The 69,888-nt window shown below is 52.4% G+C and overlaps 3 protein-coding genes across 5 annotated transcripts; all 3 read right to left on the bottom strand.

Moving 5' to 3' along the window:
• Positions 1-10,097: 10,097 nt before the first annotated feature.
• On the bottom strand, positions 10,098-12,494 carry LOC103645979 (xyloglucan endotransglucosylase/hydrolase 2). The gene is made up of 3 exons (XM_008670713.4): positions 11,202-12,494; positions 10,888-11,087; positions 10,098-10,745 (listed from the first exon to the last, which is right to left on the bottom strand). Exons 1-3 carry the CDS (start codon positions 11,490-11,492, stop codon positions 10,340-10,342), a joined length of 897 nt encoding a protein of 298 aa, XP_008668935.1. The 5' UTR covers positions 11,493-12,494; the 3' UTR covers positions 10,098-10,339.
• A 10,535-nt stretch (positions 12,495-23,029) lies between these two features.
• On the bottom strand, positions 23,030-25,230 carry LOC103645978 (diphosphomevalonate decarboxylase 2). 3 transcript variants are annotated; one of them, XM_035965185.1, is made up of 5 exons: positions 25,039-25,230; positions 24,652-24,906; positions 24,058-24,256; positions 23,611-23,711; positions 23,030-23,522 (listed from the first exon to the last, which is right to left on the bottom strand). In XM_035965185.1, the coding sequence occupies exons 2-4, from the start codon at positions 24,865-24,867 to the stop codon at positions 23,641-23,643; spliced, it is 486 nt and encodes a 161-aa protein (XP_035821078.1). In that variant the 5' UTR covers positions 24,868-24,906; positions 25,039-25,230; the 3' UTR covers positions 23,030-23,522; positions 23,611-23,640. The 3 variants fall into 3 exon arrangements, with proteins under 3 accessions (XP_035821078.1, XP_008668933.1, XP_008668934.1); XM_008670711.4 differs by lacking the exon at positions 23,030-23,522 and having other exon boundaries at positions 23,577-23,711; positions 25,039-25,193; XM_008670712.4 differs by lacking the exon at positions 23,030-23,522 and having other exon boundaries at positions 23,587-23,705.
• A 39,899-nt stretch (positions 25,231-65,129) lies between these two features.
• LOC100283318 (xyloglucan endotransglucosylase/hydrolase protein 15) lies at positions 65,130-66,591 on the bottom strand. Its single transcript, NM_001156220.2, has 3 exons — positions 66,159-66,591; positions 65,837-66,036; positions 65,130-65,706 (listed from the first exon to the last, which is right to left on the bottom strand). Exons 1-3 carry the CDS (start codon positions 66,435-66,437, stop codon positions 65,352-65,354), a joined length of 834 nt encoding a protein of 277 aa, NP_001149692.2. The 5' UTR covers positions 66,438-66,591; the 3' UTR covers positions 65,130-65,351.
• Between the last annotated feature and the right edge of the window lie 3,297 nt (positions 66,592-69,888).

Below are 69,888 nucleotides of genomic sequence, written 5' to 3'. Positions count from 1 at the left end.
TGACCCACGGGTACCCGAACTTGAACGCCAACCCAATTTCTCCCCAGTTCAGCAGTCGTCATTCTGGCCCAAGCCCAACTGACCAACCGAGACCTAAACGGCTAAACCTAATCCCTTCCCAGTTCCCAGGCTCCCAGCCGCCCGTCCCAGGCCAGCCGCCAGCAGCCGCTCTCTGCCTCTCTTGCCTTCTCCAATATCCAGCTCTCCCAGCCTCCGGTGGCCAGCAGGGCGCGGCGAGAGCACCTGCCCTTGTGCTCTGACCCGCGGCGAGAGCACCTGCCGCGACCGGTGGCCAGCAGGGCGCGATGGCGCGCACAAGCACAAGCTGCGAGCAACGCCAAGGCTGACGGCGCACACAAGCAAAGGGCACAAGGCGGCACGCACAAGCACAAGGCTGACGGTCGCGCGCTTCTGCTTCTGCCTTCTGCTGCCCAGCCGCGCGCTGGTCGCTAGAGGTCGCCCGTCAGCCACTCCGCCGCTCGCCACTTCGCCAGGTGCTCGCCCGTCAGCCACTCAACCGCTTGCCAGGTGCTTCTGCTTGACTGCTAGAGTGTATAAGTGTATTTGCTGCTGTGCTATGTAGTTACTTGCACTATGGAGTTTGTGCCGTGTGATGTAGCTATATGGTTCTATGGATAATCACTGACTCACTGTTGGTCTGTATTTGCTGCCGTGTGATGTATTTGATGCTGTGCTATTTGCTGCGGGCTCACTGTTGGTCTGTGTTTAATTGTTTATTAGTGCAGTGGACTACTGGGCGTCTGGGCTGCCTCAATCCTTATGCCCTTATGTATTTGTGTGCACTTGTATTCTCACTGACTCACTGTTGGTCTGTGTTTAATTGTTTATTAGTGCAGTGGACTACTTGTATTAGTGCAGTGGTCTGTATTTTCTATGTAATTGTTTACTTCCAATTATATTTTTGCTGAACATGCTATATTGCTATGTAATGGAAAACCCGACGGGGACCCGAAACCCACCCGAAACCCGATGGGTGCGGGTGCGGGTGCGAGATTCCACCCGCGGGTGTGGCCGCGGGCGGGTTTGGTCACATTTCGCGGGTGCGGTCGCGGGCGGGTTTTTGCTCCACCCGACCCGAACCCGACCCGTTGCCATCCCTAAGCTGGAGTTTGGCCAGATCATCCGCGAGCGGACCAGTCCCAGAGCCAGGCTGCCGAAGCCATGAGCCGGGCTGAGGTCCTCGGGGGACAGCTGGCTGAGGCTACGAAGCGGCTAGCCGAGGCGTCTGCTCGTGTTGCCGTCTAAGGCTGGGCCAGATTCTGCCGAGGCTGGAAACGACGCCGATGGTGCTGCTCCTCCCTCTGCCGATGTTTGGGCCTGTAGGAACAGTTCGTCTGAAGTATGTGTATGTTTTTTGTGGCCGCTGAGGCCTAAACATATTTAGCGTTTGGGTTATCAAGCTGCGTTTTCTTTTTTCTCGTTTCGAGCATTAGGACTTGTTCGTCGGTAGCAGAATCGCTTTATCCGAGCGAGAGTTACTTTTCGCGAAAGGTGATGAGTGAGGTATCCGTATCCCAGAGGCGTAGGAGTCCCTCGGCTCGGTCGGCCTTGCCGTTTACGTGCTCTCTCGCTCGTTTTTAGGATCCTGTTATCGATATAGTCAAAAATGCACGAAAGTCGTTTTCTACCCGAGTGTTAGGACTTGCTTGGTTGCAGGATCTCTTATCCGAGCATGAGTTACTTTTCGCGGAAGGTGATGAGTGAGGTATCCGTATCCCGGAGGCGTAGGAGTCCCTCGGCTCGGTCAGCCTTGTCGTTTACGTGTTCTCTCACTTGTTTGTAGGATCCTGCTATCGATATAGTCGAAAGCACGAAAGTCATTTTCTACCCGAGCATTAGAACTTGTTCGATAGCAGAACCGCTTATCCGAGCGTGATTTACTTTTCGCGGAAGGTCATGAGCGAGGTATCCGTATCCCGGAGGTGTAGGAATCCCTCGGCTCGGTCGGCCTTGCCGTTCAAGGTCTCTCCCGCTCGTTTTCAGGGTTCCGTTATCGATATAGTCGGAAAGAACGAGAGTTGTTTTGGTAGAAAACTTTTCTTGGTAGAAAACTTTTCCAAAGAAAATTTTAACGCAGAGGGGGTTCCCCCCTTCTAGCCCCCGATGGAGGGTCGGGCTTTGCCGAGGCAAGGCCGATCCTTCCTTGATGGTTAGACTTTATTCGTGTATGTAAAGAAAAGCGAGATGCATGAACGACTTGAAACATTTTAAGGGTAAAAGCGACGTAGTTGTTCGATGTTCCAAGCGTTGCTGTAGACCTCGCCTTGATCGTTGGCCAGCTTGTATGTCCCGGGCTTCAGAACTTTGGCGATGATGAATGGCCCCTCCCAGGGAGGAGTAAGCTTGTGGCGTCCTGGGGCGTCTTGTCGCAGCCGAATTACCAAGTCCCCCTCTTGGAAGTCTCGAGGCCAAACCCTTCAGGCGTGGTAGCGTCGCAGAGACTGCTGATACCGCGCTGAGTGTAGTAGGGCCACGTCCCGAGCCTCTTCCAGCTGGTCCAAGGAATCTTCTCGGCTGGTCTGATTGCCTCGGTCGTCGTACGCCTTTGTCCTCGGGGAACCGTATTCCAAGTCCATGGGTAAGATGGTCTCAACCCCATAGACTAGGAAAAACGGCGTGAAGCCCGTGGCCCGGCTCGGCGTCATCCTCAGACTCCAGACCACCGAGGGTAGCTCTTTCATCCACCGCTTGCCAAACTTATTGAGGTCGTTGTAGATCCTCGGTTTTAGTCCCTGCAAAATCATACCGTTGGCGCGCTCCACCTGCCCATTTGTCATCGGGTGGGCTACGACGGCCCAGTCCACACGGATGTGGTGGTCCTCGCAGAAGTCCAGGAACTTTTCCTGGTGAACTGCGTGCCATTGTCTGTGATGATGGAATTTGGGACTCCAAAGTGATGGATGATATTTGTGAAAAACGCCACCGCCTGCTCGGACCTGATGCTGGTTAAGGGTCGGACTTCGATCCACTTGGAGAATTTGTCGATGGCGACCAGCAGGTGCGTGAAGCCCCCGGGTGCTTTCTGCAAGGGTCCGACGAGGTCCAGACCCCACATGGCAAACGACCAAGTGATAGGTATTGTCTGTAGTGCCTGAGCGGGCAGGTGCGTCTGTCGCGCGTAGAATTGACACCCCCGGCAGGAGCGTACAATCCTAGTGGCGTCGGCCACTGCGGTTGGCTAGTAGAAACCTTGTCGAAAAGTGTTTCCCACAAGGGCTCTAGGTGCCGCATGGTGACCACAAGCCCCCGAGTGTATTTCTTGTAACAGCTCTTGTCCTTGGGCAATGGATATGCATCGTTGGAGGATGCCCGAGGGGCTACGGTGGTACAGCTCCTTTTCATCACCTAGTAAAACGAACGACTTGGCGCGCCGAGCCAGTCGCCGAGCTTCGGCCTTGTCGAGGGGCAGCTCTCCTCGGAGGAGATATTCCAGGTACGGAGCCTGCCAGTTCGGGACCGGTGTGACCCCATTCCGCTCCCCCTCGACGCGCAGGGCCTCACCCACGGCGGCCGAGGGTACCTCGGACTAGGCCGAGGCCTCCTCGGGCTCGGGCGCATCGTCGACTTTGATGGATGGCTGATATATATCCTTGGAGAAGACGTCCGGGGGAATTGTCATTCGCGCTGAGGCTATTTTCGCCAGCTCATCTGCGGTTTCGTTGTACCGTCGAGCAACATGGTTGAGCTCCAGCCCGTAGAACTTTTCTTCCAAGCGCCGGAATTCGTCGCAGTAGGCCTCCATTTTCCGATCGCGGCAGTGGGAGTTCTTCATGACATGGTCAATGACGAGCTGCGAGTTGCCATGAGCGTCAAGGCGCTGAACCCCTAGCTCGACGGTGATGCGCAGGCCATTAACCAAGGCTTCGTACTCGGCCACGTTGTTTGACGCCGGGAAATGAAGGCGCAACACGTAACGGACATATTCTCCGAGGGGTGAGATGAAGAGCAAACCCGCGCCTGCTCAGGTTTTCATCAGCGACCCGTCGAAGTACATGGTCCAAAGTTTGGGCTGTATTGGGGTCGTCGGTAACTGGGTGTCAGTCCATTCAGCCAAGAAGTCGGCCAAGACTTGGGATTTTATGGCCTTCCGTGGGGCAAATGAAAGTGTTTCGCCCATGAGTTCCACTGCCCATTTTGCTATCCTACCTGAGGCTTCTCGGGACTGGATGATCTCTCCCAGGGGGAAGGATGACACCACAGTCACCGGATGGGACTCGAAGTAGTGTCACAACTTTCGCCGTGTTAGAGTCACTGCGTAGAGCAGCTTCTAGATCTACAGGTAGTGGACTTTGGTCTCGGATAGCACTTCGCTGATGAAGTAGACTAGCCTCTGGACGAGCAGTGCGTGCCCTTCTTCTCGTCTCTCGACTACGACCGCGGCGCTGACCACCTGAGTGGTTGCGGCGACGTAAATCAAGAGGGCTTCTCCCGCAGCGGGGGGCACCAAGATGGGCGCATTGGTAAGGAGTGTCTTTAAGTTTCCAAGGGCTTCCTCGGCCTTGGGGGTCCAAGTGAAGTGCTCGGCCTTCCTTAAGAGGCGGTACAGGGGCAATCCTTTTTCGCCAAGGTGTGAGATGAAGCGGCTCAGAGCCGCAAGGCATCCCATGACCCTCTGTACTCCTTTTAAATCTTTGATTGGTCCCATGTTGGTGATGGCCGCGATTTTCTCCGGGTTGGCCTCTATGCCCCGCTCGGAGATGATGAATCCTAGGAGCATGCCTCGGGGGACTCCGAAGACACACTTCTCGGGATTGAGCTTCACGCCTTTTGCTCTCAGACACTTGAATGACGTCTCAAGGTCAGAGAGGAGGTCGGAGGCTTTCTTTGTCTTGACAACGATGTCATCGACGTAAGCTTAGACCGTCCTACCGATGTGTTGTCCGAACACGTGGTTCATGCACCTCTGGTAGGTGGCACCTGCATTCCTCAAGCCAAATGGCATTGTAGTATAACAATACATGCCAAAAGGTGTGATAAAAGAAGTCGCGAGCTGGTCGGACTCTTTCATATTGATTTGGTGATAGCCTGAGTAGGCATCGAGGAATGACAGGGTTTCGCACCTAGCAGTGGAGTCCACAATCTGATCGATGCGAGGCAGAGGGTAGGGAACCTTCGGACATGCTTTGTTTAGACCAGTGTAGTCTATGCACATCCTCCATTTCCCACTCTTTTTCTTTACAAGAACAGGGTTAGCTAACCATTCGGGATGGAATACCTATTTGATGAACCCTGCAGCCAGTAGCTTGTGAACCTCCTCGCCTATGGCCCTGCGCTTTTCTTCATCAAAACGGCGCAGGGACTGCTTCACGGGTCGGGCTCCAGCTCTGATGTCCAGTGAGTGCTCGGCGACCTCCCTTGGTATGCTTAGCATGTCCGAGGGACTCCACGCAAAAACTTTGGCGTTTGCGCGGAGAAAGTCGACGAGCACTGCTTCCTATTTGGGGTCGAGCTCGGAGCCGATCCAGACTTTCTTGCTGGCGTCGTTGCTGGGGTCGAGAGGGACGGACTTAACCGCCTCAGCTGGTTTAAAGTTGCCGGCGTGCCGCTTCGCGTCGGGCGCCTCATTGGAGAGGCGTTCTAGGTCGGCGATGAGGGCCTCGGACTCGGCGAGGGCCTCAGCGTACTCCACGCATTCCACGTCGCATTCGTACGCGTGGCGGTACGTGGATCAGACAGTGATGATCCCGTTGGGGCCTGGCATCTTGAGCTTGAGGTAGGTGTAGTTGGGGACGGCCATGAACTTGGCATAGCACGGTCTCCCTAACACCGCATGGTAGGTCCCTCGGAACCCAACCACCTTGAAAGTGAGGGTTTCCTTTTGGAAGTTGGAGGGAGTCCCGAAGCAGACGAGTAGGTCAATCTGCCCGAGGGGTAGGATACGCTTTCCGGGTGCGATCCTGTGGAAGGGTACCGCACCGGCCCGGACCTCGGACCGATCAACCCCCAAGAGTTCCAGGGTCTCGGCGTAGATGATGTTAAGGCTGCTGCCTCCGTCCATGAGAACCTTGGAGAGCCTAGCATTGCCGATGATCGGATCGACGACGAGCGAGTACCTCCCTGGGCTTGGCACGAAGTCGGGGTGGTCGCCTTGGTCGAAGGTGATGGGCTTGTCGGACCAGTCTAGGTAGACTGGCGCCGCCACCTTCACTAAGCAGACCTCCCGGCGCTCTTGCTTGCGGTGCCGAGCTGAGGCGTTCGCCACCTGCCCGTCGTAGATCATGAAGCAGTTGTGGACCTCCGGGAATTCCTCTTCCTCGTCGCCCTCCTTCTTGTTGTTGCCTTGGCCCTTGCCATCTTCCGCCGGGGGCCCGGCCTTATGGAAGTAGCGCTGGAGCATGACATATTCTTCGAGGGTGTGCTTGACGGGACCCTGGTGATAGGGGCACGGCTCCTTGAGCATTTTGTCGAACGCGCCGGCCCCTCCAGGAGGCTTCCGAGGGTTCCTGTGCTCGGTAGCAGCGACGAGATTCGTGTTAGCGGCGTTGCGCTTCGCTTGCGCCTTCTTCTTGGCCTTCTTCTTCGCGCCACGCTAGGCGGACGCCTCGGGGGTGTCTTCCTTCGGCTCTCCCTGAGGCTGCTTGTTTTTCCGGAAGATGGCTTCGACTGCCTCCTAACCCGAGGCAAACTTGGTGGCGACGTCCATCAATTCGCTCGCCTTGGTGGGAATCTTGCGCCCCAGTTTGCTCACCAGGTCTCGGCAAGTGGTGCCGGCGAGGAAAGCCCCGATGACATCCGAGTCGGTAATGTTGGTCAGCTCGATGCACTGCTTCGAAAACCGCCGGATGTACTCTCGAAGGGATTCCCCTGGCTGCTGGCGGCAGCTTCGGAGATCCCATGAGTTCCCAGGGTGCAGGTACGTGCCTTGGAAATTTCCTGCGAAAGCCTTGACCAGGTCGTCCTAGTCGGAGATCTGCGCAGGAGGCAGATGCTCCAGCCAGGCCCGGATAGCGTCAGAGAGGAAAAGGGGAAGATTGCGGATGATGAGGTTGTCGTCGTCTGCCCCTCCCAACTAGCATGCCAGCCGGTAATCCGCGAGCCACAACTCCGGCCTCGTCTCCCTCGAGTACTTGGTGATGGTAGTCGGGGCTCGGAACCGGGCGGGGAACGGCGCTCATCGTATGGCCCGGCTGAAGACTCGCGGACCGGGTGGCTCGAGCGAGGGACTCCGATCCTCCTCACTGTCGCAACGTCCCCCGCGCCTGGGGTGGTAGCCTCGGCGCACCTTCTCCTCGAGGCAGGCTCAATGGTCGTGACGGTGTTGCTCATCGCCGAGGCAATCCCGGGCGGCAGGTGCCTCGTCCCGCGTGCGCTCGGGATGGATCGAGGCCTCCCGCATGCGTCGGGAGGACACCGCGTGATGCTCCGAAGGGTCGGCTCGCCTTCGGGAGGCAGAGCTCTCGGCTCGTCGAACTGCGGCACCTTCCAGGAGATCCTTGAGTTCGCCCTGGATACGCCGTCCCTCGGTGGTGGATGGCTCCGGCATGGTTCGAAGTAGCATCGCCGCTGCAGCTAGGTCCTGGCCGGACCCGCTGACAGCCGGGGGCAGCGCTGCCCTGGCATTGTCAACAATACGGCGCTGGACGTCCCGGGCCCGATGACGTGCTCCTCTGGCGAGTGTTCGGCCTGCCCACTCCTGCTCGATGTTCTACCGGAGCTGCACAAGTCGCCCTGCTTCCTCGTCAACCTTGGCCTGCATCTCGCGGATTTGCTCGAGCTGTGTGTCCTGACCCCCCGCAGGGACTGGGACCACAGCTAGCTCCCGTGGGATGTCAATGCGAGATGCGGGCCCAGGGGGATCGCCAACCTCCGGCATGCCGAGATGGTTGCCTTCGTCGTTATCTCCCTGATCGACGTGGAAACATTCGCGACTCAAGCCATAACTCTCGTCGTCAAGGTTGTGGCCATCGTCAGAGCAACCGGAGAGGCAGTGGTCACATGCGGACATGAAGTCCCGCATGGCACCGGGATCACCGAGGCCAGAGAAGTCCCAACCGAAGTCGGGGTCGTCCTCTTCCTTGGAACCCGCCGGTCCGGAGGTCGAGACGGCTGTCAGTCGGTCCCAGGTTGACCACATATGGTACCCCAGAAGGTTTGGATACGCCCTTGTGAAAGCGCTCACCGAGGGGGTCGCTAGGTGGATCGAAGCTGAATCGAAAGGGAACAGGGTGGAATACGGATGGTACCTCTTGGTCGATGGATGGTGGTGAAGTCACGTCGGGGACGGAACGCACCATCATCTCAGGTACGAGGCTAACGCCCAGCAGGTCCTTCGTGAGGGTGCTGGCGTCATCAGTCGGCTTGGGGCTAGCATGTTGTGGGGAAGCGACGCTCGTCGTTGTCTCAGGCGCGAGGACAACACTCGACATGTCCCCCGGAGGAGTGCCGGCGTCGTCGACTCGCTTCGATTCGACAGCCGATAAGGTGCCGCCTCCTGCGTGGCCACGGTTGCCCCGTCTCCGTCTCCTCCGACGAGGAGGGTGGCGGGGACGACCCGGGTGTTCCTCTTCTGCCGCGGAGGGATGGCGACGTCGAGTTCGCCGCTGCTGGGCGAGCCGACTGTCGTTGTTGTCGTGCTGCGAGGGGAGGAGTACCATGTCGTAGCTGCCGTCGAGGGACATGAACTCGAGACTCCCGAAGCGGGGCACCGTCCCGGGCTGAAGAGGTTGCTGAAGTCTACCCATCTGGAACTCAACGGGAAAGTGTCGTTAACACGCAGCAGCCCCCTACCTGGCGCGCCAACTATTGGTGTTTCGGACCCGGGGGGTCCCTGGACCGACCAGTAAATTTGTCGCTGCGTGTCCCTACCTAGATGGGTTGGTGCGAGATGGAACACAAGGGGAGAATGAGACTTGTATTATCCTGCACCAGGGTGCTCGTAGTAGGGGTTACAAGCGTTGCGAGAGAGCGAGGGCGAGAGAGCGAGCACGAGAGAGAGAGAGAGAGAGAGAGAGAGAGAGAGAGAGGGTCCGGCCCTACTCGTCTTCTCCCGTCCCTTTGTCGTGCGTCTACTCGTCCTCTTCCCGTGCCTCCCCCTCCTCCTTCCTGCTCCTGGACATCCCCTTTTATAGACATAAGGAGATGGCCCAGCTGTACAATGGGGGTGTAGCTATGTGCTACATGGCCAGCGGGGAAGTGCTTGGTCGCTATGCTCGTGTTAACGTGTCCGTTGGAGAAGTGCATGAGCCCTGTAGAAGCACAGCTGTCGGCTGCTTGGATCTTGCTGACGTCTCCTTGCTTCCGTAGGGGGCTTGAGAACCACCGACGTCATAGACGCACGCGGGGAACCATCAATGCCTGTTACCGGGGTAAGCTAGATGGGACGCCGGTCTTGTTCCTTCATAGCCTGAGCTAGCTAGGAGTAGGGTAATGATGTATTCCCTGTGGCGGGGTCGATCCGAGCCTGAGGTCGGGCGAGGCGGCGGCTCCTCCGAGGCCGAGGCTGGGGCTGAGGCCAAGGGTCGGGTGAGGACGTGACTCTTTCTGAGGCCAAGGCTGAGGCCGAGCTCTGGGGTCGGGCGAGGCGGAGATCTCCTCCCGAGGCCGAGGCCGAGGCCTAAGGTCGGGCGAGGCGGAGCTTCTTGTTGCGCCTGAGGCCGAACTTGACTGTTGTCAGTTTCACCCGGGTGGTTGGCACAGCAACCGGAGCGGGGCGGGCGGCGCTGTTTTCCTGTCAGATCAGTCAGTGAAAGGGCGAAATGACTGCGGTCACTTCGACCTTGTCGACTGAGGCACGCGTGTCAGGATAAGGTGTCAGGCGATCCCAGCATTAAATGCGCATGCAGTACGGTCGGCTGGTAAGGTGATTTGGCCAAGGTCGCTTGCACGACAAGGCTTGCCTTTGGCTGAGCCGAGGGTGTGAGACCCTCGGGTGAGACGTAAATTCGTCCGGGACTACTGTTCCTGCCCGAAGCCGGGCTCGACCGAGGCGAGATCGCGTCCCTTGGCAGATGAAGCTTTGACTTTGACTTGAACTGTCAGTATTTATGGTCTGTTCTGAAGGTGTTTATCAACCGTGTTTAGAAGTGTTGGGGGTACCCCTAATTACGTTACCCGACAACACTGTATTAACCACCTCATATTAAATCTTTTTTTCCATGGTTTCTTTTTCCTCCATAAACTTTATATCTCTTTTTCTCATCTACGATCCTAGCAAGTTTAAAACAGCCACATGCGTCTACGGACGTAGAAGTTGGAATATATGCTAGACATCTTTGACCAATCTAGAGATGGTTTCATAATTGTTCTTGTTCTCGTTCCTCTAGTAGAGAGGCAAAAAAAAAATGAAACAATAATCTGATGACCATCACTTGTACTCGCTCTACGCCAACCCACATTCCGTGGGGAAGCCACCGGGGAACCTCTTTGAGTCGGTGCAGTAGTTGTAGATCATGTACATATCCTCCGCCTCCTTCAGCTGCTCCTGCCGCTTCATGTCGTCCAGCCCAGCTGCTCCGCCGTCAAGCCAGTCGCCGCCGCCGGGCGCTGGGCCCTGGCCGCACACCCACGCGGACCCGCTCGGCTCGCAACCGTTGGCGCGGTAGTTCCGGAAGTAGGCGGTGAAGGGCGCCTGGGACCAGTCCGTCTTGACGCGCCCGCCCTGCGTCGCCCAGTCGTCGGCGTCCCAGAGGACGCCGTTCAGCCTCATCGGCTGGTACACCGGGAAGGGGATGCCGACGTCCCAGTGGTTCCTGAACCGCCGGATCGCCTTGTTGTCGACCAGGATCCTGAAACTCATCTCGTTATCTCACTTGCTCATTTTTGAAGGAAAACTTGTTGTTTCAGCAAAGAGTCGTTGTCACTGAAAGCTGGCGACGACTGCTAAAAAAGCTCCGTGGATGTAGTAAGAACAAGAACAGAGGGGCTTACAGGATCTCGTCTGAACTCCAGATGATGGAATAGGTGTGGAAGTCTAGGGTAGGGTCGAACCAGAGCCGGTACTGCACCTCCCTGCCACCAGAGCCATTGGCGAAGATGTTGGTGTGCAGGGTGTACGGCTGACCGGTGAGGTTGCCCAGGAACTCCAGGTCGATTTCGTCATGGGTCTTCCACTGCTGTTCAGACATCAACTGCGCATTCATAGCATCCGTCGTCACTCAAAGAGCTAGGAACGAAGGCAAATGGTTGTTCACAAGCTGGCATGCATGAATGATAATGTCAGAGATGTCTTGTTGCTCACTCACGTAAACCGTCGTGACGGTGCCGGCGGAGTTCCCCGGGACGAGCTTGATGTCGATGTCGATCCTGGCAAACAGATAGGAGGTCTTGGACCGGAAACCCGACCCCATGACGCGGTCCAGCGACAGCCCGATGGTCTGGTCGTCGCCGCCGTTGCTTCCGTTTAGAAGCTGTGTTGGGCCCCAGAGTATGTCGAGCTGGTCCGTCATGCGACCACCGGCAGCCACCGAAGAGAGGGCAGCCATCGTCGTGAGAACCGATAGGAAGGCTAGGAGGTGCGCCGTAGCCGCTGCCATGGTTCCCGGCTGCCGGTGGTGTGAAATGAGGAATGGCGTGGCGTGTGGGGGGGCAGTGGACCAGTGGTCAAGTGCAGGCTATATGCAGAGACTATGGGTCACTGGGCGATCTCACTACCAGGGTCAAATTCCACGCAGCAGGATCGATCTCATCTCGAACTCGGCGACGCCATAGCTTGTTGGGAGGTGTAAACAAGTTTGATTATAGGCTGGCTAACGAAGACCTAAGCATAGAAAAAGGATGGAAGGATTAATTCATGGACATTGGCCAAAGGGGAGAAGAGATGGGAAAGCCAGCAAGAAGTTGACCTGATTTAATGTGTTTGTCACTAGAGCTAAGACTTAGAGCAACTCTGCATGATCTCTAGTTGAGCACTCATAGTTAAATATATTAGATAATTATGCACTTTTAAGATTAATTAATTCCTAAAACAATTACTACATAAACAATGGATAAGCTACACATAACAAATAAAAAACATCCACGTAGTAGATTACATCCATCTTGAACGTATCTAAAAGAAACAAGAGCGATAAACTTAGTATTAATCATGCTGGGGATCGCTCTAGGCCGGTCGAAGCTGAGTTTGCGGAGTCATTGAAGTTTGTAGACGTCACATTGCAGATCAACTCATCGAGCAGTCACATAATCGTTGTCTGAAAACCTGATTTGCACCAACCTGCACAGGTCCTTCCACGGAGCCAGGTTTCGGAGACACTGCTCTTCCCGTCGTCATTGTCACGTTGATGACAGGATGGAGGAACCTCAGATCACGCAACAACAAGGGTTCCTGTTGGACACCCAGGAACGGGGTGCCAGAACAAAGCCCAAGAAGACTTTTCGAAAGCAGTCAAGTCCCTATCGAGCAATCTTATGAGGCGGAGCGGGCAACCAAGTCCCCGCCGAGCAATCCTGCGAGGCAGAGCGGGCGACCAAGTCCCTGTCGAGCAACCTTGCAAGGCGGCGTGGGCGACCAGGTCTGTGCCGAGCAACCTTGAGAGGCGGAGCGGACAACCAAGTCCCTGCCAAGCAACCTTACTGGAGACTAGCGTAAGGGAAAGCTGACCCAATGATACAAGTCCACGTCAGCGGGACAAGACGGGTCATCGCCAAACTACGTCCGAACCTTGGATACAACGCCGAAAGGTCTCTGACGGATGTCAGACGACACTTCGCCACGTACTGGCTCAGACGAACGCCACCGACGAATAAGGCCAGTCAATCCCAGTCAAAGGGACCTCAGCATCAGAGTCTCTATAGTGACCGACATATCAGGAAAGATGTAACAGATACACTATATCGGGTGTATACCTACGCATGGCGGCAAATGAAGCAGACCCATGATGATAGGCGAAGCTACTGAGAGCACCTAGAGGGGGTGAATAGGTGATCCTTTAAAATCAAACACTAAATAGCCACAACCTTGATTATTAAAGTGTTAGTGTGACCAAGTGGCTATGGAGCGAGCTCGTGCGAACAAAACAATCACAAAAAGCAACACAAGAGACACACGATTTTTATCCCGTGGTTCGGCCAAGTAACACTAGCCTACTTCCACGTTGTGGCGTCCCAAAGGACGAGGGTTGCACTCAACCCCTTTCAAGTGATCCAACGATGAACTTGAATACCACGGTCTTTTATCTTTTGAGTATACTTCCCGTTTGCGAGGAATCTCCACAAGTTGGAGCCTCTCGCCCTTACAGTATTGATCACAAAGAAAGCACAAGAGTAAGGATGGGAGAGCAACACACACAAGACCCAAATCCGCAGCGCACACACGCACACAAGTGAAGAAGTGAGCACACAAACACAGCTCAAGAAGTTTATGAAAGTCGCCTAGAGGGGGGTGAATAGGCGAAACCTGAAAATTAAAACTTTATCCCCCAACTAGATCCCTTGATTAGTGGTTAGAACAAGATATACAAATATCGGAGAATAGAAACTAAGTTCTTGCTTGAAAAGAGTATTGCTAAATAACGCGGAAGTGATAAATCAATACAACTAGTAAGTTAAACAAAGCAAGAAGCCTTAGATGAGAAGAGCACTAGGACAAGTTCTTTCTTGCAACGTGTTGCTTCACTAAATGGGAATTTAACTTGAAGCAACGCCAAATGATATTAGCAAATAAAGGTGCAAGAAAACTTAGAGCAAGGGAAAACAAACAAATCACAAGCAATAAACACAGTGGACACGGGTGATTTGTTTTACCGAGGTTCGGCCCTCGAAGGCCTAGTCCCCGTTGAGGAGTCCACTTAAGGACGGGTCTTTTTCAACCCTTTCCCTCTCTCCCCCGATCACACAAGGATCGGTGAGCTCTTCTTCTTCTCAAGGATCACTCTCGATCCCACAAGGACCACCACAATCTTTGGTGTCTCTTGCTAGCTTTTACAAGCCTCCAAAACTTTGGAGAAAGTTCGAATGGGAGTCAAAACTCCACGCGCAAATGAACAAAAAGATGAAGCACACACTATCTCTCGATGAATCTCACAAGGCGCTAGGGCTAAACTCAATTGAGTAGCTCTCAATTGCTCGCTCTCTCTTTTGTGGCACTTGTGTTGGTTGTAGTGGACTAAATCTTGTGTATAGAATGGATCAATGAATATATATGGTTGGGAGGGCTTGAGTATGTCAACTAGATGACTTGGAATGTTGCTTGGGCTCCCACACATTGAAGTGGCCGGTTGGGGTGGTATTTATAGCCACCAACCAAAATCTAGCCGTTGGTGAAAGCTGTCTGTCGTATGGTGCACCGGACAGTCCGGTGCACACCGGACATGTCCGGTGCGACAGCCACGTCACCCGACCGTTAGGGTTTCGACCGTTGGAGCGCTGACTTCTGGGCCCGCCTAGATGTCCGGTGGCGCACCGGACATGTACTGTAGAGTGTCCGGTGCGCCGTCTCGCGCGAGCCTGACTTCTGCGCGCTCTGGCGCGCATTTAATGCGCCTGCAGGTGACCGTTGGCGTCGAAGTAGCCGTTGCCCCGCTGTCACACCGGACAGTCCGATGTACACCGGACAGTCCGGTGAATTATAGCGGAGCAGCCGAAGTGAATTCCCGAGGCTGCCGAGTTCGCGAGGCCGCTCATCCTTGGAGCACCGGACACTGTCCGGTGTACACCGGACAGTCCGGTGAATTATAGCGCGCCGGCTTACGAGAATTCCCGAAGGTGAAGAGTTTGAAGTTGGAGTCCTCTGGTGCACCGGACATGTCCGGTGGCACACCGGACAGTCCGGTGCGCCAGACCAGAGGTGCCTTCGGTTGGCTCTTGCTCCTTTGTTTGAACTCAATACTTGGTCTTTTTATTGGCTAAGTGTGAACCTTTGGCACCTGTATAACTTATACACTAGAGCAAACTAGTTAGTCCAATTATTTGTGTTGGGCAATTCAACCACCAAAATTAATTAGGAACTAGGTGTAAGCCTAATTCCCTTTCAATCTCCCCCTTTTTGGTGATTGATGCCAACACAAACCAAAGCAAATATAGAAGTGCATAATTGAACTAGTTTGCATAATGTAAGTGCAAAGGTTGCTTGGAGTTGAGCCAATATAAATACTTACAAGATATGCATGGATTGTTTCTTCATTTTTAACATATTGGACCACGCTTGCACCACACGTTTTGTTTTTGCAAATTCTTTTTGTAAATCCTTTTCAAAGTCCTTTTTGCAACATAGTCAAAGGTAAATGAATAAGATTTTTGCAAAGCATTTTCAAGTTTAAAATTTTCTCCCCTTGTTTCAAATGCTTTTCCTTTGACTAAACAAAACTCCCCCTCAAATAAATTCTCCTCTTAGTGTTCAAGAGGGTTTTAAGATATCAAGTTTTGAAAATACTACTTGCTCCCCCTTTTTGAACACAAAGAGATACCAATTTGAAATTTTCCAATTGAAAACCATTAATTTAAAATTAGGGTGGTGGTGCGGTCCTTTTGCTTTGGGCTCATACTTTCTCCCCCTTTGGCATGAATCGCCAAAAACGGATACTTTGAGTGAGATATAAGCCCTATCCTAACTATTTTCTCCCCTTTGGCAAATAAAACATATGAGTGAAGATTATACCAAAGATGGAGAGACATTGTGGAGTGATGGCGAAGGGTAGATAATACCGATAGAGTAGAGTGAAAGCTTTGTCTTCGCCGAAGACTCCAATTCCCTTTCAATGTACCTATGACTTGGTTTGAAATTTACTTGAAAACACATTAGTCATAGCATATAAAAGAGATATGATCAAGAGGATATATCAAATTAAGCATGATCATAGTTCTATATAACATAGATTGCTCCCCCTAAATATGTGCGAGAGGAAAACATATTTTTGGCCTCAAATGCCAATTGCACATAATTAGGTAAATGAGAACATATCTATATCATACAGAATGTGAAGTGCATTGTGTCATAGTATAAGTGTGATGCTCATGACAATTTATGCACTTATGAAAGCATGTTGTAAACAATTTAAGCATTTTCCCTTAAGGATTTCAAAGAGACTTAAGGACCATCCACCTTTGAAATAAAGGCAGCTTATCCTCGTTACAAGGTTAAGCTTTAAGCTCTTTGACAATTAAATCACTTCATCTAGTTTCAACAAAGATGCATTAAAGCATGAATGAATTTTTGAGAAGTTAAACTAGATATGAAGCAGGGATATGCATGGACATGCTTTCTCTTCCTTTTAAACAAGATATGTAAAGAGAGTATAGAAAAGGAAGATTTAGGTACAAGTTTAAATGAAAGGAGATAGTTTTACCTTTTTGTACCTTTACATAGGGACGCTCTCTTCATTGTACTTTGTCCTTAGTCTTAGATGCTTAAGACCTATTCTTAATGACAATATATGGAAATATTTTGCACAAGAGAGAGTTCTACAACTAGTGATCTTTTCAAGCATATATCCAATGGATCACAAGTTGCATAAATGTATCATGAATTCTCCCCTTAACTTAGTGCATATCAAGAGAGATATCGATTGATAGTATATACGGCACTAAGAAGCATGATTGTTGATTGAATTCATTCAATGATCAAACAAATAACTTATGTGATCAAAAGAACAACATACGCATTAGATTATCAATTAAGCTTAGAGTAGGAGAATCTAGCAAATACTTCATGAGAAACTCATTCTCATGCAAGAGACTATATGAAATTTCTAAGATAAAGTAATAGTCTCAACATAATCAAGATATAAAAAGAGGCTCCCCCTAAAGATATGCATCAAGTATTTGAATGAATTGAATGGATGCATTTACTTTAAAGACAAATAGAGAGAAGCATTATACATCTTGATCAAGGCTTATTAAATTTGTAATAAACAACTTGAGCCTAGTATTCTCAATATGAAAGTATTTAGAATACTCACAACCACACCATTGATTGTTTTGTAGACCTTATTATCCAAGTAGGTGTTGTTGTTCTTGATGTCCTCCTCTTTCATTTGAGAGATATGAGTGAGCACCTTTGTTTTTACCTTTCTTCTTTTGGGTGAAGAACAACCCATGAGGCTTGTGTACTTTCTCTTTTGTAGATATTCATAAGTAAGCTCAAGAGATACGTTGTTAGTAACACAAGCACTAGTTTCCATTTTTGTAACCATTTTTGATAAGGAATGAAAGGCTAGATTACTAAAACATGGAAACTTCATAGCATGAACTAGATTATCCATAGATGATGTTATGCTCAATTTTAACTCATAAAACAAGCATAAATAATCCTTTGAGATTATAGGAATAAATCTAATTCATGATTTGGAAAGCGATAAATGTGAAAGAATCATATCCAATTTTGAGCAAGTAGAAATACATCATAAAACATTGGATTGATTTTTCTTTTCATGTTAGATTACACGCTTCCAAAGAGAAACTTATTCTCTACAAGTGAGACTACTTTGGGTTACTTAAATAAAATCAATAGTCTCACTATTCTAGTTATAGAGAGAGTTTTCCTTTTATAAGTGTCCTAAGGATTTGAATTCCTTGCATAACACCTTGTTCTTTTAGGAACTTGAAATATCTCTCTATATCTAGAAACATGGCAATAATAGAATAACTTAGCGAAAAACATGCCATGTGACACTTCCAACAATTTAAAGCATGTAGATTGCCATAGGATGGAAATGATGAGTATGCAATCTACCATATGATAGAAAATTCTTCAAAGAATGGTAATATAAATTTAAAGGCATTTGAAGTGCTTCAATCTTTCTATGTGACTACACAAGACACATAAGAAATGATATTCTAAAATACTTGCACTTAAAAGATAAGTGTTACCATCCTTTGGCTTTCCTCCATGTTGTAGGCCTTGATTTTTGCACATGATATCTCTTCACTTTCTACAACATATAATATCTTCCTTGAGATGATATGAGTTTAAGACATAGCAATTTGAAAAATAACCTTGGGTCAATCATGTATATTGAAGATTGATAGCTTGAGTTGATAAGAATTGAATGAACTCTCTCAAGCACCCCAAAGACTTCATATCATCTCCTTCTCCTACAAAGCTTGTCAAGCATATTTTGGTACCCATCGCTTGATGGGTCCATCACGGTTAGTCAACAAAGATCTAGGAACCCAAAAGTCCTTTGTGTTAGCACTAGGTAAACTCATTACCTTTCTAGCACAAGTTGCAATTTTGGGTTGCCTAGTTACATGAGAATTAATTGACAAGCTAGGAGTGGAATTGTTACCAATGGGACAATCCTTGCATTAATGTCCCTTCTTTCGGCATGTGTAGCATAGGCGTTTTTCAAGTTTTGAAGTTTTCTTCTTTCCTTGTTTGTTGCTTGCTACATGGTTAGTAAAAACTTTCTTTTCTAACCCTATGCCTTTTTGTTTTAAATGAGGACAAGATCTAAGCAAGTGTCCCTTCTTGGAGCATTTAAAACAAAGTCTATCATCCTTGTTAATAATCAAGCCATTTTTAATGTAGGGACATGACCTAATCAAATGCCCCTCTTCAAAGCATTCACTACACCTCTTAATGTGAAGTGTGGTTTGATCATTACCTTGGATGTTACCTTTTGTGGAGGTGTGGTTGAGGCTTTTGGAGGAGGTGTTGAATTTCATCTTTTGTTTCTTCCTCTTGGCAATCCTCAAATCCTTGACATTTTCTTCAAGGGATGTAGTGCATGCCACAGTTGTTCCCGTCTCAAGCTTCTTCACCATGTGATCACGGTTATCTTGAGAAGGTTGGGCAATGCATTTCCCTTTTAGTTGTGTCAAGCTCTTCTTTAGCCTCTCATTTTCTTCTTTGAGCTTTTGATATGAATCATCATTTGTTCCTGCAAATTCTAGCTCAACGGAAGATTTGCTTGTCGACAAACAACAAGCATTAGCATATGGTAATATAATATCAATTTGAATACATGTGCACGAGTGAGGTTGTTGGGATTTTAAGTTTTCTATCACAACCTCATGAGCAATGTTTAATATGATATGATCATCCATAAGATTTTCATGAGAACATAGAAGCATATCATATTTTTCTTGAAAAGCTAGATTTTCAACTTTTAGCTTTTCTATTTGGTCCTTAAGCAAGGTATTCCTATTTACTAATTGAGTGATACAATGTAAAGCGTTATCATGCTCAATTGAAATAGTTTCATACCTTTGGACCAAATCAACATGAGAGCACTTTAGCTCCTCATGTTCTTTAGTCAACTCGTCAAAGTGTAGCATTTTCATGGAGAGAACGTCTTCTAGCCTTTGACGAGCTTCGCTTTGCTCTCTCGCTCTTTCTAGAAGTTTGAGCATGACCGTCTTATCTTCTTGGCTTAGGCGAGCGTAGAGATGCAAGAAGCTTCTTTCTTCCTCCTCATCCTCATTTGTCCTTCCGCTATCATTTTCATTAGCCATACAACATATGTGGGAATTGAAATGGGAAGACAAACCTTTTGAAGAGGTGGATTCATCGTTTGGTCTCCATCGTTCATTTTCTTCTTCTTCCTTGCAAGGGTTAGTATCACAAATACCAAAGGAAGTAGAAGCACAAAATGAACTATCATGTTTGGACTTATTAAATTTGCTTTTAATTCTAGTCCAAATATCATGCGTATCATGGGTGGATTCGTCATAATTTGATATGAAGGCACGATAATCTTCTTTGCTAAGAGAATTGCTTAAGATGTCAAAAGCTAGGTAGTTTAAGCGAAAACATCTTTGGTCCTCCTCGGAGATAATTTTTCCATTATAACTAGGAGGGAAGATACTCTTGTCTAAAATTTGTTCTAATTGAGGATCTATGGTTCTAAAAGCTTTTATCACTCTAGTAGACCAAGAAACATAATTAGAACAATCGGAAAGTAATATCTCAAGAGTTACCTCCTTGTTCTCCTGGGTCTTCTTGTTCTTTTGGGATCTTCTACGAGCCATCACTTCGAGTTGTTAGACTCAAGATGAAGTGCCTAGCTTTGATACCAATTGAAAGTCGCCTAGAGGGGGGGGGGTGAATAGGCGAAACCTGAAAATTAAAACTTTATCCCCCAACTAGATCCCTTGATTAGTGGTTAGAACAAGATATACAAATATCGGAGAATAGAAACTAAGTTCTTGCTTGAAAAGAGTATTGCTAAATAACGTGGAAGTGATAAATCAATACAACTAGTAAGTTAAACAAAGCAAGAAGTCTTAGATGAGAAGAGCACTAGGACAAGTTCTTTCTTGCAACGTGTTGCTTCACTAAATGGGAATTTAACTTGAAGCAACGCCAAATGATATTAGCAAATAAAGGTGCAAGAAAACTTAGAGCAAGGGAAAACAAACAAATCACAAGCAATAAACACAGTGGACACGAGTGATTTGTTTTACCGAGGTTCGGCCCTCGAAGGCCTAGTCCCCGTTGAGGAGTCCACTTAAGGACGGGTCTTTTTCAACCCTTTCCCTCTCTCCCCCGATCACACAAGGATCGGTGAGCTCTTCTTCTTCTCAAGGATCACTCTCGATCCCACAAGGACCACCACAATCTTTGGTGTCTCTTTCTAGCTTTTACAAGCCTCCAAAACTTTGGAGGAAGTTCGAATGGAAGTCAAAACTCCACGCGCAAATGAACAAAAAGATGAAGCACACACTATCTCTCGATGAATCTCACAAGGCGCTAGGGCTAAACTCAATTGAGTAGCTCTCAATTGCTCGCTCTCTCTTTTGTGGCACTTGTGTTGGTTGTAGTGGACTAAATCTTGTGTATAGGATGGATCAATGAATATATGTGGTTGGGAGGGCTTGAGTATGTCAACTAGATGACTTGGAATGTTGCTTGGGCTCCCACACATTGAAGTGGCCGGTTGGGGTGGTATTTATAGCCACCAACCAAAATCTAGCCGTTGGTGAAGGCTGTCTGTCGTATGGTGCACCGGACAGTCCGGTGCACACCGGACATGTCCGGTGCGACAGCCACGTCACCCGACCGTTAGGGTTTCGACCGTTGGAGCGCTGACTTCTGGGCCCGCCTAGATGTCCGGTGGCGCACCGGACATGTACTGTAGAGTGTCCGCTGTGCCGTCTCGCGCGAGCCTGACTTCTGCGCGCTCTGGCGCGCATTTAATGCGCCTGCAGGTGACCGTTGGCTTCGAAGTAGTCGTTGCCCCGCTGTCACACCGGACAGTCCGGTGAATTATAGCGGAGCAGCCGAAGTGAATTCCCGAGGCTGCCGAGTTCGCGAGGCCGCTCATCCTTGGAGCACCGGACACTGTCCGGTGTACACCGAATAGTCCGGTGAATTATAGCGCGCCGGCTTACGAGAATTCCCGAAGGTGAAGAGTTTGAAGTCGGAGTCCTCTGGTGCACCGGACATGTCCGGTGGCACACCGGACAGTCCGGTGCGCCAGGCCAGAGGTGCCTTCGGTTGGCTCTTGCTCCTTTGTTTGAACCCAATACTTGGTCTTTTTATTGGCTAAGTGTGAACCTTTGGCACATGTATAACTTGTACACTAGAGCAAACTAGTTAGTCCAATTATTTGTGTTGGGCAATTCAACCACCAAAATTAATTAGGAACTAGGTGTAAGCCTAATTCCCTTTCAGTTTACAACTCGAACAGTGCTCAAATCTCAAGAACGATGATCCGATTGCGTGAATGCAGAGTCTAGATGCCTTAGGATGTTTCTTGTAAGCTTGGTGTTCTGCTCCATGCGCCTAGTGGTCTCTTTTATAGCCCCAAGGAAGCTAGGAGCCGTTGGACATCAGTTTGGTAGGCAATTCTTGCATTCTGTCGAGTGGTGCATCGGACAGTCCGGTGCACCACCGGACAACCACTGTAGCAGTTCGGTGCTCGATTTCCTTCCATACCGGGCGCAGCCGACCGTTGGTCCTCGGGACCGGTTGGCGCACCGGACACTGTCCGGTGCACACCGGACAGTCCGGTGTGCCCAACCGACCGTTGACACGGACCACGTGTCGCGCGTTGATCGCGTGGACGACCGTTGGCTGCTGGCGCCGTTGACTCACCGGACAGTCCGGTGCATCACCGGACAGTCCAGTGAATTATAGCCACGTCGCCTTTCTCTTTTCCCGAGAGCGACGAGTTCATCGCCGATGACTTGGACGCGTGCGCAGATGACTCACCGGACAGTCCGGTGATTTATAGTCGCGTCGCTCCACCGCTTCTTGAGAGCAGTCGGTTCACCGATGACCAGCCTGGGGCACTGGACACTGTCAGGTGCACAACCAGACAGTCCGGTGTGCCAAGCCCGAGCTGGTGTTGGCTATACTTTGCCAACTCTTCTCCAATTCAAATATCCTTTTCTTGACACTGTTTCTAGCACTTAGATAACCATGTTAGTATGCAAAAACAATTCACTAAGTCTAGAAACATACCTTGTTCTTGATTTAACACTTCTCACTCATTTGGCACATAAGAACTCACTCAATATGTGTTGGACATCTAATCACCAAAATACTTATAGAAATGGCCCAAGGGCACATTTCCCTTTCAATCTCCTCTTTTTGGTGATTTATGCCAACACATCAAAAAGCAACACAAGAAGTGCAACATCAATGCAAATGAAGACCAATTCCCTTTTTACTTAAGATTTGGCATATTTGGATCACTCTTTGCCACCACTTGGTTTGTTTTTGCAAATCAAATTGTTTTTCCTATCTCTAAGTCAAACACCCTTGTTTGGGCAAATCGAGAGATATTCCAAGAGTAAAATTGATCAAGTGCCAAACCCCCCCTTTTTCCCATAATCAAAATTCTCCCCCATAAGAGACCAAATTTTGCAATAAGAGTATTTTGACAAAATCCAAATTCTAACTCCTCTATTTTCAAAATTCACAAGTGGTTGGCTGATCCATTTTGCTTTGGCCTTAATTTCTCCCCCTTTGGCATTAAGCACCAAAACAGGATCATTCTTGGCCCTTTAACCCCATTGCCTCACCAAAATGTCAATTAAGAGCAGAAAGGCAATGAGAGCACAAGTATGAACTTGGAATTAAATACACTAATACCGGAGTGCAGTGGAAGTATTTTCGTTGTCCAAGTTCATTTTCCCTTTCAATGTACCTTCGAGACTACATCAAGTGTATTTAACCAAACAAGTTAGTCTCAAAGGGGTCAAGTTGTAGCACATCTCCCCTTAAATATGTGCATCATTTGCATATGGACTTATGAGGTCCGGGGATATTTGTACAACTTGAGCACCATAAATAGACAACAAATAATGTAAATGCTCAAAGTAACATGATCAAAGGCATAGACTACATGTATGCTATAGATCAATCCAAGTTACGCGAATCTAAGACATTTAGCTCACTACGCAACCTGCAAAACCTTTTCTCATCTAAAGGCTTGGTGAAGCTATCGGCTAGCTGGTTCTCGGTGCTAATGTGATACACATCGATATCTCCCTTTTGCTGGTGGTCTCTCAGGAAGTGATGCTGGATGTCCATGTGCTTAAGTCCATATAGCGCCTTAGAGAGCTTATATACATGGTCGGGATACTTGTCATCCTCAAAGCCAGGGGGTTGTTCCACGTATACCTCCTCCTTGATTGGCCCATTGAGGAAAGCGCTCTTCACGTCCATTTGGAACGGCCTAAAAGAATGGTGAGCAGCATAGGCTAATAAAATTTAAATTGACTCTAACCTAGCCACAGGAGCAAAAGTTTCCTCGAAATCCAAACCTGCGACTTGGCATAACCTTTTGCCACAAGTCAAGCCTTGTTTCTTGTCACCACCCCGGGCATAAAGGGAGAAAACTTACATTCGCAATCTCTATCTGTCCCTAAATATATTTTTTCATGTTTTAATGTCAGTCACAGGAGGACAAAATGAAAAAAAAAAGAAACTAGAAAAATACTACATCTGCTCCTAATAAGTTGTTTTGATGCATCTGCAGTCACAATTTCCAACTTGGGCTCCAAATTGGCAAAAAGAATCAGATTGGCCACACGACAACAGTACTAGTAAAATTGCTGTGAACTTTTAAAACATTTTCATGTTGTAGTTTTTGCTAATACAACAGACCAACAAACAGTCAAATCATTGTAAGGATAGCCAGAAGTCATGACAACTTATATTGAGAACATAGGGAAACAATCAGATTATGATGATAACAGAAGAAACTTTACCGAAACAGGCAAGGTCAGCAGCCGAAGAGGCCAAACCAGCAGAAGTGGGGAAGTTGTTGTACGAGGCTATGTGAACATGCAACTTGCCCCAGTCCTCTTTCTTGATCTTGACGTCCTTCTCCTTGTCCTCAATGTCACGAGCACGCTTTCTGATTTCTTTGAGGCAGCTCTGAAACCTTCCTCCTAATAGCGAGATCTCCTGCTCAATCATCCAAACCAAATACCAAGGTAATCAAGAGGACCATCGTTTCGAATTTATACCATTTATCGTCAAATCAAAGTCCTATATACTAGAATTTTTTATCTGCCACTTAGTCAACGTCCAGATTCCAGAGTGACACGTAAAAAACAAAAGGCATGTAGTGCTGATTTGGTGGGCATGAAAATGGAGAGGATTCATGGGGCGGGGCAGGAATCCCCTCCCTATTCAAAATTAAATAGCGATTAGATTCCTCCGTCATGGACCATCCATTTACCTGTCCACCAAACCAGTCTGTAGTGTTTTTTCCCTCCCTAATGAACAGACCACGGAGGTGACGAAGCAGCGGTAGAGACAAATTAGCGAGCAGAGAAGGGGTCCTGGCGATGACACACCTTGCCATTGAGCCACATGCGGTCGGAAGGGAATGAGGGGCTGACGGCGATAGTGGTGGTGGCGGAGAGATGGTCGGGGTCGAGCGTTACGCTGATGCTGTCGTTGATGGGGAGGATGAGCGCCTCGTCCCGCTTCCCCCAGTACTTGATCACCGCAATGTTGGTCGGCGTCCGCCCCGTTGCCATGAGCACCCACTGCCCCTCCGCCGCCGCCATTGGATCTCTCGCTTCGCTCTGCTCTATGCCCGATAATTCCTTGCCAAAAAGGGAAGTTAGTAGGCATAATACATGCATACGATTACACTAGTGATTAGATCAGATCCGAATACAGAACAGCTTAAATTGGGTTCGGGTGCTCAGTTTTGCACAGAAGAGGGGCGGGCATACCTGCTGTGGCGTGTGCTCGTCTCCGGCAAAGGGTCCGTCCGACCTGGGCAGCAAGGCGTAGAATGGCGGCGGGCGTGTTCGGCTGCTCGGATGAACTGAGGTTAGGCCTGGGCCTGACTCCGTTAATGCTGAAAACGACCGAATTGAGTGTGAACTAGAAGAAGCTCAACGATTGTTCCCGACAGCAACAACGTGGCTCCTAGGTGGCGTTTGAAGGGTGGGATACTTAGGCTGTGCGCAGCGGTACACCCTAGCGATCCCCCTCCCCTTGCATGCGGCGCGTAGGGGGCACCCTATGGCCGCAGCGGTGCCCCCTACAGCGCCCCCTACGTGTCGGTCCCCTTCTCTCTCCCCCCAGATATAGCGTGTCACTGTTCATCACCCTAAACAATGTGTTGTGGGTCCACGAGTAATTGTTAGTAGATAAAAAATTTATAGTTGGTATAGAAAATGATATTTTATAGTGGTAGTGGGGTATAGGGGGAGTATTTAGGGGGAACCGCTGCGGGAGATGAAAAAATATGGGGAAAATAGGGGGAAAAGTGATATAGGGGGAAAAATTTAGGGGTAATGGTTGCGGATAGCCTTAACCCCCTGGCGTGAAGGGTGGGATACTTAACCCCCGACTTGAAAAACCAGGTATTCCACACATTAAACTTTGTATGTCGGCACATATTACCCCCCAAGGCAGTATTAGGAGGCTGTTTTGCTTACTGGGCACCCAACGTGGCTCCTAGGTGGCACGCTCGTCTAGCCTGGTCCTATTTTGGCACTAGATGAGCGGAGAGGCAGGCGGGAAAGAGGTGGTCGAGGCGGGAAAGAGGCACCCGACGAGAGGTAGAAGGAAGCCAGCGGCGGGAATGAGGTGCCCGACAAGAGGCCATGGAAGATTCGAGCTCATCTTCGGCTGCCGCCCGCACACACATGGGACTGCTCGCGCTCCTCCTCCGCATGGTCTGCGCCGCGCGCCTCTGCCACCGCCTCGGCTCGCGACGGCTCCATCACGGCGGGGAACACCTGTTTGTTGGCATGTTAATGCTAGTAGTGATGGCCTCACTGTAACGTAGTAGGAATCCTCTTCCTTGTAGGTTGAATGGTATGAACTTTGTGTACCAGACATGTAATGGCATGATGTTAATACTGCAATTTGATGGTTTCTATCAATGCGTAATACATTGATGCATCAACAAGTGAGCATATATTGTTGTAAACCACCATGTTCAAAGCTCAACAAGAGGTGGGCCATAACATTGGACCATACATGGTCATGACATCCCAACATAAGTTTGCTACTATAGGTCTATAACCATGACATTCCAGCATAAGTTTGCTAATACATGGCCATAATCTTGCCTGCCCATGTTTCAATTAGCATTCTAGAATATAAACAAAAGACAAAAGCCAGTCTTGGTGGTGCGGTCTTGGTATTAGTTGTTTCCAAACAGCAGGTGCTGCAGCCTGCTGGTAGTTCCCCATGACATCGTTGTCCCCCTTGTGGTCCTTCTGCCCCTTGTCCCCCTTGTACTCTGCTGTGTGCTCACATGAACCTACAAGGGAGTTGCAGTATTGAAATGAAACGAACATATATTAAAAAAAGAAAAGTTGTAAGTAGATACCCTTGTTGTGCTCTGTTCAGTTGACCTTTTGTTCCTGTCTGGTGCAGATGTGGATGCCTCATCTCTCTTCCTTTTTTTTTGCATCTCTTTTAATGTGAGCATTTTTTTTCTTTCCTGTTTCTGGATTTAGGAAGCATTTCCTTGAGTTATGCCCAGGTTTGTCACACAACCTGCAGCTCATCTTAATGCCCATCCTGCTTAGTTTAGTCCCCTTAGGTGCTTCCCCCACCTCTCTAGTTCTTTCAGTTTTTGGCCTTCCTGGCATTTTGACAAAAGCTGGTGGTTTTGGTCTAGGCATGTCTGAAATTGGCCAGTTAGCTTGGCCCTCAACAGGCTGGAGGACATGTGCATAGGTCTTCAAGTAATCTGCTTTGGTGAAGCATGGTGCAGTGAAATCATCTAGCAGCTTTGATGCCTTGTAGATGCAGCTAATAGCATGGCAGCAGGGCAGACCTGAGAGTTGCCAATATCTGCAAGTACATGTTCTACCAACCAAGTTCACAATGTACCTCCTGTCTTCTTTCTCTTGCACCTCAAAGCCATCTTCACCATTCCACAGCACATCACAACTACCAGACCTCAGAATGTTGATTTTTAATTTCTTGAAGATATTAGGACAGATTGTTCCTGTCCACTTCTCAGCCTTGGCCCTATTCTCTTGTATCCTCACCATAACCTTCTTTCTAATGGCTTCACACATGGAAATGACTGGATAGTACCTAGCATCCATGATGGAGTTGTTAAAACTCTCACACATGTTGTTATCCACTGAATCACAGTTAGCCCCTATCTTGAAAAAAAGCCCTGCTCCAATGCTCTGGGGATGTCTTCATCATATCTTGTGCTCCTTCTGGTGAAGCTTGTGCAAGCCATGCCCTTCTGAGGTTGAAAAGAACTCTGCAAGGTGCCTTGGCACAAGCCCACCACTTCTTTTGCAGCTTCTTGTCTGTATAAATCTTCCTCCAGTTGGCATAAATGTGTCTGGCACACATTCTGTGCTCTGCGTTAGGAAGCAATTCGTCTACAGCCTTCAATAGACCCTGCAAAAGCACTTAGATGATTAAGAATTTCTGTGTACCATCTAATTTTTAGACATACAGTTTTATGATTTAGAATGCACATTCTGTTGATCAGATATGACAACCCAACCATCACCTCCAATGTTGATGTTCAGATCTTTTTGAAGTAATCCTAGAAACCAGTACCATGAATCATATGTTTCAGTTGCAACAGCTGCCCATGCAATTGGATACATCTGGTTGTTTGCATCTCTCCCAATGGCACAAAGCAGCTGGCCAGTGTTTGAACCCTTGAACCAGCAACCGTCAAGACCAATCACTTTTTTGCATCCAGCAAGGAATCCTTTCTTAGATGCATCAAAGCACACATAGAACCTTTCAAATACTTGATCTTCAAACTCTGGATTCAGATACACCACAACTATACTACCAGGGTTACTTCTCAAGAGCTCCAACTGGTAGTCATACACCTTGTTGTACTCTCCTTTCATGGAGTCCAGAGCAGCCTTCAGGACCAATGCCTTTGCCCTCTTGCACTTGGACAGTGACACATCTGCAAGAAGGTCTTTTAGAACAGCTTTCTTTATCAACTCAACTTTCCATGTTGGATTGTCATTAATCTCACTGAAATAATGCTTCGCAATTATGTTGGAGGTTACTAACTTATTGTCTCTCCTAGGTGGGCAAGAATGCTCATCTATAAAAGTGACAACCTTAAACCAATCTGATCTGGTAGTCTTGGAACCATAGATTAACCATTTGCATCCAGGCCAAGAACAGTTTGCCCTAACCCTATTCTTCTCATCTTTCTGGAAGTGCAAGTGCTTGTGTGCTTTCAATCCATACTTCACAAGAGCTTTTTTAAACTGTCTACTGCATCTGAATGCCATTCCAAGTGAGAACATTGGAACTGGTGCTTTGCTATCATACCTGTTCTCTTGACTCAGCCACCTTTTAGACTCATCTTCACTGTTTTCTTCATATGAATACTCTTCACTGGAGTCATGATATGGACTCCCTGGGTCATCTAGGTTCGGAACTTCATCTACCAATTCTGCAGGGTTAATGTGTCCAATCCCTCCACTTTGTAGTCCTAGCTTCTTAGCACTGATATTCCTCTTCACCTCATTGGCATATTTTCTGAAATCAATTGCTTCATCATCTTCCCCTGAACTGTCATCGTCAATGGGTTGGAAGTAGTCTTAATCTAATGATTCAGTTTCAGTGTCTTCCTCTTTATCTTCTACTGGAAATTTAGCAAACCTATTATCTTCAATTTGCTTGCTGCTGCCACCATCTTCATCTTCTACAATTTGCTTACCCCTGCCACAATCTGCTGCATCTCCTAGACTGACTCCTTGTGATTCTTTGGAAGGTTGCTCAACCATTTGAAGACAGACAACAACTTCCTCAACATAAATTTCTGCAACACCAGCATCAGTTATGTGACTAACCATTGTTAGGCAAGATGCATCATCGACTAGCAGTACAAGACCATTGCTCAATTCTGCCCCTGGCTTCAACCAATGTAAACGCATAAAGTTCTTACTGACAACATGATCTGCTAGGTGGCCCTATATCTCTGGAAGAGAAACCTTGTCCAACTCCACATATGTCAAATCACATTTGCCTCCTACATACTCAAGCTTCCCTTGATTTATCACAAACCCCCCACTATGATGGAACCTAATTGACAAATGATCCAACCTACATTTCATAAGGAAATGTTAATACACTTCCTAAATCATGCAGACCTTGGACTACAGCTACGTCGTCATCCATTCACCCACAAGATATGGACCTTCCCCCAAAAACAATCTGCCAACTCCAAAACTACCAGCGACATGGACAAGTGGGTACTCACCTCTCGCTCATGATGCAAAGTGATCAGACGAGCAGCGTCCGATCATGTACTCATCGATCGCCTCATCGGAGATGGTGAAGGCGGAAGTGCGGAGGCTCCGAGGGCGCTAGGCAGTCGAACAACGGAAGGATGGACGGGCTCTCCAGCTTCCAACCCAAACCCACCTGTAGGTACTTGACATGGGGCCGATGAGGGCTAACAAGCGGGCCATAGGGCCAGGCAGGACGAGCGCGCCACCTAGGAGCCACGTTGGGTGCCCAGTAAGCAAAACAGCCTCCTAATACCGCCTTGAGAGGTAATATGTACCGACATACAAAGTTTAATGTGTGGAATACCTGGTTTTCCAGGTCGGGGGGTTAAGTATCCCACCCTTCAAACGCCAGGGGGTTAAGTAGACTTTTTCCTAGCTGCTTTGGATCAACTAAAAAAATCACGTTGTCGTTTCTTGAGGGTCGTTCTAATAGTTCACCAGGTAATGAAATCCTTATACCGGACAGTCTGGTACTGACTAACGAACATGTGGCTTCCAAGCCACACCACCCTAGCTATGGTTTTAAGGGCGAGGTTAGGGTAGATTTCGAGAGAATTTCTATGAATATCGTCGGGGACCATAATTAGGGGTACCCTCAAGACTCCTAATTCTCAGCTGGTAACCCCTATCAACATAAAGCTGCAAAGGCCTGATGGGTGCGACTAAGTCAGGGATCAGTCCATTCGAGCGACTCGATCACGCCTCGCCCGAGCCTAGCCTCGGACAAGGGCAGCCGACCCCGGAGGATTTCCGTCTCGCCCGAGGCCCCCCTCCAACGGCGAACATATTTCCGGCTCGCCCGAGGCCCTGCCTTCGCTAAGAAGCAACCCTAACTAAATCGCCGCACCGACCGACCAGGTCGCATGAGCATTTAATGCAAAGGTGGCCTGACACCCTTATCCTGACGCGCGCCCCCCGGCAGAGCCGAAGTGACCGCCGTCACTTCGCCGCTCCACTGACCGCCCTGACAGAAGGACAGCGCCGCCTGCGCCACTCCGACTGCGGTGCCATTTGACAGAGTGAGGCTGACAGGCAGTCAGGCCCCGCCGGAGGCACCATAGGAAGCTCCGCTTCGCCCGACCTAGGGCTCGGACTCGGGCTCAGCCCCGGAAGACGGCGAACTCCGCTCCGCCCGACCTAGGGCTCGGACTCGGGCTAAGTCCTGGAAGACGGTGAACTCGGCTCCGCCCGACCCAGGGCTCGGACTCGGGCTAAGTCCCGGAAGACGGCGAACTCCGCTCCGCCCGACCCAGGGCTCGGACTCGGGCTAAGTCCCGGAAGACGGCGAAATCCGCTCCGCCCGACCCAGGGCTCGGACTCGGGCTAAGTCCCGGAAGACGGCGAACTCCGCTCCGCCCGACCCAGGGCTCGGACTCGGGCTAAGTCCTAGAAGACGACGAACTCCGCTTCGCCCGACCCCAGGGCTCGGACTCCGCCTTGGCCTCAGCCGACGACCTCCGCCTCGCCTGACCCAGGGGCTCGGACTCGGCCTCGGCCACGGAAGACAGACTCGACCTCAGCTTCGGAGGAGCCTCCGCATCGCCCAACCTAGGGCGCAGGCCAGCCACGTCAACAGGAGGCGCCATCATCACCCTACCCCGAGCTGACTCGAGCCGCAGGGAACCAGACCGGTGTCCCATCTGGCTAGCTCCGCCAGATAGGCAATGATGGCGCCCCGCATGCTCTGTGACGACGGCGGCTCTCAGCCCCCTTACGGAAGCAAGAGGACGTCAGCAAGGACCCAACCGCTCCGACAGCTGTCCCTCCGCCAGGCTCCATCGCTCCTCCGACGGCCACGACATCACACCAGCTGGGTGCCAAAATCTCTCCGGCTGCCACGACAGCATGTACTTAGGGCGCTAGCTCTCCCCCGCTAGACACGTAGCACTCTGCTACACCCCCATTGTACACCTGGATCCTCTCCTTACGCCTATAAAAGGAAGGACCAGGGCCCTCTTAGAGAGGGTTGGCCGCGCGGGGACGAGGACGAGACAGGCGCTCGCTTGGGGCCGCTCGCTCCCTCTCCCGCGTGGACGCTTGTAACCCCCTACTGCAAGCGCACCCGACCGGGGCGCGGGACGAACACGAAGGCCGCGGGATTCCCACCTCTCTCACGCCGGCCTCCGGCCGCCTCGCTCTCCCCCCTTCGCGCTCGCCCTCGCGCTCGACCCATCTGGGCTGGGGCACGCGGCGACACTCACTCGTCGGCCCAGGGACCCCCCGGTCTCGAAACGCCGACAGTTGGCGCGCCAGGTAGGGGCCTGCTGCGTGTCGACGAACAGCTTCCCGTCAAGCTCCAGATGGGCTGTCTCCAACAACCTCTCCAACCCGGGACGGTGCTCCGTTTCGGGAGTCTTGAGTTCATGTCCCTCGACGGCGGCTACGACATGATACTCCTTCCACCGCCGCGCGACGACGACAATGGCGGCCGACGACCCGCCCGTCGGCGGCGGAATCGACGACGTCTTCCCCGCGTGGTGGAAGAACGACCTTCGAGCTCATCCTGCCCTTTCCCCCGCCGACGGAGGGGAAGGCAGGGCGACCAAGGCCAAGCAGGAGGCAGCGCCTCGTTGGCTGTTGAGCGAGCCGACAGCACCGGCACCCCAACGAGGGGCGCACCAGGTATCGACTTCGCGCCTGAGTCGAAGACGAGCGCCGTCTCCCCACGACACGCCCATCCCGAGCAAGCGGACGACGCCAGCGCGCTCGCGGAGAGCTTGCTGGACATCACCCTCGCACCTGAGACGACGGTGCAGTCAGTCCCCGACGTGACTTCATCGCCGCTCGTCGACCAAAAGGTACCGACCGATTCCCATCCTACGTCATTTGGATTCAGCCACAACCCGCCTAGCGACCTCGCTTTGGCGGACGCTCTCGTAGAGGCGAGTCCAAACCCTCTGGGGTTTCGCATGCAGTCGCCTTGGGACCGGCTGACGGACGTCTCGACCTACGGGCCCTCTGGGTCCGAGGAAGACGACGGGCCCAACATCTGTTGGGATTTCTCTGGACTTGGCAACCCTAGTGCCATGCGGGACTTCATGACCGCCTGTGACTACTGCCTCTCCGACTGTTCCGACGGTAGCCGCAGCCTCGGCGACGAGGACTGCGGCCCAAGCCGCGAATGTTTCCACGTCGATCTAGGGGGTCCCTCCGAAGGCAATCATCTCGGCATGCCGGAGGATGGTGATCTCCCTAGGCCAGTGCCCCGCGTCGACATCCCACGGGAGCTAGCTGTGGTCCCCGTTCAGGCAGGGGGGCATGACCCACAGCTCGAGCAAATCCGCGGGGCGCAGGCCAGGCTCGACGAGGGAGCAGGAGCGCTTGAGCCGATCCGTCGGAACGTCGGGCAGGCATGGGCGGGCCAACCTCCGGTCGGAGAAATACGTCATCTACCCCAGGGCTTCCAGCACCGCATCGCCGACGACGTCAGGCTCAGGCCACCACCCGCATCCAGTGGCGACGGCCAGAACCTGGCTGCCGCAGCGATGCTTCTCCGCGCGATGCCGGAGCCATCAACCACCGAGGGCCGGCGAATCCAGGGGGAGCTCAAGAATCTCCTGGAAGGCGCCGCAGTCCGACGGGCCGAGAGCTCTGCCTCCCGAAGGCAGGGATACCCCTCGGAACCTCATGCCGCGACTTCCCGATTCATGCGGGAAGCCTCGGTCTACATCGGGCGCACGCGCAACACCGCGCCTGCGGCCCCGGGTCGCCTCGGCAACGAGCACCATCACCGCGACCGTCGGGCCCACTTCGACGAGAGGGTGCGCCAAGGCTACCACCCCAGGCGTGGGGGACGCTACGACAGCGGGGAGGATCGGAGTCCCTCGCCCAAACCGCCAGGTCCGCAGGCCTTCAGCCGGGCCATCCGACGGGCACCGTTCCCGACCCGGTTCCGACCCCCGACTACTATCACAAAGTACTCGGGGGAGACGAGACCGGAACTGTGGCTCGCGGACTACCACCTGGCCTGCCAACTGGGAGGAACGGACGACGACAACCTCATCATCCGCAACCTCCCCTTGTTCCTCTCCGACACCGCTCGCGCCTGGCTGGAGCACCTGCCTCCGGGGCAGATCTCCAACTGGGACGACCTAGTCCAAGCCTTCGCCGGCAATTTCCAGGGCACATATGTGCGCCCCGGGAATTCTTGGGACCTTCGAAGCTGCCGGCAGCAGCCGGGAGAGTCTCTTTGGGACTACATCCGGCGATTCTCGAAGCAGCGCATCGAGCTGCCCAACATCACCGACTCGGATGTCATTGGCGCGTTCCTCGCCGGCACCACCTGCCGCGACCTGGTGAGCAAGTTGGGTCGCAAGACCCCCACCAGGGCGAGCGAGCTGATGGACATTGCCATCAAGTTCGCCTCCGGCCAGGAGGCAGTCGAGGCTATCTTCCGAAAGGACAAGCAGCCCCAGGGCCGCCCACCGGAAGATGCTCCCGAGGCGTCGACTCAGCGCGGCGCCAAGAAGAAAGGCAAGAAGAAGTCGCAAGCGAAACGCGACGCCGCCGACGCGGACCTTGTCGTCGCCACCGAGTACAAGAACCCTCGGAAACCCCCCGGAGGTGCCAACCTCTTCGACAAGATGCTCAAGGAGCCGTGCCCCTATCATCAGGGGCCTGTCAAGCACACCCTTGAGGAGTGCGTCATGCTTCGGCGCCACTTCCACAGGGCCGGGCCACCCGCGGAGGGTGGCAGGGCCCGCGACGATGACAAGAAGGAAGATCACCAAGCAGGAGAGTTCCCCGAGGTCCGCGACTGCTTTATGATCTACGATGGACAAGCGGCGAATGCCTCGGCTCGGCACCGCAAGCAAGAGCGCCGGGAGGTCTGCTCGGTGAAGGTGGCGGCGCCGGTCTACCTAGACTGGTCCGACAAGCCCATCACCTTCGACCAAGCTGACCACCCCGACCACGTGCCGAGCCCGGGGAAATACCCGCTCGTCGTCGACCCCGTCATCAGCGACGTCAGGCTCACCAAGGTCCTTATGGACGGAGGCAGCAGCCTCAACATCATCTACGCCGAGACCCTCGGGCTCCTACGCGTCGATCTGTCCTCCATCTGAGCAGGCGCTGCGCCCTTCCACGGGATCATTCCCGGGAAGCGCGTCCAGCCCCTCGGACGACTCGACCTTCCCGTCTGCTTCGGAATGCCCTCCAACTTCCGAAGGGAGACTCTGACGTTCGAGGTGGTCGAGTTCCGAGGAACCTACCACGCGGTACTGGGAAGGCCATGCTACGCGAAGTTCATGGCCGTCCCCAACTACACCTACCTGAAGCTCAAGATGTCGGGCCCCAATGGGGTCATCACCGTCGGCCCCACGTACAAGCACGCATTCGAATGCGACGTGGAGTGCGTGGAGTACGCCGAGGCCCTCGCCGAATCCGAGGCCCTCATCTCCGACTTGGAAAGCCTCTCTAAGGAGGCGCCAGACGTGAAACGTCATGCCGGCAACTTCGAGCCAGTGGAGACGGATAAGGCCGTCCCCCTCTGTCGGTGTTTTGGGTCCGACCGCACACCCGGGGTTGCCCCTCAAGGTGTTTTTAGGAGTAGGACGGTGTCGACGACTGTAGCAAAATGGTTCGTGCCGATTGCACGAGGGACAATGGACAAGATTTACAGGTTCGGGCCGCTTAGAAACGCGTAACACCCTACGTCCTGGTGAGTATATGAGCGTGGTTACAAGAGGATTCTCTGGATAGAGGGCGCAGAGAGTTTTTGTGGGTGGCTAAGTGGAGCAGAGTCGATCGATCTGAAGGGGTGCCCCCTAGGCCTTATATACTCGGCCGTGGAGCATTACATGTGTTATGATAACGACAAGTAGCTGAAAGATAGTGAACCTCTTGAGTTTATCCTTACGTAACCTCCGCCGACTTATCCTCGCATGGCCCCGTTGCGTGGGGGCTCCAGCGCGGGAAAGTCGGGTCTCTGTTTGTGATTCATTCGTTCGACGTTGTGGGCCGCCTGTGCTTGCACTAATTAGTCCCACGTCTTCTTTATTTTATCGGCTGTCTTTCCCTAGGCCCACGAAAGAATGACCTTACGAATTATTGGGCCCTTGGGCCTTTCGTGAGGCCTTTTACTTCTTTAGTGGACCCAGGGGATATCTATCCCCCACAAGCCCCCGATCTTTGGGTTGATTTAGAGGTAATCAACTTAAAGATCCAAGGTCCAAAAATGACTCCCTGCTGTTTTCTCTTGCTCTGATCACTTGTTCGACCAAAGTTTAGTTTTGTGCCTGTGCCTTAGAAATCGGCATTTTGGATTATAAGATTCTGGACTTCCTTGGGTGCACCGAAGGTGCACCCAATGGGTGTAGCCCCCGACCTTTGAGTAGATTTTAGAAGATAATCTACTCAAAGGTCTTCTCCGAAGATTTTCTCCATTCGCGCTCCTGCATCTCAGTTGAGGATTGATCTTTCCAATCTTGTTCTACGCCTTAGAGGTCGGCACTATATTGATTTAGAATGATAATCCATGGGGTGCACCGAAGGTGCACCCAATGGGTGTAGCCCCCGACCTTCAAGTGGATTTTTGAGGATAATCCACTCGAAGGTCTTCCTTCCGTGTCCTTTTGCTAAAAATTATTCTTTCTGCTTGTAAAAAATTGGCATGATGTCATCCGCGCTATGTCATCAATTTTATGCTTCAGAGGTCAGCATGTATTTTGTCTTTTGCAGCCGAGTTCGCAATCCATCCATATCTCGCTAGGTAGTATAATTTATTTGCTCTGTGACTGATTGGACATTTGATGGACGTTCTCTGTCTAGTCTTCAAGTCATTTCCGTCGACCATATTTTGCACTCTACTGGCTATATTTGGCTTCCCTCTAACTCTTGTTGATATCTCATTTTTGTCTTGAGGTATTCACTGCATACCCTGCACGGATGTGACCGTTTGAAAAATATACTGATAATTCCTGGGCGTCCCCCCCCCCCAATGGGTGTGGGCAAGGGACGGCTTGGTACGCTGAGTGTTTTAGCCTGGTTGCCTCTGAATAGTAATGCGATGGGACGGCTAGTGTAATCATATCCTTTGCGCTGTTGACTGGAGTCCCAATGGGTGTAGAGTTGCATGAAACGGCGTCCGCTGTCTGACGTGTCTTCGGGTGGGTGGAAGTGCTTATTGAATGCCTTTCGACTGTTCAGTGACCGCGGTTAGAAGTGAGCGGTTGCCTTTCCCTTCTATAAGTAACCCCTTTGCTTCTCTGGTTTCTTCACATCTCTTCGCTGCTCCTTACTGCCTCCTCCCTTTCTTCTCTCCCAAAACTTTAACCATGGGCAAGAACAACAAGCGCAAGCGTGAGCCGACTCCTCCATCGGAGGAGTTTGGTGACTCAGAATACTCGGAGGAGGAGTTCTCCTCCGAGCCTGAGGGGTCTCTGGCTCCCGTCTCTCCCCCGGCGTCGTCCGATGACTCGGACGACTCCCAGGGGATAGCCGCGGAGGTCTGGACATATATCCGGGCCGTCGAGCGCGCTGGGCTCGAAGGCTCGGATGAGTCGGAGTGCTCCTCGGATGAGGAGGACTCGGACGGCGGCGACGAGGGTGAAGACGACGACGATGACGACGACGACGACGACGGCTGGGGTGGCGGCGATGGCAGCAGGGACAGCACCAAGGGCAGCAGCAGGGGCAGCACCAAGGGCGGCGGCGGCGGCAGCAGGGACAGCACCAAGGGCAGCAGCAGGGGCAGCACCAAGGGCGGCGGCGGCGGCAGCAGGGGCAGGGCCAGTGGCTAGACGCCACTGGTCTTCTTAGATATTAGTATAGTTTAGTATAGCTAGAATAATGTAGTAGTAATTAGTGTAGTTTAGTAGTAGTGGTAATGTAGAGTAGTATATTGTAGTTTAGCAGTAGTAGTAATGTAAAGTAGAATTAGGGAAGTACCAACTCATAAAGAGTTGGTTTGTAAGCTTGTCAACTTTCCTTTAATGAAGTATATCGTTTATCCCCTCTTTTTGATGACTTGCCACTGCTTTTGCTGAATGTTGAACTGATTCTTTTGATATAGTAGAAACAGCGCCGAGCGATGTGAAGATTGACATCAGCGTTTTTTAGAAGTAGCACTGAGCAATCAAACACAAGACCAGCGTTTTAGAGGCAATGCCGAATGATAGAAGGTCGGCATCGGCATTTTAGAAGTAATGTCAAGCGACAAAATACGGGGTCGGCTTTTTAGAAATAACGCCGAGTGATAGAATATCGGCGTCAGCATTTTAGAAGTAACGCTGAGCGTTTGAACACGTGGTCGGCGTTTTAGAGGCAGCGCCAAGTGATTTGAAGGTCGGCGTCGGCATTTTAGAAGTAATGCCGAGCGATTGAACACGGGATCGGCGTTTTAGAGGCAGCGCCGAGTGATTGAAGGTCGGCGTCGGCATTTTAGAAGTAATGCCGAGCGATTGAACACGTGGTCGGCATTTTAGAGGCAGCGCCGAGTGATTTGAAGGTCGGCGTCGGCATTTTAGAAGTAATGCCGAGCGATTGAACACGTGGTCGGCGTTTTAGAGGCAGCGCCGAGTGATTTGAAGGTCGGCGTCGGCATTTTAGAAGTAATGCCGAGCGATTGAACACATGGTCGGCGTTTTAGAGGCAGCGCCGAGTGATAGCCAGCTTCTCAAGTTACTTTGAGGAAAATGGCCGAGTGATGAGGTGGCACATCGGCTTTCTTGGAAATAACTGTTAGATATCCACGTAGCATGCTGGGATTTCGGAGATGACCGCCGGGTGATGACTGGGCACTTTTGAAAAGGTATCTGGCTCAAGAATATCCCTTAAGAGTCGCGCTTTCAGCCGCCTTTGCTTTCCGTGCCCTAGTTCTTGCATTTCCGCATCTGAGTCTTCCCTGCCATTCGCCTCCTGCTCTGTTTCGCCAGCGAGAAGCAAGATGGCGCCCAAGAGGAAGACCGCGAACTCGTCTGCTGCAGTGATCCCCGCCATCGATCCCAACAGTCAGTTGCCATTCGCAGGTAACCATATGTCTGTGATTTCTGAAGTTGAGCTTCTCCGCCTTGTTTCCATCGGGGTTCTCCCTCCACGGGAACTCTGTTCTTGGCGCTCTTGCCATGGGACTACTGTCCCAACCGAAGATACCCACGAATCAGTGGTTTACACTCCTTTCCTTCTTCGCGGCCTCGGCCTTCCCATATCTCCTTTTTTCCGTGGCATCCTTGATTTTTATCACATCAACCTGACTCACTTGAACCCTAACTCCATTCTCCAAATCTCTATTTTCGTTCACCTTTGCGAAGCTTATCTTGGTGTGCTGCCGCATTTTGGCTTATGGAAGTATCTGTATCACTGCCGTCCTGGGATGGCCGGGGGGCAACATCAATTGGTCGGAGGTGCCAGCTTAGAGATGCGTCGGGGGCGGAAGACCGAGTATCTCGAGATACCCCTTAAAGACAGCATTAAAGGTTGGCGTCTGGAGTGGTTTATAATGGATAATTATGGAAATTCTCTCCCTACCCGCTCGGGAAGACAGGCAGACGTTCGTACTTCGAGTTGGACTGAATCTCCCACGGACCAGGAAGTAGCCGAAGCGGGCGTGTTGCTTACTGAAGTTGGATTACTGAAAGAGAGAGGTCTGACTGCCGAAGCCGTGGTCACAGATTTTGTGTTCAAAAACATTCAGCCGCTGAAAGACAGGGCCTATCCGGCATATCTTTACCGAGGGCTGGCCGACTCAACCCGAGTTACTAATAGGAGAATTCCTTCTGTGGATTTGGTGAGCCGGCTTGAAATGATCCTCAGGGGTAAAGTTTCGAACGTTGGAGCTCCAGTGGCATACTCGGCTTGGAACCTGCCTTCTCCCAAAGATTTCACTCTTTTTGTGTCCAATCCGCCCGTGACAGATAGCAATTTGGGTCTTAGAGTGCGACCCTCTGCTGAAGAGGTCCGTTCTTTAGTTGCTTCGCTCGGGGAGATACCTGATGATGAACGGCAGATTTATTTTGAAGTGCCCCTGAACCCTAGTGACGCAGACATAAATGACATGCTCGATCTGCTAGCTGAGGATTCATCTGATACTGTTCCTGATGGTACATTGGCGGTGGTGCTGCTTCCAGAGGTTGATGTGACCTTGGATGTCTCGAAGCCTGTCAATGCTCGCCCGAGGCGTCCCAGCCGAATCAGTCAGCCCGAGCCTTCTGCTGATGAGCAGAAGAAGAAAAGAAGACGCCTCCGGCGAGTGTCTAGCTTTGATGAGGATGCCAGCACCTTAGCTCCTGCTGTTGAAGAAATGACTGCAACTGGCCTTGCTGACATTGATCCCAATGGGTGTGCTCCACCTGCTGCTGACCCTAATGAGGATGCTGTTTGTGCTGTTGCTGTGGAAGATGAAGAGGAAGAGAACGAAACTCCATTAACTCGGAAAAACAGTCGGCAGTTCGTTGCTAGCGGTGGTAGTAGTGGGGTTCCTTCTCCTGCCTTGTCTGCTCTTATTGGTCTGCAAGAACTGTCCGTGGCCAATTTTGATCAAGCTCTAGAGGATATGGTCCCTGAGAACTAGCTGTTGGAAACTGCAGACGCTGATGCAACAGAAACTTGTGCAGCCGTGCCCGATGCTGGGTTGAGGTCGTCCCGTGCCTCGTCGACCTTAGAGCACGATCTCGAGGGCCGGGATGATGACTTGGATCGTCCTGATCCTGTGGAAGTAGCTGAAGGCCCGTCGACCTTAGAGGTGGTCACGGCAGAGAGCTTGGATCCTTTGAATAGTGCTGACATGTGCCCAGCCCCCGAGGGTGTTGCCGGGGAGGACTCAGCTCAGGTGAGGAGCGTAGGCCACTACCCAGCCCCCGAGGGTGTTGCCGGGGGTGATCCGGCTCAAGTGGGCAGTGTCAACCTTGACCCAGCCCCCGAGGGTGTCCGAGCGAGGTCTCCCTCCTGCACTTCCATGGATGTTCACGTGGGTTCACCCCCACACTCTGGCGGCATGGTGGTGGCTCAAGCTCCAGATCAGGGGGTCGCTTTAGAGGGCAGCATCCCCACTGATCTGGCGTTAGGCTCTGCTGAATGTACTGAGCTCGTTCCTGCTGGTCTACTGCAAGCTGCTTCGGGTGGTGGTCTGACACCTGATTATCAGCTGATTTCTCCTGACTTGGGGATCCCTTCGTTCTTTTCCAACCTCCAGGTGCTGTGCCGTGCTTTAATTTGATCTCTACGTTGCATGAATTGCTGTCATTATGCTCATCTGTTCTTCTCGTCAGGCTTTGGTGAATGGATTGGCCAGTCAACTGAAAACACAGGGCGCTTCCACCCCAGAAGTGGCTTCATCTCTCGAGCGTTGGAATCCGGTGTTGCTTCATCGTCGTGTATCTGAGTTGGAGGCCACCAATGCTGGTCAGTGTCCTTTCTTCTTCTTCTTTATTCTTGCCCGTAGGTTGTTTTACCTTCTGACCTCATTTTGTTTGAATACTTCTTGATAGGGATGACTCGGCAGATCACAGTTCTTGAAGAAAAACATTCTCAAGATCAAGCTGAAATGACTCGACGATGCGCTGACTTCGAGGAGAAGTATTCTCAAAGTCAGATCGAGTTGAGTCAGGTCTCTACGGCTTTGGATGATGCTAACGTTCTGAGTTCTTCTCTTCATGCCCAGCTTAACTCTGAGAAGGTAGCTTACGAACCTGTGCTTTGCCTTATCATGTTCTTGGATTCTGAATGAGTTTGATTTTTGCTTGTAGGAAGAAAAACGTATCCTTGCTGCTTCTCGCGACAACTTGGACAGATTGTACCGAGATTCCAGTAGCTCGCTGACCATCTTGGAGAGGAGCCACCGCTTTACGATGGAGGAGCTTGACAATCAGCGCCGTCAACTGCAAGAATCTTCGGACGAAGTGGCCCGCCTTACACAGTTGCTATCAGCAAAGGATGCCACCATCAAGGAACTCCGAGCTTCCAAGAAAACCATTGCCCGGGAGTTAGAAACTGCTCAGCAGGCTGTTAAAGTTGCTGAAGAAGCTGCTGTCACTTTCAAAGCTCAGCGCGATAAGGCCCTGGACAAGGCCATTCGGGCGGGACGAATCTTGATGAGAAGACCTGGTGTGGTTGTCCCCGAGGATATAAGAGCCGACGTGGTTGCTGCCCCTGATTCCTCGAATCGCCCTTCTTCGTCAGTCGTTCCTGAGAGAGACATTGGAAAATAAAGAAACAGTTCGCGTGCTCTGAGCGCGCAGTTAGCATGAGCAAGCATTCATTTAGAGGACATCAGCTTATCATTCGAATGTTATGATTTCTTTCTTATCGTATCAGAATTTATTAGCTTGCAAATTTGTGGTAATGCTACATGATAATTATGAAGTTTGTTTGTGGGATATGGAAGTCATCCCCTGAACTTCATAAGCGCGAGTATGCTATACCGGTTTAAGCCGTCAATGACTTTTAGCCGGTAACTTCCGTTAGTAGGGTTTAGTGATCGCCCTAGGTAAAGTAAGCGTAAGCATGTTGCACCGCCTTAAGTCGTTGCCGACTTAAGTCGATTGCTCCGTTTGTAGGGCATAGTGGTCACCCCGAGTTAAGTAAGCGTGAGCATGTTGCACCGCCTTAAGTCGTTGCCGACTTAAGTCGATTGCTCCGTTTGTAGGGCATAGTGGTCACCCCGAGTTAAGTAAGCGTGAGCATGTTGCACCGCCTTAAGTCGTTGCCGACTTAAGTCGATTGCTCCGTTTGTAGGGCATAGTGGTCACCCCGAGTTAAGTAAGCGTGAGCATGTTGCACCGCCTTAAGTCGTTGCCGACTTAAGTCGATTGCTCCGTTTGTAGGGCATAGTGGTCACCCCGAGTTAAGTAAGCGTGAGCATGTTGCACCGCCTTAAGTCGTTGCCGACTTAAGTCGATTGCTCCGTTTGTAGGGCATAGTGGTCACCCCGAGTTAAGTAAGCGTGAGCATGTTGCACCGCCTTAAGTCGTTGCCGACTTAAGTCGATTGCTCCGTTTGTAGGGCATAGTGGTCACCCCGAGTTAAGTAAGCGTGAGCATGTTGCACCGCCTTAAGTCGTTGCCGACTTAAGTCGATTGCTCCGTTTGTAGGGCATAGTGGTCACCCCGAGTTAAGTAAGAATGTAAGTCAATCATAAACGAACCGAGTATCCTTGAAATCTATCTTTATTGATGACATATTTCCACTTTACAGAGTACATGGCCGCCCCGGCTATTTTGAAGTACAGCTAGGGGTAAAACTTTCTGAGGTGCTCTATGTTCCAAGAGTTCCCGACTTCTGTACCATCCGTCTGGGTGAGGCGATACGATCCGGGCCGAGTGACCTCTGCTACTATGAAGGGTCCTTCCCATAAGGGTGATAGCTTGTGCCGTCCCTCCCCCGTTAGAATTCGGCGGAGGACGAGGTCCCCTACTGAAAAGAACCTTTGCCGCACAGCCTTATCGTGATAGCGCCTTAGAGTCTGCTGGTATCGTGCTGATTGTATTACTGCATTCAGTCGTTCTTCCTCAAGTATATCAATATCCTCCAGCCTGGTGGCCTCAGCTTCCGCTATGCTTTCGAAGATCAATCTTGGTGCCCCAAACTTGAGGTCAGCAGGTATCACTGCCTCCGACCCATAGACCATGAAGAAAGGAGTGTTTCCATGCAGGGCTCGGCTAGGTTGGGTTCTTAAGCTCCAAACAACATAAGGCAATTCTCTTATCCATTTTCCTGCGAATTTTTCATTTTTATCAAAGACCCTTTTTCTAAGTGCCTCCAATATCATTCCGTTGGCTCGCTCAACCTGCCCGTTGGCTCTCGGATGGGCTACAGATGCATACTTGATCTGAATGCTTTTTTGTTCGCAGAAGTCAAAGAATTCTGAACTGGTAAAGTTGGATCCCAAGTTAGTGATGATACTGTTTGGTATCCCAAATCTGAATATTATGCTTTGTATGAATTCCACGGCTTTAGCAGAAGTCAAAGAGGCAATGGGCTGGAACTCTATCCACTTAGTGAATTTGTCAATTGCCACCAATACATGGGTGTATCCTCCTTGAGCTTTCTTGAAAGGTCCAATCATATCCAATCCCCAGCATGCAAAAGGCCAAGTTACTGGTATGGTTTGTAGCTGCTGTGCTGGCATGTGCTGTTGTTTTGACAGGTACTGGCAAGCTTCGCATCTCTGAACTAGCTCGGCTGCATCATTCTTTGCTGTCGGCCAATAGAATCCTGACCTGAAAACCTTCCCGACTAATGTTCTGGATGCTGCATGTATTCCGCACTGGCCTGCATGGACTTCCTCCAGAAGTTGCTTCCCGGTGGACGGGAGAACGCACTTCATGAGGACGCCTGACGCGCCCCTCCGGTATAATACCTCCCCAATGAGTGTATAGTGAGCTGATTGTCTGGCAATGCGCTCTGCTGAGTTCTTGTCATCTGGCTCTTCTTCATTCTTTATATACTTAATAATCGGTTGCCTCTAGTCATCAGAGTCTGACTCGGGTTGGTCTATGATGTTGCACTCTTCTATTTGATCCGTCGAGATGCTCGGCTGAAGGATTTCTTGCACGAAGACCCCGGGCGGGACTTGAGTCCGACCGGACCCGAGCTTGGACAGTACATCAGCCGCCGTGTTCCGATCTCTTTCTATATGATGGAACTCCAGGCCTTCGAATTTATCTTCTAGCTTTCGGACGGTGGCGCAGTATCTTCCCATTGAATCACTTGAACAATCCCATTCCTTGTTTATCTGACTGATGACTACCAGAGAATCCCCGTACACCATCAGCCTCTTGACACCCAGCGATATGGCGATGTTTAATCCGTGTATCAAAGCTTCGTATTCGGCTGCGTTGTTAGAGGCCGGGAATAGCAATTGGAGAGCGTACTTAAGGTGTTCGCCTCCAGGTGCAGTGAAGAGAATTCCTGCTCCTGCTCCCTGCAGCTTCAGCGAGCCATCAAAATACATTCGCCATACTTCTGCGGTTTCTGGATTATCCGGCACTTGCTGTTCTGTCCGCTCTGATACGAAGTCGACCAGTGCTTGAGTTTTGATGGCAGTGCGAGGTCGGAACTCGATATCATGGGACCCCAACTCGCAAGCCCACTTGGCTATTCGGCCAATGGCTTCCTTGTTGTGAAGAATGTCCCCTATTGGAAAACCAGTAACTACTATGACTTTGTGGTCGTCAAAGTAGTGGCGCAGCTTGCGGGCAGTTAGAAGTACTGCATATAATAGCTTCTGAACTTGAGGATACTTTTTCTTCGATGGGCCTAGAACCTCACTGATGAAATAGACGGGATGTTGTACCGGGTAGGCATGCCCTTCTTCCACTCGCTCGACTACCAACGCAGTGCTTACCACGTGAGTCGTGCAAGAGATATATAACAGCAGATCTTCAGCCGGCTGAGTCGGCGTAGCTCGCCGGGGCGGTTTCAATACTGGCGGTGTTGTCAGGAATTTTTTCAGTGCGTCTAGAGCTTCTTGTGCCTCTGAAGTCCATTGAAACTTATCCACCTTTTTCAACAGTTTATAAAATGGCAGACCTTTTTCTCCCAGTCTGGATATGAATCTGCTCAGGGCTGCCATACATCCTGTGAGTCGCTGAACCTTCTTTTGTGATCGAGGAGCTTCCATCTTCATGATAGCTTCAATCTTATCTGGATTAGCCTCAATTCCCCGGTGGCTGACGATAAATCCGAGCAACTTTCCTGCTGGTACCCCGAAAACGCATTTTTCAGGATTGAGCTTCCATCTATATCTTCTCAAGCTGTTGAAAACCAGCTGTAAATCTTCGATGAAGTTTTCTGGATTCTCAGTTTTGATCACCACGTCGTCTACGTAAGCCTCCACACGCTTGCCCCAGTGATCGACTAAGCATGTTTGAATAGCCCTCTGATAAGTCGCTCCAGCGTTTTTGAGGCCGAACGGCATGGAGGTATAACAGAAAGCACCAAACGGGGTAATGAACGCCGTTTTTTCCTCGTCTTCTTTTGCCAAACTAATCTGATGATACCCAGAATAGCAATCTAAGAAAGACAGCATCGAACATCCAGCGGTGGAATCCACCACCTGATCTATCCTCGGGAGCCCGAAGGGATCCTTCGGACAGTGTTTGTTGAGATCAGTATAGTCGACGCACATGCGCCAATCCACTTTATTCTTTTTGAGTACAAGAACAGGGTTGGCTAACCACTCGGGGTGCAATACTTCTCTAATAAATCCGGCCGCGACCAAGCGGGCTAACTCGGCACGAATGGCTTCTCTCTTGTCGGGCGTGAAACGACGCAGCTTTTGCCGGATCGGCCTCGCCTGGGGATAGACCTTCAATTTGTGCTCGGCCAGTTCTCTTGGGACTCCCGGCATATCCGCAGGTTGCCATGCGAATACGTCTCGGTTATCTTGCAGGAACTGGACGAGCGCGCTTTCCTATTTGTCACTCAAACTGGAGCTGATGATGGCCGTCTTGCGCTCATCAGCGAACCCCAGGTTGATCCGCTTGGTGTCTTCAGTCGGCCGCATAGAGGTCGCGGCCTGAGCTTCGTTTGCCGGCACGGCGAGGTCTTCATCAGGCTTAGAGTTCGCCGGTGTAGAAGGAATCGCTGATGGCTTGGTGGTGAGGGCTGCTTGGATGGCCACTCGGAAACATTCTGCGGCGCCTTGGAAGTCGGCGCGCACAGTTATGATTCCTTGTGGTCCTGGCATCTTCAGTATCATGTACGTGTAGTGTGGGACGGCCATGAACTTGGCCAGCCCTGGCCTCCCGATGATGGCGTTGTACCCGCAGTCGAAGTTCGCCACCTCGAACCTCAGGAACTCGGTTCTGTAATTATCCGGAGTCCCGAAGGTGACCGGCATGTAGATGTGGCCCAGCGGATACTCCCCTTCCGTCGGCACGATGCCGAAGAAAGGAGTGTCTGACTCGTGGAGCTCTTTGAGGTGAACTCCCAAGCCTTGAAGCGTACGGGGGAAGGTGACGTTGATGCTGCTCCCCCCGTCCACTAGCACCTTCTTCACCCGGCTCTCTCGGATCACCGGATCGACGAGGAGCGGGTACTTGCCTGGGTGGTCGAAGTTGAGCCATTGATCCTCCCGAGTGAACGTGATTGGGTGCTCCGACCACCGGTACGGGGCGGGAGGGCCGGTGGTCGCCACCAGTATCTGGCGGTCGTTGAGCTTTTGTTGTCTCTTGTTCTCCTGCGACCCATGTCCGCCGAAGATGACATTGACCTCCCTGTCAACGCGCGGGAAAGCTCCTCCTCCCCCCTCCTCCGGCTGATGGGGCTGTCGTGGTTCATCTGGTCCTCCTCTCGGCGGAGGAGGTGGTAGAGGTTGGAAGGGTCGGCCATGCCCGACGGAGTGCTTGAAGTCCCGGCAGTTACGGAGAGTGTGGCGCATATCCTTGTGGTACGGGCACTGGGCGTCGAGGATGTCGTCCAGCGTGCGTTCGCCTCCACGAGGTCCTCCTCGGGCACGAGAGGCGGGTGGTCCGGCGGCGTGTACCTCTTCGCGAGGCCTCTTCTCCCAGCGCTTGTCGGGCGGCTGGTTCGCGTCACGTCGTGGTACCGCCGGTGTGGGCTTTGCTCCTCCGATGAGGTCCTGGGCCCGCTCGTCAGCGGTGATGTAGAGGTCGGCTTCCCGGAACAGCTCCTCGGAGGTAGTCGGCGCCTTTTGCAGTATGGCTCGGACGAAAGCCGAGTCGTTAGATCCTCTGTAGAAGTCCTCGATTACGGCCGCCTCCGTGACCTCGGGGATGCGGTTTCTCATGGTCTGGAACCTTTTAAGGTATGACCTGAGAGTCTCATCCCCCCGGCGCTTGATGGATTTGAGGTCCCATGGTTGCGCTGGCTTGTCGGAGAGAGACTGGAAGTTGGCGGTGAAACGTCGACTGAAGTCTCCCCAGTCGTCGATGCAGTGTCGGGGTAGATGTCGTAGCCACTGCAGCGCGTCTTGCCCGAGGACGATGGGCAGATACGCAGTCATGACGTCCTCGGATGCCCCAGCGGCCCGAGCAGCGGTGGTGTAGACGGCTAACCAGCCCCCCGGATCCTGCTTAGGTTCATATTTGTCGACATTGGATACCTTGAAGTTGGGAGGCCATTGGATGGCCCTAAGGCGCGGAGTAAGGGCGGATACTCCGCACGTGTCCTCCTGTTGCCGAGGATGTCGTCTGTCCCGGGGAGGGGAGTGGCGGTGGTGGCTCCTCGACCGTCCCCGGGTGGTTCCACCAGTTGAAGCTGTTGCCGACTCAGTTCGGGTGGCCTGGCTTTGGGTCGGGAATCCATGATCTCGATCATACTCCTCTCGACGGCGAATTTCGTTCTCGTGCCGCCGTTCGCGCAAAGCATTGATAGAGCTTCGCGCGTCTCGGCGACTGTTGATGGCGTGTCGCAGATCGTTCGACGGATGAGCGAGCGGTAGAAGATGGTTGGCTGCCTGAGTGAACAGGCGCCGGTATCCCTCGGCGTCGGGGGTCCGAGGAAGTCCGTCAGCTATCCGGGCTAGAACGCCTCCGACTTCGCTCGGCGTATTCATGGCTCGGGCGAAGTAGGGGTTCAGGTTGCGCCCGAAGAGCGGATTCTCGCGTCGTTGCCTTGCATCTTGCTCGGCTTGCTCCTGAGTTCGACGGCGATCTCGTCGTCGGGAGTTCCTTCGTTCCCTGAAGACGCGTTCTTCCGGAGTTTCTCCTATCTCTGAGACCTCGTCTCGCGAGACAGGTTGCTCCGGATCCCGTTCTCCAGCTGCGTGATGTCGTCGAACGTTCCTGCGCCGATTCCTTCGTCGGCGGGATTCTCGCTGAGGTGGTTCTTCTCCAGGCGCGGTCGGTTCATCGTCGGAGACGGCGGGTGATTCTGCTCTCCCGATGAAGAGGACGTCGGGGTAGAACGGTATTGCTGCCACGGCGGCTTTCTTTCCGTTCTCCTTTGAGGTCGGAGGAACGGGAAGAACGACTGGCCTCTCCCTGGTCTCCTTCTTTCTCACGACCCGTGTCCATTCTTTCGTTGGAGAAGTAGACAGCGGAGTCTTCCGGGTCAGCGAGCTTCTCGCTCCAGCCTCCCCGGAGACGATCTTTTCCCGAAGAGCCGGAAGTAGCGTCTTTCCAGCATTTTCGGAGTTTGTTGGTGGAGACTTCTGTTCCGGCAGATCCGCGAGGTGGTGTAGAATTCCTTCTTTGTCCGCCACGGAGGAGATTGTCCCGAAGCAGAATGTGGATCCGGGACGCATGGTGATCTTGCTGTGGAAGGTGATGGCCATTGAGCTAGCTTGGATCGTCGACACACCCCCTACCTGGCGCGCCAGCTGTCGGTGTTTTAGGTCCGACCGCACACCCGGGGTTGCCCCTCAAGGTGTTTTTAGGAGTAGGACGGTGTCGACGACTGTAGCAAAATGGTTCGTGCCGATTGCACGAGGGACAATGGACAAGATTTACAGGTTCGGGCCGCTTAGAAACGCGTAACACCCTACGTCCTGGTGAGTATATGAGCGTGGTTACAAGAGGATTCTCTGGATAGAGGGCGCAGAGAGTTTTTGTGGGTGGCTAAGTGGAGCAGAGTCGATCGATCTGAAGGGGTGCCCCCTAGGCCTTATATACTCGGCCGTGGAGCATTACATGTGTTATGATAACGACAAGTAGCTGAAAGATAGTGAACCTCTTGAGTTTATCCTTACGTAACCTCCGCCGACTTATCCTCGCATGGCCCCGTTGCGTGGGGGCTCCAGCGCGGGAAAGTCGGGTCTCTGTTTGTGATTCATTCGTTCGACGTTGTGGGCCGCCTGTGCTTGCACTAATTAGTCCCACGTCTTCTTTATTTTATCGGCTGTCTTTCCCTAGGCCCACGAAAGAATGACCTTACGAATTATTGGGCCCTTGGGCCTTTCGTGAGGCCTTTTACTTCTTTAGTGGACCCAGGGGATATCTATCCCCCACACCCTCGACCCCAGCAGCGACGCCTCCAAGCAGATCCGGATCGGCTCTGGGCTCGATCCCAAATAGGAAGCAGTGCTCGTCGACTTCCTCCGCGCGAACGCCGACGTCTTCGCGTGGAGTCCCTCGGACATGCCCGGCATACCGAAGGATGTCGCCGAGCACTCGCTGGATATTCGGGCTGGAGCCCGACCCGTCAAACAGCCTCTGCGCCGATTCGACGAGGAGAAGCGCAGAGCGATAGGCGAGGAGATCCACAAGCTAATGGCGGCAGGGTTCATCAAAGAGGTATTCCATCCCGAATGGCCTGCCAACCCTGTGCTTGTGAGAAAGAAAGGGGGGAAATGGGGGATGTGTGTAGACTACACTGGTCTCAACAAAGCATGTCCGAAGGTTCCCTACCCTCTGCCCCGCATCGACCAAATCGTGGATTCCACTGCTGGGTGCGAAACCCTGTCTTTCCTCGATGCCTACTCAGGGTATCACCAAATCAGGATGAAAGAGTCCGACCAGCTCGCGACTTCTTTCATCACACCCTTCGGCTTGTACTGCTATGTCACCATGCCGTTCGGCTTGAGGAATGCGGGCGCGACGTACCAGCGGTGCATGAACCATGTGTTCAGCGAACACATCGGTCGCACGGTCGAGGCCTACGTCGATGACATCATAGTCAAGACGAGGAAAGCTTCCGACATCCTTTTCGACCTTGAAGTGACATTCCGATGCCTCAAGGCGAAAGGCATCAAGCTCAATCCCGAGAAGTGTGTCTTCGGGGTGCCCCGAGGCATGCTCTTGGGGTTCATCGTCTCCGAGCGGGGCATCGAAGCCAACCCGGAGAAGATCGCAGCCATCACCAGCATGGGGCCCATCAAGGACTTAAAGGGCGTACAGAGGGTCATGGGATGTCTCGCGGCTCTTAGCCGTTTCATCTCACGTCTCGGCGAAAGAGGTCTACCTCTGTACCGCCTCTTAAGGAAGACCGAGTGCTTCACTTGGACCCCCGAGGCCGAGGAAGCTCTCGGGAACTTGAAGGCGCTCCTCACAAAGGCGCCTATCTTGGTGCCCCCAGCCGCCGGAGAAGCCCTCCTGGTCTACGTCGCCGCGACCACCCAGGTGGTTAGCGCCGCGATTGTGGTCGAGAGGCAAGAAGAGGGGCATGCATTGCCCGTTCAGAGGCCAGTCTACTTCGTCAGCGAGGTACTGTCCGAAACCAAGATCCGCTACCCACAAGTTCAGAAGCTGCTGTACGCAGTGATCCTAACGCGACGGAAGCTGCGACACTACTTCGAGTCTCATCCGGTAACTGTGGTGTCATCCTTCCCCCTGGGAGAGATCATCCAGTGCCGAGAGGCCTCGGGTAGGATTGCAAAGTGGGCGGTGGAGATCATGGGCGAGACAATCTCGTTCGCTCCTCGGAAAGCCATTAAGTCCTAGGTCTTGGCGGACTTCGTGGCTGAATGGGTCGACACCTAGCTACCGACGGCTCCGATCCAACCGGAGCTCTGGACCATGTTCTTCGACGGGTCGCTGATGAAGACAGGAGCCGGCGCAGGCCTACTCTTCATCTCACACCTCGGAAAGCATCTACGCTACGTGCTACGCCTCCACTTCCCGGCGTCCAACAATGTGGCCGAATATGAGGCTATGGTCAACGGGTTGCGGATCGCCATCGAGCTAGGGGTCCGACGCCTCGACGCTCGTGGTGACTCGCAGCTCGTCATCGACCAAGTTATGAAGAACTCCCATTGTCGCGACCCGAAGATGGAGGCCTACTGTGATGAGGTTCGGCGCCTGGAAGACAAGTTCTACGGGCTCGAGCTCAACCACATCGCTCGGCGCTACAACGAGACTGCGGACGAGCTCGCTAAAATAGCCTCGGGGCGAACGACGGTTCCCCAGACGTCTTCTCCCGAGACATGCATCAACCCTCCGTCAAGATCGACGACACGTCCGAGCCCGAGGTACCCTCGGCCCAGTCCGAGGCACCCACGGCTCAACCCGAGGCGCCCTCGGCTCAGCCCGAGGCACGCTCGGCTCATCCCGAGGCACCCTCAGCTCGGCCCGAGGCGCCCTCGGTTCAGTCCGAGGTACCCTCGGCCCCCGAGGGTGAGGCACTGCGCGTCGAGGAGGAGCGAAGCGGGGTCGCACCTAATCGAAACTGGCAGACCCCGTACCTGCAATATCTCCACCGAGGAGAGCTACCCCTCGACCGAGCCGAGGCTCGGCGGGTGGCGCGACGCGCCAAGTCGTTCGTCTTGCTGGGAGACGAGAAGGAGCTCTACCACCGTAGCCCCTCAGGCATCCTCCAGCGATGCATCTCCATCGCCGAAGGTCAGGAACTCCTGCGAGAGATACACTCGGGGGCTTGCGGCCATCACGCAGCGCCTCGAGCCCTTGTTGGGAACGCTTTCTGGCAAGGCTTCTACTGGCCGACGGCGGTGGCCGACGCTACCAGAATCGTCCGCACCTGCGAAGGGTGTCAATTCTACGCGAGGCAGACCCACCTGCCCGCTCAGGCTCTGCAGACGATACCCATCACTTGGCCTTTTGCGGTGTGGGGTCTGGACCTCGTCGGCCCCTTGCAGAAGGCACCCGGGGGCTACACGCACCTGCTGGTCGCCATCGACAAATTCTCCAAGTGGATTGAGGTCCGACCCCTGAACAGCATCAGGTCCGAGCAGGTGGTGGCGTTCTTCACCAACATCATCCATCGCTTCGGGGTCCCGAACTCCATCATCACCGACAACGGCACCCAGTTCACCGGCAGAAAGTTCCTGGACTTCTGCGAGGATCACCACATCCGGGTGGACTGGGCCGCCGTGGCTCATCCCATGACGAATGGGCAGGTGGAGCGTGCCAACGGCATGATTCTACAAGGGCTCAAGCCTCGGATCTACAACGACCTCAACAAGTTCGGCAAGCGATGGATGAAGGAACTCCCCTCGGTGGTCTGGAGTCTGAGGACAACGCCGAGCCGAGCCACGGGCTTCACGCCATTCTTTCTAGTCTATGGGGCCGAAGCCATCTTGCCCACAGACTTAGAATACGGCTCCCCGAGGACGAGGGCCTACACCGACCAAAGCAACCAAGTCAGCCGAGAAAACTCGCTGGACCAGCTGGAGGAGGCTCGGGACCAGGCCTTGCTACACTCGGCGCGGTACCAGCAGTCCTTGCGACGCTACCACGCCCGAGGGGTCCGGTCCCGAGACCTCCAGGTGGGCGACCTGGTGCTTCGGCTGCGACAAGACGCCCGAGGGCGGCACAAGCTCACGCCTCCCTAGGAGGGGCCATTCGTCATCGCCAAGGTTCTGAAGCCTGGAACATACAAGCTGGCCAACAGTCGAGGCGAGGTCTACGGCAACGCCTGGAACATCCAACAGCTACGTCGCTTCTACCCTTAAGATGTTTTCAAGTTGGTCATATACCTCGCACCCACGCAAAGTTTAGTCATCAAGGAAGGGTCGGCCTCGCCTCGGCAAAGCCCGACCCTCCCTCGGGGGCTAAAAGGGGGGAACCCCCTCTGCGTCCAAATTTTCCTCGAAAAAAGATCTTTTCTGCCAGAATGTCTTTCGCGATTTTTGGCTACTTCGAAAGTGGATCCTGAAAACGACGGAGTACACGTAAGCAGCCAAGGCTGACCGAGCCGAGGGACTCCTACGCCTCCGGGATACGGATACCTCACTCGTCGCCTTCTGCGATAAGTAACTCACGTTCGGATAAGTGATTCTGCGGACCGAACAAGTCTTCATGTTTGAAAGCTCTTCTGCCGAAGCGATCCTTCGAGCCTTCTCGACTGCGTCGGTGACAGAGCCCCATGGGCGGGTAAGAGTGCGCGTAAGCGGCAAGGCCGACCGAGCCGAGGGACTCCTACGCCTCCGGGATACGGATACCTCACTCATCACCTTCCGCGAGAAGCAACTCTTGCTCGCACAAACATTTCTGTTACCGACAAAAAAGTCCAGATACTCGAAACAAAAGGAAAAGAGACACAACTTTACAACACGGCGAGGGTGTGTTTAGGCCTCGGCGCCCGCAGGAAACACACGCTACAAGACAATCCGATCCTGCAGGCTCGGATCTTGACGGCTGAAGGGAGCAACAGCACCCTTGGCATCGACGACACCTTCGGCAAGGGCCGACCTAGCCTCGGACGGCGACGCGGTCTGAGGATCTCCACTCTGGAGGACGACGTCATCACCACGCCTGGGCCATCGCCGCCAGGGTCTTCTCGAAAGAATCCGGCCCGAGCAGGCGGCTCGGCCGGTCACCCCGGGGCCTCGGCCAGTTACCTTCCAAGGACGTCAATCCGGCCCGAGCAGGCGGCTCGGCCGGTTGCCCCGGGGCCTCGGCTAGCTGCCCTCCAAGGACGTCGGCCCGACCCGAGGCCTCGGCTGGTCAATTCCGGCGTCGGTCCCGCTAACGGACGACCCGGCCAGGCTCCGGCCAACCAGGTTCTCCTTTCGAGCCAACTCCGCCTCTGTTCGTGTTGACACCGCTACCCCTGGCCTCAGCTCATCGAAGGGCGGCCGAGGGGTTCCTTTAACTAAGTTAGAGAAGCCTCGGACAATAAGGCCGACCGAGCCGAGGGACTCCTACGCCTCCGGGATACGGATACCTCACTCGTCACCTGTACACGGGGCGACTCACGCTTGGTGAAGCGGTTCAGACAACCAACAAGCGAGTCTTAGTGCTCGAAAAGGAGGAAAAACACGGCTCCGTGCCGAAATCACCTACATGTTCAGGCCCCGACAGCCACAATGAACAAAAACCCTAGCATCCAAAGTGCCATTACAAACGGAACTCCGGTTCCCCCTCCGCAGGGACGAACAACCCCACTCGATGGGGGAGGGCCTGCGGAGCAACAGAAGACCGACGAACGGCGCGCCGTCGCCCGCTCCAGCAGCAGCGACGACGACGACTTCTGCTCCGGGGGGCCGAACAGCGGCAGCACTGACCTCAGGGCGGATGCTGCTGCCAAGAGGCCCCCGCCCATGCCCAAACTCGTGAGGCAAGGACGGGCAGAAGGCCGTAGAGTTGGAGGTCGGTCCGTGGCCGGCCCTGGCTATCTCGTCGGCGGAAGAACCTCTTCCAGTTGTCGTGGCAGACACCAGCGCCGCGAGCGGCTCTGAAGCCACTCGCGTCCGAGAGCCAGGCACGGTGCAGCTGCCGGCGCCACGGACGACGACCGCCCTTCCCTCCGATCACTGAGTGAAGGAGCGGGCCACCGCCCACGCAGGGGCCGACCCCAACTCGGCACACTCCCCTCCCCAGCCCTGGTGATGAAAATCCTTGAGGCTGAGGGAGGGGCAGAGGCCGTAGCCCGGCTCGCTTTCCCCCACCATCAAGCTGTAGGTCACCATCTTGGGTGACCGCCGGCGGAGGGGTGCAGCCGGGCTGCATGATGAAAATCCTTGAAGCCGAACGATGGCTGAAAGGTACCAACTCCCATGGAGTTGCGTTCCTCCAACGATGAGGCGAAAAGACGGCGGGTATCCCCCATCCGGGGGCTTGGAAGGTGGAAAGACACGATGCATAAGGGAGCGCGAAGACATGGTCGCCTTCCAAGGGGGTCACCCTCCTTTTAAAGGCGACTATCCCTACTCGCGTCCCCAGCCGTCACGGGCTGAGTCTTCTCCAACACGCTCCAAGGCCCTCCCCTACGGCGCGGGGGCTGGGTCCCACATGTCATACAAGCCGGCTCAGAGCAGAAGAAGCCAAACCGCCGCGCGCGGTGCACACGACCGCCCAGCGGTTACAAGTGACCCTCCACTTTTGCCCACACCAACGGGCGAAAGGGGCGGGCAGCCATGCAGGCGGCATGCAACCGCGCCAAGTGGGCGCGCTTCTCCGACTCCCAACACGCCTAGCCTGGAGGCCCAGGCCCACGCGTCATGCAGCCGGCGCGCCGACTGCTTCGTGCATACAACTGCACCGCCACTTGCGCCACCACCGCGCCTCCTCGACTGCGGAACCAATACCGCGACTCGAGGTGACCCAGCGCATGACCCAGCAGCGCCAGCCTGGCGCGGCGATCAGTGCGGCCAAAAATGGGCCGGCAGTAATGGCGGTGGCAGGCGGGCAGGAGCAGCAGTCACGTCGTCAGCCAAGCTCACATCCCATCCGGGGGCAGCGAGAGAACCCTCTCTCACGGCGTGAAGACAACGCGCCCGTGTTCCGTTCCTCGAGCGGCTCGCGCACGCGCAACGACCGCCCCGCCAACCACTCGCCCCATCACATTAACTCCGCGGCGGGACAGGCGGCGCCTCTCGCAGGAGAAGCGGGGGACGCTTCGCCTTCGCCATAATGACCGCGCCAGTAAAGGTACGCCGCGTCGTTCGATTTCGTATCCTTTTCCTTTTTTCCTCTTTCTCTCTCTCTTGCAACAGGGACCGGGAAAGGGGGATACCCCGAAAAGGGTCCTTCCCCGTGAAGGAACCAGGCTCCGAGCCTCCCTACTGATCAGAGGTTCGAAGGCTGGCCCCCCGAAGGGTTCGACAGCCGCCTCAGATCGCGTGGGCCCTACACCCACTACTGGTCAGAGGTTCGAAGGTCGGCCCCCCGAAGGGTTCCACGGCCGCCTCAGGCTACTCGGGCTCCGTGCCCATTACTGATCAGGGGTTCGAAGGCTGGCCCCCGAAGGGTTCACAGCCGCCTCAGACGCCGAGTGAGGGATGACCATGGGTACATTCGATACATAACCAAGGCTCGGGCTGTGCTCCCGAGGTACCCTAGGACATTTCCGAGACCAGCGGGAGCAATCTTGTAACGGAATCCCATCAGAGGGAGGCATCGAGCCCTCGGACCCCGTCGCCAGGGGATCGGGTCCGGCAGATCACCCGCAGGTACTTTTGGGCGTGCCTCTGGGCCCCTAGCCAACCCCTAACGAACGGGGCACGGACGTCCACTCGGATTACCCGCTTGCAGCTCACCGGAGACACCATGTTCGGCGCCCATCGAGGGCAACATGGCGCTTTCCCCCCTCCTCCTTGCGGAAAGGCGACGCAGGGGCGTATGTAAAAAAGCCGAGTTTGTCCCTGATCGCCCTCTCGCCCTGTGCAGAGGCTCGGGGGCTGCTCTCGCAAACCCGGCTCCGGCCGAACCGTTGACAGCGTCAACATACCAGCCCGAGAACTTGGGACCCGACCGTACACCCGGGCTACGGCCAGCTCGCATGAGGGAACAACCAGACCAGCCAAAGCATTACGCGAGGCATTAAGACCTCGGAGGAGTGAAACCACTCCTCCGAGGCCTCGGGGGCTACACCCGGCGGGTGCGCTCGCGCGTACCCATCGGAACAAAACGCAACCGAGAAAGGCTGGTCCCCTTGCAAAAAAGTGCGACGAAAGCCTCCAAGCGAGTGCTAACACTCCCTTCGAGGCTCGGGGGCTACTGTCGGGGACCATAATTAGGGGTACCCTCAAGACTCCTAATTCTCAGCTGGTAACCCCCATCAGCATAAAGCTGCAAAGGCCTGATGGGTGCGACTAAGTCAGGGATCAGTCCATTCGAGCGACTCGATCACGCCTCGCCCGAGCCTAGCCTCGGACAAGGGCAGCCGACCCCAGAGGATTTCCGTCTCACCCGAGGCCCCCCTCCAACGGCGAACATATTTCTGGCTCGCCCGAGGCCCTGCCTTCGCTAAGAAGCAACCCTGACTAAATCGCCGCACCGACCGACCAGGTCGCAGGAGCATTTAATGCAAAGGTGGCCTGACACCCTTATCCTGACGCGCGCCCCCCGGCAGAGCCGAAGTGACCGCCATCACTTTGCCGCTCCACTGACCGGCCTGACAGAAGGACAGCGCCGCCTGCGCCACTCCGACTGCGGTGCCATTTGACAGAGTGAGGCTGACAGGCAGTCAGGCCCCGCCGGAGGCACCATAGGAAGCTCTGCTTCGCCCGACCCAGGGCTCGGACTCGGGCTCAGCCCCGGAAGACGGCGAACTCTGCTCCGCCCGACCCAGGGCTTAGACTCGGGCTAAGTCCCGGAAGACGGCGAACTCCGCTCCGCCCGACCCAGGGCTCGGACTCGGGCTAAGTCCCGGAAGACGGCGAACTCCGCTCCGCCCGACCCAGGGCTCGGACTCGGGCTAAGTCCCGGAAGACGGCGAAATCCGCTCCGCCCGACCCAGGGCTCGGACTCGGGCTAAGTCCCGGAAGACGACGAACTCCGCTCCGCCCGACCCAGGGCTCGGACTCGGGCTAAGTCCCAGAAGACGACGAACTCCGCTTCGCCCGACTCCAGGGCTCGGACTCCGCCCTGGCCTTAGCCGACGACCTCCGCCTCGCCCGACCCAGGGGCTCGGACTCGGCCTCGACCACGGAAGACGGACTCGACCTCGGCTTCGGAGGAGCCTCCGCATCGCCCAACCTAGGGCGCAGGCCAGCCACGTCAACAGGAGGCGCCATCATCACCCTACCCCGAGCTGACTCGGGCCGCAGGGAACCAGACCGGCGTCCCATCTGGCTAGCTCCGCCAGATAGGCAATGTTGGCGCCCCGCATGCTCTGTGACGACGGCGGCTCTCAGCCCCTTACGGAAGCAAGAGGACGTCAGCAAGGACCCAACCGCTCCGACAGCTGTCCCTCCGCCAGGCTCTATCGCTCCTCCGATGGCCACGACATCACACCAGCTGGGTGCCAAAATCTCTCCGGCTGCCACGACGGCATGTACTTAGGGCGCTAGCTCTCCCCCGCTAGACACGTAGCACTCTGCTACACCCCCCATTGTACACCTGGATCCTCTCCTTACGCCTATAAAAGGAAGGACCAGGGCCCTCTTAGAGAGGGTTGGCCGCGCGGGGACGAGGACGAGACAGGCGCTCGCTTGGGGCCGCTCGCTCCCTCTCCCGCGTGGACGCTTGTAACCCCCTACTGCAAGCGCACCCGACCGGGGCGCGGGACGAACACGAAGGCCGCGGGATTCCCACCTCTTTCACGCCGGTCTCCGGCCGCCTCGCTCTCCCCCTTTCGCGCTCGCCCTCGCGCTCGACCCATCTGGGCTGGGGCACGCGGCGACACTCACTCGTCGGCCCAGGGACCCCCCGGTCTCGAAGCGCCGACAAATACGATTCGCTGTCACACAGCCGCCAGTACAAACATAAAGCCGAGCAAAGATCTAGCAGACAGAGGACACGAACCCTAGAACCAAGAACGCAACCAGAAGTTGAAAGGCGTAATGGTGCCGAACCGGATAAAATCCAGCGCGGTCGCAATGGTGGAGGGAGCGAGGTCGGAACAAACCTGTAGCGCTCGACGCGAAGAGGAAGAGGCGGCGGAGTAAGCGACGACGCCGAGGAGAAGCCCCGCGCGGGGTCAAAGCGAGCTGACGTGAGGGAGAGTGACAGCTGAAGCATCCAGAGGCACAGTGAGCTGGGATTTTACAAGAATCTAAGAGACGGTATGACGTTTGATTAGGGATCGGACGACCTGAAAAAATTGCGCCGACATGGACAACGTATCTTGCCTCGTTTCTTACCGGCTTTGTAATATAGGAAATTATGACAAGAGAACGGTGTCAATGAACCTTTGTTAGTTTGGTTTCATGCTAAGTTATAAAGTTTGTGCAAGTAAAATAGACCAAGGGTCATTTAAAATAAGCTTTTATTTTTTGATGATCAACATAACCATTTGGAATAATGTTATTGTTTCTAAATATAGTTCAAAGGATATAAAAGTGGACTTGGACTAAGGCAAAGGAGTGATCGAGATGATGAACAACTCAAACAAGACATTAGAAGACATGTTGTCGCTGAATACCTCCAAACAAAAGAAAAAGTTTAATGTATGAGATGAAACCAAGCCGAATGCAAAGATCACAATGAAATAAAAGTGAAAAGGGGGTTTTGAAGTGCATTGGACCAAAGCTTCAGACTAACCATAAGGGGTGTTAGACAGAAAACCCTAGTCGTCATTAGTAGGAGTGTTGGACCAATTGTCAGACCAAGTGTTGGACCGTATGGTCTAACTATCAAGGGTCAATAGGGCTTCACACCGAGGGGAGAGTAGAACGTCAGATTGACATAGAGAGCTAGGGTTTAAACTTAAAACTAAATCCATACTCATACCAATAGGTACAAACCTATATTTAAAACCCGTATTCTATAAAGTTTTTATCCGCAGACACACAATTAAAAATTAAAATATTCCCATTGCCATCCTTATGCGGCGGGATCTGCACATACCTGCAGTATACTCTCGATCTCGAGCACCGCTGGCTGTCTTCTCTGCACATGCACAAATTCTTAGTGCTCTTTTTCCCGAAGCAAAATGGTGGTGGGCCAGTGGGGATCTCTATATGCTCATCACTTGTACAAGTAAAATTTCAGATGGCTGCTGCTAACTAGAGATTCAGAGTCTAATGTAACATCTGTGTATTTGACACTGACAGGAATGGGTGGGAGTTATGGCACATGTGAAAGGGACAACAGTGGTGCCGATTTTTCAGAAAAGTCAAATGAGCTTCCTGACACAAGAATATCAAGTTACTACTTACTATTCGTGAGGTTAGGCTTTTAGGCTAACTGCAGCGGTAAACGCTGCCCATCCTCCTCCCCTTGCATGCGGCGCGTAGGGGCACTCTACGGCCGCAGCGGTACCCCTACAGCGCCCCCTACGCGCCGGTCCCCTTCTCTCTCCCCCCAGATCTAGCGTGTCACTGTTCATCACCCTAAACACTGTGTTGTGGGTTCACGAGTAATTGTTAGTAGATAAAAAATTGATAGTTGATATAGAAAATGATATTTTATAGTTGTAGTGGGGTATAGGGGAGTATTTAGGGGGAACCGCTGCGGGAGATGAAAAAATAGGGGAAAAAGTGATATAGGGGGAAAAATTTAGGGGTAACGGTTGCGGATAACCTTATGACCAACTCCTTCGAATGGCATTGGCTACCATTCTCTCACAAGCATTTATTTTTGCAGCAACCTTTTCCATGTGCTTTGGAGAAAATAAATATCTCCCTTGTTATTTAGGGCGTATTTGGCATTGGCTCTGGCTCTGCTCCACCTAGTTCAGCTCTACTTCAAAACTCTAGGTGAAATAGCTCTGCTCTAGAATTTAGATTGTTTCTCATAACTGGTGGCAATGACTAATAAATAACTCCAAAGTACATGACCATGTTGCTTTTTTGGAGTTTTCGGAGTAGCAAAATAGGTACTCCGAAAAATTATACTGCAGCTTCAAAACTCTATACTCCATATAGTTGAAAACTCTGGAGTTAGGGTGTTTAGCATGCTCTGGTCAATATCTCCTTAAAGTTTTGCTCTGAAGCCATATCAAACATGTCTTTAGTTCTTTGAACAATATTTTAGAGTTTTTTTTACTCAACCACAGTGGTAAGCTGACGATGGTTTTCTGCGCCCACGGCCCACCTAGGTTTCCACTAACGTGCATTCCTAGCTAGCATTTCTTCCTTTTCTTTTTCTCGTACTTTTCTTTTTCTTTCATATTTAGGATACCTATTTTCTTCTACGCACAATCATATTTTTTTCTGCATGGTATGATATTTAAATATATTGTGATCATGGTGACCTGATTAGCTTGCACCGGTTTAGGATATGTTGTTGTACATAGGAGGATAATTTCCTTGTAAATAAGATGTAGACTTTCCTATAGCCGGTCAGGCAGTCTCGGCAACCACATGTAAACCGCGGCAGAGGTATTTTTTTCTGAACTACATTAACACTGCAAACCCTTTTAGGGCTTGTTCGGTTCTACCCTAATCTATATGGATTAAGGGCGACTGAGGGGGTTTCAATTCCTAGTAAGTCAAAATCCCCTCCAATCCGTATCAATCCATTTCAATCCATATGGGTTGAAAATAACCTGTTGGACACCAAAATGAGCGGACGGTCCAGTCCTTGGGCCCGGACGGTCCGCGTGTCCCGAGATTAGATTAAACTCGAATGTTTATCCTTATCTCGTGCGTGGTTATCCATCTAATCACGCGGGAGTTTGTTGTCTATCTCTTAGGAAAAGGTCCAGACCTCCTCCCCTATAAATATAAAGGGTACGGCCGATTGAGAACCCCCAAATACATTCCAATCGAACCAATTACCTTATTTACTTTTCCTGCCCTAGGAGTAGATGTAGCATAGTTCTAGTTGTAGTCTTCCACATATCCACCTCCGCCCCTATTCGACTCTACGTCGTCTAGATCCGTCTTGGGTGGTCTGCCGATCCCAAGACGACCCTAGGATCTCACCCCTCCCGGGGGCAAGATCTAGTTGTCCATCCAAGACCTCTTCCTCGAATTGATATCTTAATTCCTAGGCGACTCCACGTCGTCTTGGGACGCCCAGGGTGACCTGTCGACCCGGAGCACCATTAAGATCCCTTTCCCCCAGGGGACGAGATCTAGATTCCAGTAAGGAGGAGGAAGACGACCATGTTGCCAGGTCGCGGACCGTCCGGCCCAGAGCTGCGGACCGTCCGGCGTGACGCAGGGAAGACACCGCTCTTGCGCCCAGGTCGCGGACCGTCCGGCCCTGTGCCGCGGACCGTCCGCGCCTGACCAGAGAGCACCGCCGCCGGTTCTTGTTGAGTGATTGGCGCCCGAAAAAGGTGTCAACATACTTTTTGGCGACTCCGCTGGGGAAGAAGTTGCAGATCTACAAAATCAGGCTTACATGGCCGATTCTAAAGATCTCAACGGTGCTTCTCCAAACAGCAACACAAGGCTGACTAATTTATCGGCCGCTGAGCATAAAAGATTAGAAGATGACATGAAGAAAATAGACGAGGAGGCCCACCGACAAAAGGATCAGGTGCTCAAGGTGGCGGATAAGTGGTACCTCTCGCACTTCAAGGTAGACTGCCACCAGAAGACCGTCCAAGAGAGGGAGATAAACGCCGAGTATATGTTAGCCGTGCTGCAACAGCTCCCCACGATAGGTGATGCCAGGTCAGCCGATGATATTCCATCTATTAAAATTTCTTTTGATAATCGGATTAAAAGTATCACGGAGGATATAGAGAGGATGGCACATGCATTAGGAAAAACTCACATGCCTAATTTTTTATCACATAAATTAGGCGATGAAACAATTGCGCCAAACACATCGGCGGCAAATGGGTTTCCCCAGCCATATTCTGGTATGCCGATGGACTCATATTCAGGACGACCGTCATCACCATCTTCGCTAAATGGTGAGTCAACCCTGAGCACGGCCGGACCGTCCGCACACAATCGCGGACCGTCCGGCCCTCCGTCAGACCGTCCGGCACCCTACGCCGGATAGTCCGGAGTTACACAGAGCCCACCACAAGGGTCACAGGTGTTGCCTGACGTGACCGGACAGTCCGAGGATATTACCGGACCGTCCGATCCACCCGCAGACCGTCCGACTGTGCAGGTCGGACCGTCTGGAGCACCAGAAGTCACCTGTGATCCGTCTAGTGCGAAAGGCCGACATAAATATAACCGGCCACCCAAGCCCCAAGAACCAAAAAGGTCACATATCCCTGAGCTTGTTTGGCCCACTAAGGCCAAACCTTCTGTTCGCTCTCACCCGCACTCGACACAAAAGGAAAAGGTTAAGTTCACATTTAATATTAAGTGTGATAAAATATTTGATGAGTTGCTTAAACATGGTAATATTAAATTATCACATATAATTCCTCCGGTTGAAGAATTAAAAGGGCGTATATATTGTAAATGGCATGGCTCCTTTCTTCATAACACCAATGATTGTGTTGTCCTTCGTCGGCAAATACAATCGGCTATAAACGAAGGCTGGTTGAGGTTTCAAAAGGAGGTGAGGATTGACAGGCCACTTGTCCCTGCCACCACATTAGAATCGACAAGCAAAAAAGTCATAGTTCGGCCCTGTGCGGCCGATAAAAGCAAAGATAAAAATATCGTCATTGGTTATCCCCGCACACCAAATATGTCACGCAGAATGGTTACTCGGAGGACTCCGGACAAAAGAAAGACCGGAGGCACCGGGGGGCAAGCACGATCGGACACCCGATCACGGTCACCTGTCCTACGTACGCAGGACGATCCGAGTACTAAGGCTGAACAGTCCGAGACAGGAGCGGATGGTCCGGCTATAATGGTCGGACGGTCCGCAGACAGTCAGAAGCAGCAACCTCAGACCACCGGACCACAAGGTTCCAAAACAAGTGTTAGGAAACAAAATACTACTAAGACGTCTGGACGACTCAGTAGAGTCGGCCCTACTTTTGGTCAGTTGCTTGCCAAATATACGAAGAAGGCCATTCCACACAACCGGCCAATAAAGCAGACAAAGTCAAAAGGGCGATCTGTGCGAAAGCAAAAGCCGACTAAACGAGCCCAAAATGTAGCACAACTAAGATCGCCTTGTCATCCTCCTCCGGGGATAGCATGGTGCGTCCCGTTCTATTCATCGCCGATGTGTTGTCCTGCTCATGTGTGGGGTGGTACGACGATGAATTCATATTACTGGCCCAATCCGTTTGCTTATTTGGGCTGGGGGGTACCACAAGTTTTTGCCTGACAGGTTGATCAGGTAGACATGGCCGAAGAGGATGCGATCCGAAACGACCTCTGTGCATTAAAGTTCCATCAATTATTTATATTATCTGATCGCAAGAGCCGATGACTTGCATCGAGCTGAGTCCTTACTTCGGGAACAAAAGCTTATGAGATCAATTGTTTCCGAAGTTTTCACTGATGCTTTTGGTTCGCCAAGCTCCACCAAAAGGCAGGGGGGCATATGTTGGACACTAAAATGAGCGGACGGTCCGGTCCTTGGGCCCGGACGGTCCGCGTGTCCCGAGATTAGATTAAACTCGAATGTTTATCCTTATCTCGTGCGTGGTTATCCATCTAATCATGCGGGAGTTTGTTGGCTATCTCTTAGGAAAAGGTCCAGACCTCCTTCCCTATAAATATAAAGGGGTACGGCCGATTGAGAACCCCTGAACACATTCCAATCGAACCAATTACCTTATTTACTTTTCTTGCCCTAGGAGTAGATGTAGCATAGTTCAAGTTGTAGTCTTCCACATATCCACCTCCACCCATATTCGACTCTACGTCGTCTAGATCCGTCTTGGGTGGCCTGCCGATCCCAAGACGACCCTAGGATCTCACCCCTCCCGGGGGGCAAGATCTAGTTGTCCATCCAAGACCTCTTCCTCGAATTGATCTCTTAATTCCTAGGCGACTCCACGTCGTCTGGGGACGCCCTGGGTGACCTGTCGACTCGGAGCACCATTAAGATCCCTTCCCCCAGGGGACGAGATCTAGATTCCAGCAAAGAGGAGGAAGACGACCCTATTGCCAGGTCGCGGACCGTCCGGCCCAGAGCTGCGGACCGTCCGGCGTGACGCAGGGAAGACACCGCTCCTGCGCCCAGATCGCGGACCGTCCGGCCCTGTGCCGCGGACCGTCCGCGCCTGACCAGAGAGCACCGCCGCCGGTTCTTGTTGAGTGATTGGCGCCCGAAAAATGTGTCAACATAACCGAACAAGCTCTTAAGAAAGTTTTTTAGCCACAAAACCTTATCCGAAGATGTTGCATAGTGAAAAGGTTATGCGAAGTTGATCATAAAATTTGTTTAGTAAAAGCTAGGCTGAGAAGTTTGTTCTAAAAAGAGATGACACGCAAAGCTACAAGTGCCCGTAGTATCAAGGAACTTGCTCTGGTTTCCCGAGGAAAGGAAGGAACATTCATGTCTGGCCAGAATAAATCTCAACAAGCTGCTGGTGCTGCTTCATTGGCCAACCTCTGAAACTAAACTTGGGTAGTATAAACATAAACGATTGATTTTAAACGAATCTCTTGCGACCAATCAAATGAATTAAATTATAGTACTAGAGTATTCTTTCACACCAAAGAATCGATCGATCGGTATAAATAATGAATTGACCCGTGCGTCGTATATAGTGTGCACTGATCGACATCGCAATCGAAGTGCACCGTGGTTCAGCCCAGCACCTCTATACGCCGACTACGCCATGGAGCACTCAGGCGGCGCGCCCTGCGAGAAGCGCTTGGTGTCGGCGCAGTAATCGTAGACCATGTAGTTGTCCCGCGCCCACTTCATGGCCTGCTGCGCCTCCGCGTCCATCTGCTGCCCGTACTGGCCGGCCGCCGCCGTGGCCGGCGGCGCGGCCGTGAAGTTGCGGTACTGCGCCACGAAGGGGGCCCGCGACCAGTCCGTCTTGACGCGGCCGCCCTGCGTGGCCCAGTCCTCGGCGTCCCACAGCGAGCCGTAGAGGCGCATCCGCTGCGACGACGGGTACGGCACGCCCCGGTCCGCGTGGTTCTTGAACTCCCGGATCGGCGTCCCGTCCACCAGCACGCTGCATGCGACGGATAGTAGGGTAGCGAAGAAGAATGAGGATTATTGGCTGACTGATGCTGAGTCGCTGCTGATCGGCTTCGGCCAAATGCTGGAATGGTGATGGTAGTAGTAGTAGTTCTGAAACTTACAGGATGTGCTGCTGCGTCCACTGGATGGAGTAGGTGTGGAAGTCGGCGGTGGGGTCGAACCAGAGGTGGAACTGTTGCTCCCTGCTGCCGTTGCCGCTGGCGTACACGTTGGTGTGCAGCGTGTACGGCTGCCCGCTGGCGTTGCCCAGGAACTCGAGGTCGACCTCGTCGTGGACATCCCACGGCCCCTCCGAGATGAACTGCATGCACCCGTCGTCAGAAACCCGTTGGCAGCTGGTGGCGCTCTGGTCAGCTCGGACGTGCATGCGTTGCTGAACTGAAACTGGAAGGCCGAGAAAGAAGAGAAGAGAAGGAAGCTTACGTAGAAGGTGGTGACCGTGCCGGCGGAGTTGTCGGGGACGAGCTTGATCTGCACGTCGGCGCGCGCGAAGAGGTACGTGTCCTTGGAGCGGAACCCGGAGCCGGAGGTGCGGTCGAGCGACAGCGTCAGCACCTGGCCATCGGGCGAGACGCTCCCGCGGCCGTCGCCCCACGTCACCTCCAGCCCGTCGTCCACCCTGCCCGCCGCCGCGCCGGCGGTGCAGAGCCCCAGGAGCAGCGCCAGCAGCGCGCATGCCCTCGAGCTAAACGCGCTCGCCATTGCTCAAGCCTCGCTCGCACCGGCTCAGCCTTTTTTTTCAGTAAAAAAGTATATATGTATCTAAGGCAGGAATGTGTAGTATATTCCTGTGTGAGGTGAAGGGAAGGGTAGCACAGGCAGCCGAAGAGATGGATCGGAGATGGTGGTGATGGATGCTGATGAGATGGGGCACAAGGCTTATATAGAGTCCGCGCGGCGGGCAGGCAAGGAATGGCCGGGATGAGGACGGAAAGAATGAATCGATCGACGCGCTCATGCATGTAGATGTAGGACAGGGCAGAGCAGAGCAGAGCGCGGAGGCTGCTGAGGCGCATGTTCGCGTCTCGTTCCTGGAGTCCGGCTGGCGATGCGCGGACGACAGCGAGGCTGCTGTGCCTGCCTGTCGCCGTGCTGCTGTGCCTGTGCGGGTGCAGTGCAGCCGCGCGCGCGAGACGACGACGGTGGGGTCAGTCAGTGCATACGATGCGAGGGCGGCGACCGGTCCCGGTGCCGAACGCACGGGGGACATGAGTTCTTCGGAAAGGAGGGCCACGCGGGTTTTCTGAATCCCGGTCGTGTTCCTTTGGCCGCGTTGTACAGCTAGCTGACTGCCGGTGCCGGACGACCAGACAGCTCACAGCAGACGTCGCAGGAAGCAGCGGCGGCGGAAGCCGGGCCGGGCGCCCAACCAACCAACCAACCACCGGCTTGAATGCCGCGCGCGGCTGGCTGCCAACTGGAAGCCACGAGCATGACTTCACCCGTGGCCGTGGGGCGTGCCGTGGATGAGCCAACCAACGTGCAATGTGCCTCCTAGTACTAGTAGTCGGTTTGCTAGGAATTCTTGCTGCCGATATGCTCGTGTGGGCATCGGTTACAAACTGACCAATGCCTGTCCGCCACAGCAAGCATCATGCATCGAATCAGATCAGCACGAGATCGGGCGGTTCAGAGTGATAATTTGAACGTGAACAAATTACAATCTGTCAACTTGATTGAGTTTATAATTTCCTGGGGAATGCTCGTTCCTGCTTGTCATCTCTGAGCTCTCGTGGCCGTGGGGCACCGACCAGTTTACCACCGGCCCGCTCAACTGGCCACGCCGGTGAGGCGGTGACGGTTACCCAGAACTTCAACGCTGCCAGCTGCGTGGGTGGAGTCTTTTTGGGTTTGGACCTCTGGTCGTGATCGGCCGCGTTTCCTATTCCGGCCGCATGCTATGCTTTGGGCTTTTGGCCCGTATCGCAGGGTCGGCGCGTAGTCCAAGCCTTGGTAGGACCTGCGAAGCTACGAGCAGTGTACCATCTCCTTCCTTTTTCTCTTGTTTTTTTTCCCCACTCACCTACTCCACGAGCTAGAATGTGAATCAGAGGACGCGTGGCATGCTCCTAAACCTTGCATCTACAATAAAATGAAGCCACGATAACACCGGGTACATGTCCTATGAACAGCAAGAAGAAAAAAATCTATACCGTTTTGTCTCTCGGGAGCGTATATCTAGTTTTAGCTTCTACGAGTATTTTCGTCTTTTCTCATGGACATGTGGAAGGTTGGGTGATTGTCTCCTGCGGTCCAGCCAACCCTAATCATGCCAAATGCTTGAGGAGGAGTAGATATTAGTAGAGAGAGTTGAGTACCTCTCCAATTTCTTTTATGCAGCATTTTTCTCCCCCCTGCTATCTCTGGTTTTTTTCTTTTATTGTGATTAATGACCTATTTGGTGGATTTTTATTCTTCATTTTTGGCTGCGACTTGGGGGTGTGAGAAGACTTCTTATTCATCAATTGATTTAATGTCCTCAAGCTCTTTAGTTTTGGTTTCTCCAAACTTCCCATTTCATTGGGTTCCTGAATTTCTTTGAAATGTGTGCTATAATTTCGATATTTTGAGGTATTTTTCTTTTAAAAAAATAGACTGTCCATGGTTTTGTGAGTACGTGCCTCAAATTTTGTGCCTGTCAGATTTGATTTGTTTGGATTTGATATTTTTCATGGAAATCTGAACTACAACGTGTTCTGTATCGTTTCTGAAACTATGGCTCATAGTGACAACAGCTAGCCTGCTCTCCTTCAGATTTGCAGTCTAGTTAGCGGTGCCTTTCAGAGTCCGTGTGCTGTTGCTGTGAAGCTATCCAGTTCATTTGTTGGGTTCAGTAGACTCTGCAGCTTGATCATTTGTACCTTCAGTTCTCTTGAGCTCTGCATTTGTGCTTCCGCTCTGCTCTGAGTACTTGTGTTTCTACAGGGGAATAAATTGATAGCTGCACTCTTTTTTCTTTAGCGACAACATCAAGTAATTGATACCAACGGGAAGAAGCTATTTGTCTATGGGCCCTGTTCACTTTCAGCCCAATACGAAACCAACAATACGGAATCAATAACATATTTTACGCAGCCCAATACGAAACCAGCTATACTTGGCCTCGCGTACGATGTGCATTGCTTGTTGTTTAACCTTGTCAAGTCAGTCAGATCTGCTTAGCTAGTTAGCTCCGTCACCAAAGTCAAACAGTTCACTGTCAACTAAAAAAAGTAATTGGAGCAGCTTAGGGCTTGTTCGGTTATTCCCAATACACATGGATTGGATGAGATTGGAAAAAATTGTGAAGAAGTTTGAGCTGTTTGGGATTCAAACTCATCCAATCCCACTCAATCCACATGGATTGAGAGCTAACCGAACAAGCTCTTACCAGGAGCGATCGAGAGTACGACGTCTAACAAGTTTGTCTTCACTAAATTTCATCAAGGAGAAACATATCTGATCGAGTTGAGGTTTAGGGTTTAGCGTTCACGAGACGGATAGGAGCTTGAGAGCAACTCCAAAAAAATGCTAAAAATATTTTCTTAAAACATGATTATTAAGGATACTCTAAAAAAATCTTAGGAGCGAATTATAGTGCGTACTCCAACAGTTTCCTTAAATAAAGTCTAAAAACTTAAAAAATTGAAAAAAAAATCCTCTATCTAGCTCTGCATGGATGCATGCGGCAGAATAAAAAAATACGGGAGTCATCATGCACACGTATTGGGGAGATATAAATCACGCGAAAATACGAGGGATGAGAGCGCGGATGAGGGACACATACAGTCTGATTGGATACCTGTACAGGAGCGTGCAGGCTCCCGCTAGGGTGGCTAGGTGGATACGCCAGTTTTGAGCGTTTCTGTGGATGCAAATGAAATGACTTATGTTGCATCTGTTTATGCAAACCACGTCTCCTACGTACAGGTAACCAAACAGTGACTCACATAAAGTCAACGCACACACTGATACAGAATAAAATGATACGGGCAACCAATCAAGCAGATATTTTTTTTGGAAAGAATGAGAGAGCTGTTGGAGAAAAAAAAATCATTTTTCTTCCTTAATATCTTTGGAGTTAGTTTACATCTTCTGTTGGAGTTGCTATGAGCCAGCCTAACATTCGATTCCTCGCTTGCCTTGCTGTCCGCCTCCTCCGCAAAATCCTCTA

Source organism: Zea mays, chromosome 2 (assembly GCF_902167145.1).
Source record: "Zea mays cultivar B73 chromosome 2, Zm-B73-REFERENCE-NAM-5.0, whole genome shotgun sequence".
Classification (NCBI taxonomy): Eukaryota; Viridiplantae; Streptophyta; class Magnoliopsida; order Poales; family Poaceae; genus Zea; species Zea mays.
This window is presented reverse-complemented; position numbering and strand designations above follow the sequence as displayed.

Bases quoted from the DNA above. Each gene is read 5' to 3' on its own strand.
- LOC100283318 (NM_001156220.2), bottom strand. From the start codon at position 66,437: ATGGCGAGCGCGTTTAGCTCGAGGGCATGCGCGCTGCTGGCGCTGCTC. The intron at 66,037-66,158 runs GTAAGCTTCCTT...GGGTGCATGCAG, and splicing joins GCACGGTCACCACCTTCTAC to TTCATCTCGGAGGGGCCGTG. The intron at 65,707-65,836 runs GTAAGTTTCAGA...CGTCGCATGCAG, and splicing joins TGGACGCAGCAGCACATCCT to CGTGCTGGTGGACGGGACGC.
- LOC103645978 (XM_035965185.1), bottom strand. From the start codon at position 24,867: ATGGCGGCGGCGGAGGGGCAGTGGGTGCTCATGGCAACGGGGCGGACG. The intron at 24,257-24,651 runs GTGTGTCATCGC...ATGATTGAGCAG, and splicing joins GCATGTGGCTCAATGGCAAG to GAGATCTCGCTATTAGGAGG. The intron at 23,712-24,057 runs GTAAAGTTTCTT...AAATATATTTAG, and splicing joins TGCTGACCTTGCCTGTTTCG to GGACAGATAGAGATTGCGAA.
- LOC103645979 (XM_008670713.4), bottom strand. From the start codon at position 11,492: ATGGCAGCGGCTACGGCGCACCTCCTAGCCTTCCTATCGGTTCTCACG. The intron at 11,088-11,201 runs GTGAGTGAGCAA...ATGAATGCGCAG, and splicing joins GCACCGTCACGACGGTTTAC to TTGATGTCTGAACAGCAGTG. The intron at 10,746-10,887 runs GTAAGCCCCTCT...GATGAGTTTCAG, and splicing joins TGGAGTTCAGACGAGATCCT to GATCCTGGTCGACAACAAGG.